The 72089-nt window shown below is 34.8% G+C and overlaps 3 protein-coding genes and 1 non-coding gene across 7 annotated transcripts; 1 reads left to right on the top strand and 3 right to left on the bottom strand.

Moving 5' to 3' along the window:
- Nucleotides 1–13194: 13194 nt before the first annotated feature.
- LOC145633270 (small nucleolar RNA R71) lies at nt 13195–13301 on the bottom strand. The gene has a single exon (XR_014112605.1). It is a non-coding gene; the product is annotated as a small nucleolar RNA R71 (small nucleolar RNA).
- Nucleotides 13302–13947: 646 nt separating this feature from the next.
- LOC145632661 (uncharacterized) lies at nt 13948–14703 on the top strand. The gene has a single exon (XM_081685008.1). The coding sequence runs from the start codon at nt 13948–13950 to the stop codon at nt 14701–14703; it is 756 nt and encodes a 251-aa protein (XP_081541134.1).
- A 22037-nt stretch (nt 14704–36740) lies between these two features.
- Nucleotides 36741–44034, bottom strand: LOC145630517 (hyoscyamine 6-dioxygenase-like). Of its 2 annotated transcripts, none has more exons than XM_081682777.1 (5): nt 43610–44034; nt 38652–38752; nt 38001–38254; nt 37434–37755; nt 36741–37050 (listed from the first exon to the last, which is right to left on the bottom strand). In XM_081682777.1, the coding sequence occupies exons 2-5, from the start codon at nt 38682–38684 to the stop codon at nt 36871–36873; spliced, it is 789 nt and encodes a 262-aa protein (XP_081538903.1). In that variant the 5' UTR covers nt 38685–38752; nt 43610–44034; the 3' UTR covers nt 36741–36870. The 2 variants fall into 2 exon arrangements, with proteins under 2 accessions (XP_081538903.1, XP_081538902.1); XM_081682776.1 differs by lacking the exon at nt 43610–44034 and adding an exon at nt 41345–41477.
- A 9321-nt stretch (nt 44035–53355) lies between these two features.
- LOC145631977 (ubiquitin receptor RAD23b-like) lies at nt 53356–67833 on the bottom strand. 3 transcript variants are annotated; one of them, XM_081684220.1, is made up of 14 exons: nt 67697–67828; nt 65865–65929; nt 65622–65743; nt 63002–63163; nt 61213–61251; nt 61044–61135; nt 60924–60965; nt 56952–57129; nt 56100–56234; nt 55959–56024; nt 54950–54997; nt 54751–54860; nt 53903–53981; nt 53356–53822 (listed from the first exon to the last, which is right to left on the bottom strand). In XM_081684220.1, exons 3-14 carry the CDS (start codon nt 65685–65687, stop codon nt 53706–53708), a joined length of 1134 nt encoding a protein of 377 aa, XP_081540346.1. In that variant the 5' UTR covers nt 65688–65743; nt 65865–65929; nt 67697–67828; the 3' UTR covers nt 53356–53705. The 3 variants fall into 3 exon arrangements, with proteins under 3 accessions (XP_081540346.1, XP_081540345.1, XP_081540347.1); XM_081684219.1 differs by having other exon boundaries at nt 65869–65929; XM_081684221.1 differs by lacking the exon at nt 65865–65929 and having other exon boundaries at nt 67697–67833.
- Nucleotides 67834–72089: the final 4256 nt, after the last annotated feature.

The raw sequence follows: 72089 nt of genomic DNA, 5'->3' as shown, positions 1-72089 counted from the left end.
AGAGTTCAAGGGATATTCAGCACGAATCGTAAGTTTACCCATGCCTAAATTGGTCTACATAAACCAGAAATGAGTTCGGGAGTGAGGGTACTAAGATAACGTTCCCTTTAAAGGGGAATCGCTATCTTAGCCCTAGTACGGCCTCTACTAGCTCTTCCTTTTTCACAATTCCATCACCAAACAATAAATGCAACGTGAAACCTAAAGACTAAGTTAGTTGATTTTATTTACACTCGTCAATTACCTAGGAATTACATTGCAAAAGTTGTTATTCTTGTTTAACCAATATTCGTGAAAAGAACAAAAAATAAACAAGATTCGCCTTGGCTTAAGTGATCAATTAACAATTAATTGTTCAATTATATTCTTTATTTAACGCAAGATATTATGTGGAATTAATTAATTAAAAGTTCGTTTAAAGTGATCAAACAACACTAATTAAATAATTAAAATTATTTTAAACAAGAAAATAATGTGATTGAGCTAAGTGCTCGGGAATTTACCACTTCTCTTTGCTAGATCTTCGTTTAGAACACTTATGGACTCCTTCTTGTTCGGGAACCTCCAACGTAGTAACAAGTATTGAGGGGTGAGTGTTTAAGACAAGAAGGTTTTATAGTTCATAAGTTCACAAAGTTTCTGCCAGAGTTTTAGGTTAATTTCCGTCCCTTTGAGCCTCGTATTAAACCTCTATTTATAGGGAATGGGTGCATTTAGGGTTTTGAATATTCTTCTGCATCAGGTGTCGCGTGCATCTGAATAGGTTGTGCGTGACAGCCCAGCGCAAGTGTTTGAGATGCGCTGCTTTGAGCAGCGCAACTAATGATCTTGCGCGCAGTAAAGATTCGATTTTATATTTTTATGAAATTCTGAATCTTCCGCAGGCGCATCACTAGCAATTGCGCTGGGTTTTGCGTGAAACTGAATAAGTTGCACGCGCCAGAACAACACGACTCATTGAGATGCACGCGGATGTCTTTGCGGCAACATTGATTTTTAACTTAAGCGCCTCTAAATCCGTCATAATTAGGTTTTAACCTCGGGATTATGCCTAATTATGATCGGACTTAGTTAATTGGACCTTATTCATTTGTTTTTGGTTAGGCTAGTCATTTTTTTGTTCTTGTAATTCAATCAGTTATCCATAAGTATTCTCCATGTTGATCCAACATGAAGATGGTTTAAATTATCGTCATAGCACTTCCTGTCGGGACAGGAGGCCAAAAGTATATATCTAAAGTTAGCCTCCACTTTGATCGAGTCTAGAATAGACTAGGTTCAAAGTAGCTAAGGAAATAAATTCAAGACTCATTCTGCGAAGTTCCCTATGAATAGAAAATCTTTCAAAAATGTAAGGATGTCGAAATGATCCTTGATTCGCTAAGTGTTTGAGACAAGTAGCTATTAAGGCTAGAAAAAGAATTCTCAGTCTTAACGCGCTAAAGAATCTAGATTGCCTTTGCAAAGGTAGAACGCTTTTACAGATAAAGGCAGTCCTGGGTGATGCCCAGTCATGAGAAGAAATCGGTAAAAAATGATTAAAGGGGATGATATCCTCTCGATTATGGCATCGTTGGTCTAAAGTCCCTCGATATGTCATTGAAACTTTAGCCTGATTTTAACAAGTTAAAAAGATGATAAAGGGGAGGTGTTTCGGCATTCGTAGCCTAACATGTGAATAAAGTTCTTGACACTCGCTTGTCAAAACGCGAAATTCGGTGTCCACAAGATAGAAATACATGTCTCAGGACTGGGGGCACGTGCTTAAATAGATGTGACATCGCACGTCACTCTTTATACAGGGGGTGGACGGACACCCTTACTGTCCGGTAAGCTAGTAAGCTCACTAGCTAATGTGGTGGACGGGCACCCTAACTGTCTGGTAAGTTAGTAAGCCCACTAACTATCGTATTTGCTTCCAATCAAGAAGTGTTTGTTCTCGAATGGTTCGACGTGCCAGTCGACACGTTTTAGCTAACGTCTAAAGAAAGAAAGTAAGTAAAGAAATTCTACCGTTTTAGTCACGAGAGGTAGATCACGTTAGCTGGGAAAAGGTGAAATTTTACGCAACACCTACGCCATATAATTTTTACGTTGTATGATAATGCCTTACAATTTTATGGTGTATGATAATGCCATCCTTTTTGCTGTGGATGCCAAAAAGAAAGAAAATAATGTGACATTTCTAAAGTCAGTACAGTAAAATGACAAACATGTCTATGGGAGCTTTTACGTAAGCACCACTATGGAACGTATTAAGACACGCTCACAAAAAACGTCCAAAACGTATGCGTGCTTAGGGCAGGCACAAAGCACGGTGTGCATGGAAGATGATGTAAAAAATTATCAAAGAAGAAAATAAACTACAAAATGCAAAGAAATTAAAAAGATTTCAATAATTTGCGTGTCAACACGCTCACAAAAAACATCCAAAACGTATGCGCGCTTAGGGCAGGCACAAAGCACTGTGTGCATGGAAGATGATGTAAAAAAAAAAAGAAATTAAAAACGAACAAAAACATTTATAAATTAATCAAACAGATCGAAATTTGAATACCGGTCTTTTAAGTGTCCAGTATCTGCGCGCAACACAGTGGGTCGCGCTCCTCAGGTGCGCGCATCGTTTTGAATTGCGCTGGGCTGTCACGCGCAACTCATTGAGTTGTGCGCGACGTTTAAATCAGCAAAAGGAAAATCTCTTAGCGCAATTTTTCATTTCGTTCTCTTTATCCTTCCTTCACCATTTTCGCTTCTTTCTTTCTTTAAAAAGCTTGGATTCTCTTTTTTTTTTAAGCTAAAGGAAGTAGATTTTTTCCCCTATTTGTATTTGCCATAATCCAATGTAAGTTTTTATTAATTTCGTTCCTTTTTTGGCTGAAATTGGGCGATTTTCGAACCGTAAAAACCCCAATTTTCAAATTGAGGGGTTTTTTATTTGCTCCATTATTATTGAAATTGCTTGTTCCATGTTTTTATACTATATTTAAGGAGTGTTTTGCAACAAATTTCATGAAAAATGGTTAAGTATTGAACCTTGTATAAGCATTTCTTTGTTTAAGTACGTTCTTGCCTTTTTCCTTCGAATTTAGTTCGATTTGTTGTTTTGCTAGCTCATTTTGGTTGTACTTGTTGATTATGAAGTAAATTATAGCATTGGAACTATTTTTACTTTCATGAGTCATGTTTTTAAAATTTTGAATCCGAAAAATGGCGCGAAATATGCATTTAGCTTGTTTTTTCCATGTTCGAACCTCAAGATTGTTTGGTAGACGATAATTATGCTTACGTTATCATTATTCGCCTAAAAGTATTTGATTCTTTGAGATTTAGGAATACAATCTCTAGAATACTTTAGTTGAAGCTGGTATAGGATGAATTTTATTAGTGTTAAAAGCCCCCATTTATTAAGTTTAACTGAAGGTATCGTAGCCCCCAAGCATGGGTGGCATTCGATTTTTGTGTTTTGCCTTCTCGATAGTCGTTATGCTGCCAAAATGGGTCTGGAAACACGTTTATTCGTTTTTTCTTTTTTGTAGGTGTGGGGAATAATTTCAAGCGTTAACCCCTTGCTTGAACCCCACTGTGATCATACACTAAAGTACGGTGGCGTCCAAAAGGGAAGAAGATAGAGCAAAAGAGTCGCCAACAAGTTTTAGGAACTTGTAAACCGTTCACAGGGTGAAGGTTACACCCCTTAACGATCCAAGAGATCGTCAACTCCATAAGGTCTAGAACCAAATAAGGGTTCGGGGATGAAGGTACAAATTCAACCTAAAAGAGGTTGAACCTGCCCTAATAATAGGCCTCTACTTTATTATGATCATATTCATGTGCGCTTTTTAATTAACATGCAATCATTAGGTTTAACCCTAAACCTGTCTATCTATGTTGGTTGAATTTAATGCACAAATAAATCTATTATTGGCGATCACTTGAATTATAATCAAATTAACCCTAACAAGATTATTAATTATCTTATTAAGCGTGATTACAAGTACCAATTCCCTTTAGACATGCATAAAAGGCGTGATCAAGCAATAACAATAAAAATATCAAGCAACATAATAAATAATCATATAATGACAATAAAATTATAATTATCATCAAGATAATAATCATAAAAATAATAATCATAAATAAAATAATAATCATCAAAATAATAATAATAACATTCATAATCATCATAAATTATAATCATAATTATGTTCATGCTAATATTAAAGCATAATAATAGCAAGATCTTAGGCATGATACTAACAAGATTAATAACAAATCCTAGCATGTCACTAAGCAATAAAAATCAAATCTTTAGCCCTAACATGATACTAACATGAATAAACATTAGGAATAAAATAAAAGGCATCATAACAATCATATTTAATATTAAAATTATCCTAGACATGATACTAGGAATATCATAATAACAATTTAAACATGATTTTTACATCATAACATCAATAAAAATCATTAAAGCACTTACTTTGATGCCTCGTACCTCTTTCTAATAACAAAATACACACGTTAGTAACTTCAAACAAAATAATAAACAAACAATTAAATTAAATAATTGAAAGAGAGATTTGTGACCAAACCCTCAGAAATTAAACCTTTCACGTCTAGGGCGAAGGCAACTTCGAATATGGCTAGGTGCACTACAAGAAAAAGGGGTATTAGCAACGGCTAAAGTAGTCTCAAATCCGTCGCAAAAATGGATTTGCGACAGATTAGCAACTACTTTGGTTAGTTGGCAAAGACCTCGTCGCAAATCCATTTTTGCGACTAATTTTTGAACAGTCACAAATTTTGCAACGGATTTGCAACGACTTTGCAACTGTCATTTTGGGACTAACTTTTAAATTTTAGCAATTAAATTATTGTCCGTCGTAAAATATTAGCGACGGATTAGCGACTACGGAAACTAATGTTTTAAAATTCTTTTTGCGACAGATTAGCAACTACAAGACCAAATTTTGCGACTAAGAGACAACTTTTGCGACTACAGAGACTAATTTCTTTGCGATGGATTTGCAACTAGAGGCCAAACTTTTGCGACTATAGAGACTAAATTGTTTCGGGACGAATTAGCGACTAATTTTTGTGACTACCAAAACTAGTTTTTTGCAACAAACTAGGGACTACTGAGTCCAATTATTGCAACATACCAATTAGTCTCCATAAGAAATTTACCGTCGCTAAATTTTTGCGACTGACTATTAATATTTGGAGACCTTAATTTAGTGACGGCCAAATTTCAATTAAAAAAAAAAGTACCTACATATATATTCAAATAACCAAAATGTTAATTTTATTCAAATATCCAAAATATCATCATCAATTTTGTATCAATGTATTAAAAAACAATATTAGTAACCATAACACTAATTGTTTTAAAAATCAACTCTAACATGACAAATAAGAACTAATGATGATATACATTATGCAGTAAGGTGAGAAGTAGGATCGTTCTTGTAGTAAATTTGTGAAGCACTCCCTAAACCATAAACATTTCTATTCTTTTTCCCACCTACAACCTTCAAGTAGACTTTGTCGGGGTTTATCTCAACTCCTTTTTATATTCCTCAAGTTTATCCATATATTGTCCCTGCATTAAGATATGTATTAGTAATTATGGTCTGAATTGTTAAAACTTAAAAGACTAAAACAAATAACAACACTTATAATAAAATAATTATTGTAAACAAATATTAGAATTTTTTTGGCATATTCTCCTTTGTAAATCAAACAATTCCCTCCAATAGGGTATCGCTTCAAAACCTATTTCAATTCACATTATGCCATACCACGTTAATCATTTGATTAATGCCCTCATCCTCCAACTCAATCACACAAACAAATAAATAATCTAAAAACATTAACTACCATATATATATATATATATATTTGTAATCTTAGTAAAATATATAAGTATACTCATACCATGACTTGATGAGTCTTTTCACCCATCAATTCAATTTCATTATTGCCCACATCAACAGAATGAGTTCTCTCATATCTGAAGAAGTTGTTAGCACTACAAAAAAAAAAAACAAACATAAAAAAAGGGGACATATAAAAAGGAGGAGGGATTGGTTTTGTTAGGTATTATGTGGTAATTAACTAATTGTATTCTTTAATGTTCTAGCTGATTTATTTTACAAAAAGCAACCCAACTTCCCTCATTTTCTTTACTGTTCTTTCTGATTTATTTTTCTCTTGCTTAAGTTGTGAGAAATAAAGTGAAAGTAGTAGCAGTTCATTACAAAATAAAAAATAATTCATAGACCCTATAAGTAATGTATAATAACAGAGCATAATGCCAAACACCTGATTTATTCCAAAATTTTAATCCAAAAACGCTGCTGACAGGGGAGTAGTTGGGATCATTTGTCAACATTGTACATATAAAAAGGGGAGGAGGAGCAATGGGATTAGTAGTGAATTTCTTGTGTAATTCAGTAACCCATGAGATTTGTGACTTAAAAGTCACCCTTGTAATAGTCGTTTTTGCTAGAATGAAACCCATCCCTTTTCCTCAGTTTCTTATTTCTTTAAAGTTTGCATCTTCACTGCGTGTTGTCTTATTTTCTGATGAGTAATAGTCTAGTTCATTACATGAACAGCTAAATGATGTCTATACCAGCATATACAACCAGATTGCACAAATATAGTTCAGAGACTATATATATATATATATATATATATATATATATATATATATATATATATATATATATATATATATATATATATATATACTACCTCCGTTAACGGTTATTTGCAACATATACTATAAATAAATGCTTACTATTATGTGCAACAAATGTTTTTTTTCCTTTTTAGGTAATCATTTCTCTCTATCTCTCTCCTCATCACATGCACCCAACTTTTTCTCTCTCCATTTTACTCTCACAAACAAATTTGCCTAGGAGTCCGCAAACACCCCTTTTGTTGCAAATAATAGTTAACGGAGGAAGTATATTATATAATCAAAGAAAACAAAACACAAGCCTACAGGGGCTACAACTATATCAAGCATTCAAAAAATCACAAAAATAACTTTGATTTAGCTATAATAAGCACCACACCACAAGAATAGCTTTGAACAAACAAGGTTAAACTCAACTCATCCGAAACAGGTGTAAAGATAAGTGTCAAAAAAATGAACAAATTTTCAACAAGATTGACATAGAATTTGACACTAAAGAGTGCCTCTGTTGCATCCAGAATATTTGATTACTCATGCTTGAAATTCTGATTCCGGTGATAGGATTCTATCATCCAGATAAAACTTGCTAGAAAAACATAAAATATTAACATACAGATTATACAACCAAGAGATTAACATAACAACAGACTAACAACAGATCAAATGAGGTGCATCAATCGAGCACAGGTGGGTTTCGTTATAGGTTTTGGCTTAAAGTTTAGAAAAAATAAAATGACAGTTAATGGATGCACTTGTATAAGGTCAGTGATCTAATTGTCTCAGGACATAGGAAATTGAACTCTGCTCTAATATGAAATGCTTTTCACAAAGAATTAAAGACTCAACCAGGCCATGCTTTCCATAGAGAATTAGAGACTCAAAGCTAGTATTCAAACATATAGCTTCCCTAGAAATGAATACAAGAAAATGTCTCAAATTTTCACTAGTAGGAAAAATCGCCATCTTTTAGGTTATCTCCACACATTACATGATTAGTCGGTCACAAAAATCACACTCTAGCTGAGTCCTACAAACAACAATCAACTAACCTTAGCTTCCTAGGAAACTCACTCAAAAACCACTGTAATATATTCAACACCATCATCATATGTTAAAATAATTTCTAACATATGAACTATTAGTATTACCACTAGTAGGAAAAAAGCAGCCTGGATAAAGCAACATAAGACATCGAATAAGTCAAACAAACCGAAAAATCCTCATCCAACTGATGTTCTAATGAAATACGAATAAGACTTCAACATTTAAACCCCACAACTACAGGGGAATACCATAAAGACTTCCTATCACCAATATCAAGCAACTATTTCAAATTATATCTAAGAATTCATACCTTCAAGGTGGCATTTGCTTCTTATTCCCTGATTGCAAGGTTATGCTCCTCTGCCTCTATGATCTGTATTCCTCGATTTGATTCCTCATTCCTTCAATCTCTCGTTTCCTCTGTTAGATTCCATTTTTCAGTAGATCAGCCTCATAATATTAATATAAAGACAAAAAAAATATGGAAATGGAAATCATAGAGTTAAAACAATAAATACAAAGAGTGTTTAATTTGATCGCACAATGGTTGTAGCCGTGGTTGAATACAAACACCAGTGTCATTGGATGTCACCTAATATGCTGTAGCCAAAAGAATTATAAAGATTAAATCCAAAAAAAAAATGGCAAAATAGCAAAGGAACAACAATAAAACATACGAGTAAATAATTTTCTGATGGAAAAAGCTTCTTATGTTCAAAACTAACCTCTTCTTCCCAGTCTAATTCTTCACATTCACTATCACTAGGAGTCCAATTCACTTACAATAGTCTGTTCACCACCAAACTGGCGCTGCTGCCAACACCAACACGCACCATCGCCTGCCAACACGCACCACCACCCGCGCAAACCCGCTGCTCCCCTGTCCAATTCAAGTAATTAGATGTGAAATTTGAAAAAGATAAAACTAGATCTAAATTCTTACAAGTAATTAAAATACAAGTAATTACCTAATTTAAAAAATTAATATACAAGTAATTGGCGAAATTCCTCAAATTTTGCTCGAAAATGTGGGGATTTTGGTTCGATTTTTGCTCGAAAATTAGACCTAAATTCTTACCTAAAAACCTAGAATTCCATGGTCGAATATTTAAAATAATCCATCCACCAAACACCACCACCTACATGCACCACCCCCTACTCGAATTTGGCTCAGATTGGCTCGATTTCAGCTCGGATTTGCTCGATTTTGGCTCAAATTTGCTCGATTTTACTGAGGGGTTTTGGGTGCGAATAATATGGGGTTTTTGGTTCGTTTTTTTTTTTGAAAATGAGGGGATTTGGCTCGAATTTGCTGGAGCGAGAATTAGATGTTGCTCGGTTCTGTTGGCGAATTACAATAAACGAAAGATAGAAGGGACGTCAAGCATTTGAACTTACCTTGGAGGAGACGTGGGGGCGTAGCGGAGGCAGATGAAAAAATTAATTAAGGCTTTTAGTGATTTTTTTAATTTTTTTTTGGACGAGTAAGAGATTAAGTTAGTGATTGTTTTGTTGGCAACTCCTCATCATATTAAGGGGCCGTTTGGTTCACACGGGGTAATCAAAATGGAATGAACAAAGGGAAAGACAAGGAATGGAATGAAAATACCTAAAATTTGGGGTGTTGTTTGTTTTAAAATCAAAGGGAATGAGACCCACTAGTCCCACCACCACCACCAAACCACTCTCCAACGTTTCCACCACCGAACCAACACCAAACCACTCGTCGCACCTCCCTTCTCTGGCCATCCCCGCCCCTCGCAATTAGCCACCTTCTCCGACCACCCAACCACCAAAACGCCCTATTTTTTTCCTGTTTTCCAACTACTCCAGCCACCTTGCCCTAGCCGCTGGTCGCTGTTGCTGCCGCACCTCCCCTGTCGATCGCTAAAACCTCATAGCTCCCTCCCGGCGAGATCCATCCCGAGTCCCGACACTCCCCAGCTCCGATCCACCACCAAATTCCGCCCCCCAAAACCACTAATAACCCCAACAAAATTACCCAAATTAATCCGATTCGAACCCAAATCAAACACGGGTAGCGGGAATAGGGTGGTTTGAAGAGTTTTTCGGCGGTTTTAGGAGGATTTTCGAGGGGTTTTCGGCGGTTTCTAGGTGGTGGATGTGGTGGCTGCCCATTTTACGGGAAGGGGCTGCAGTTTTTTAGGTTTTAGCGGCGGTGGGAAAAGAGTTACGGGGGAGGATATGACTTTTCGGGGGGAGAGGTGGCCGGCGATGGGTGGGGGGGGTGCGGCGAAGGGTTGCGGGTGAGGCGGTGGTGCAATGGTGCAGTTTTCCGGTGGCATGGGTAGGTGTGTTGGTGGTGGTATGGTGGTGTGTTGGTGGCTAGGGAATGGGAATGGAAATACCTTGGGGGGGCGGGGAATCAATTTAGAAGGAATTGGGGGAATGGAGAGGATAAAGGGAATGGGAAAAAAGGTCTAACAAACACCAACAAAGGGAATGAAAGAAGTTGATTCCCATTCCCTTTGATGAAGACCCCCGACCAAAGGGCCCCTAAGGGATTTGTTTCCTCCCCCCCCCCCCCTCAAAAAGGGATTTGTTTTTTTTTTATTAAATTTATAAAATAATGGTAATGACTACCGATTTAGTTGCAATATTAGTTGTAAATTTTAAATTAAAAAGTTAGAAAATCATTATCTCCAGCAACTATAATTTATAGTCGCAAAAATTATAAGAGCGTTGCAATTTAGCGACAACATTGCAACTACTGCAAAATGAGTCGCAAAATTTACGACTACTCGTCTTTGACAGTCGCAAATATATTTTTTGCGACTGATTACTATAGTAGTCGCAAAATTCAGTCGCAAATTAGCGACGGCGTAGCAACCGGTGCAAAATTAGTTGCAAAATTTTTGATTAACCGTCTTTTTCAGTCGCAAAAATATTTTATGCAACTGAATATTAGGGTAGTCGCAAATTTCTGTTGCTAATTCCTCTTTTTCTTGTAGTGGTGTTTCTAGATCTTGTGAATGCGGAATTTTATTGTGTTCTTTCTTTTAAGCTTGGGGTACACGTACCTGCCTTTTTTAACCCCAAGGTACTTGATAACTTGTTATTTGATACGATTTTAGAGTGATTTTGAACCTTGTTTACTTGGTATATTGGCATTTTGGTTCACTTTTACTCTATTTTTGTTCAACTTTTGTGTATCCCTAGCTTCACGGGTTGTTAGTGTTTTTGTTGAGTTTTTAGGTTCAAAGACAGCCATTTGAGGCATTTGGATGATAAACTGAGGTTAGAAGCTGAAACAATGGAGAAAAACCGAAGAAAAGTGAAGATAAAGGCCTTAGAGAGTCTGCACGGACGTGCAAAGTATGGCACGTCCGTGCAGAAGTGTCCCAGCACGACCAGAAGCTACTGCCTACTGCTTTCAAGGTATGCACGTCCGTGTAGAGGTCAGCACGCCCGTGCAAGATATTCAGCACGTCCGTGCAGTTTGCTCAGCCCAAATCAGTTTCAAAACTGATTCTACTGAACAAGGCCTGCACGTCCGTGCAGGATGCCCTGGCCAAAACAGTACCTTCTGCCTCCCAGGTGCACGTTCGTGCCTACCTTGGCACATCCGTGCAGGTATAGCTGCACGTCCGTGCCAACCTCAGCACGTCCGTGCTGACTTGTAGCCGTGCCCGACACTTGTTTTCTCCGTCCTTTTTATTTGGGGGTCTTTATAAATAACCCCTTGAGTTCATTTGTACGGCATCCAAGTTTTTAGTGCTTCCTCTTAGTTTGCAATTGTAGAAACACAAATATTCTCAATTCATTAGTTAGATTATAATTATTAGCTTGGAAATTTCATTCTCAATCATTGTAGAAGACAAGTTCCACCATTGATATTCAAGTTGAAGCTTCTAGTAACATTTTCTCACTCTTCTCTTCCATTTTAATTGCTTTGATTGTTAATTATCTTGCTTAATTCTTGTATGCTTAGATTGTTATTCAGCTTAATCTTTAGTTAATTCTTGTTCATGAATTACTTGAAATCCTTAATTGCTTTAATCTCCATGGATTGCGAATAGTCTAATTTTCTAGGGTTTGGGTAAAACCCTCAATGTAGTCACTAATTACTTGTTGCATGTGTTAATTTAGTAATTGTTGGGTGTTAATTAGTTGAGCTTAAGTGGTTTAATTGCTTAGTTCTTGTATATGTCCATTGCTAGAACTATTATCTAAGCTTTCTCAATGAAGGATCGAGAGATGAACTTGAGTTAGCTCCCTTATGCTTAATTGACTTGAAATGCCATGAGAATAGGATTTTCCAGTCAAGGAATGTTTTTGTCATCGTGATTATGCTTTAATACTTGTTTTATGCTTTGTAACCACGAGAGTAGGTTGTATTCATGATTCGAGTAATCCCTCTAGCTTGAGAGAGTAGTTGGGTGCTTTAGATGACTTCCCTTATATTATCCCCTCAAATTACCATTGTTTGCTACTTGCTAATTGTGATTTGTGGCAAAATTGAGTGGTATATCCCAAGCCCTAGAATTCTCTAAATATTGTTAATCATCCCTTAGTATTAGTTGATTTGAATTAGTACATGCTACATAAAGTCAAACCAATTTCGACTTCATTTAGCTTGTTTAAACGGTAGTATCTCGGTGGTTGATTCAACGCCTCTTTTGGGTTCGACCCTTTCTTACCCTTGCTATTAGCTAGTGAGACCAAGATAGGACTTTATCTTTGGTAGGCTCGACGACGGCCTATCAAATTTTGGCGCCGTTGCCGGGGAGGCAAAGTCACATTGAATGTATTATTGTTGAATGAGTCTAAGTGTGTATATTTGTATCATAATTTTTCTTATTTATTTTTGTATATTTGTGTTTTCAACTTATGATAGTCATTGCTAACGTTTTTCTTAGCTTTGTTTGACCTTTCATGACACGGAAGAGTAAGCAATCACCGCTTATTCCCGTTGATCCAGAGTTAAATAGGACTTTGAGAAACGTGATGAGGCTTTTGCAAGGCACACCTGAGTTCTCTATTGTATATTCGGATTCCGATTCGGAGGAAATCTTTGCAACCAACGAAGAAGATAACATGGGTGATAACAATCCTCCTCCCCCATTGTTACGAGACTATGACTACCCAATGCCTTCATACTTCGGAGTGGCATACGTCTCCCAACTACGAATGCAAATAATTTTGATCTTTCACCTCAACTCATCCGTATGATACAAGGTGATCAATTTGGTGGAAGTTCTCATGAGTGTCCTTTTGCTCATTTGGAAAACTTCCTCGAATTGTGCACAACCATCAAGCAAAACAACATTACGGAAGAATTCATCCGTATGCACATGTTCCAATTCTCCCTCCGTGACAAAGCGAAGCATTGGATGAGAACGGTAGAAGAGGGATCATTGACCACATGGGATGAAGTCACTAGAGCTTTCCTTGGAAAGTATTTTCCACCCGAAAAGATCGCCAAACTAAGAAGGAAAATCACCAATTTCAACCAAGAGATTGATGAAACCTTAAGTGAAGCTTGGGAGCGTTTTAAGGACTACACTAGAAAATGTCCACACCATGGTTTCACATCATGGATCATTGTTCAAAGCTTTTATGATGGTCTTACTCCTACTTCAAGGGCCAACCTTGATAACGGGGCCGGTGGTAGCCTTAAAAAGCTATCGGTGGATGATGCATACAAGATGATTGAAGAAGTGGCAAAGCACTATGCATACGGAGGTGATAGGCGGAAACCTCAAGTAAAGAAGGGCGGAATCCACGACCTTAGTGCAATAGACCTTATTGCATCAAAGTTCGACATGCTAGCTCACAAGCTAGATCAAGCCACCCTTACATCTCCAAGCTCTTCTTCACAACAAGTCATGTCTTGTGAAACTTGTGGAGGAAATGATCATTTGTCCTCCTATTGCAACTCAACTAACCAAGAGCAAGCTGCGGCTATTGGGCAAAGAAACGATTAATACTCTCAACCCTACGATCAAGGTTGGAAACCCCAACAAAACACGGGTTGGAAACAACAAAACCAACACCCTCCTCAAAACAAATATAACCAAGCTCCTCCTCCTCAAAACAATATCAATCAACCCCATTCACAACAACAAGCTCCGTACCGCCACCCCAACCAAAGAGACAATTTCCAACAAAGAACCCAATACAATCAAGCCCCTCCTCCTCAAAAATCCAACATTGAATCCGTTTTGGAAACTTTCATGACCCAACAACTCAAGATCAATGGGGAAGTTAGTAGCTCAATTCAACAAATCCAAGCACACAATAAGATGATTGAAAGTCAATTATCTCAAATTGCTCATCAAGTTAGATGCCCTTCTAACCCTGGTGGTCAATTTCCAAGCACAACGGTAATGAATCCAAAAGAGCATGCGAAATCAATCACCTTGATTTTGGAAGGAGGGTATGAAGCTCCAATTATGAGAGAAGAGGTCACCAAAAAGGGAGATGAAGGAGATGGTTGGGTAGATGAAAGTGAGTTTGAAAATGAAGTGAGTGAGGAAGCAAGAGGAAGCTCAAAATTGAGTGATGAGGGTGCCTCAAAGAGAGAAGAGGGAGAAGTGCAAAGCCAAGCTCCATTGAAAGCATATGAGCCTCGTATTCCATTCCCTCATCGAATAATAGAGAAGAAGCTAAATGAGAAACTTTCCAAGTTCCTTGATGGAATGAAAGGACTTCAATCAAATATTCCACTTCTTCATGCTTTATCACAAATGGCTACATATGCAAAGTTTTTGAAAGATTTTCTTTCTAAAAAGAGTAGGCTTGAGGTGAGTGATTCTATCTCCCTTCCAACGGAGATAAGGGATATTCCTAAAAATAAGCTTCCCGAGAAGTTTGGTGACCCCGATAGTTTTGCTATACCGGTGAAGGTTGGGGATCTTGAATCAACAAATGCGTTGTGCGACCTTGGGGCTAGTGTTAGCCTTATCCATTCTCTATGGATACAAGGTTGAATCTCGGGGAGATAAGTCCCACCAAGATGTCAATCCAACTAGCCGACCACTCGGTTAGAATCCTATTGGGAGTCTTAAAGGACATCTCGATTCAAGTGGGGAAGGCTCTTGTGCAATGCGATTTTGTAATCATGGAGATGGATGAGGATTCCAAAATACCTCTCATATTGGGTAGGCCCTTTTTGAAAACTACGGGTGTTAACATTGACATGAAACAAGGACGACTTAGCTTGCATGTTGGGAATGAAAATATTTTCTTCTCATTTCCGGAAATAGTGAGCCCATAATGAAACAAGTTCATCGGATCGATGTTTTGGCTAGTACTTTGAAAGAAGATATGGAGGAGCCACAATAATTGACTCATGCTTCGGAGGTGAAAAGGCAAAAGAGGGTCAAGAAGAAAAAAAGAAACAAGATCAAGTTGATGGAGAAATTATTTGGATGCATTTCTAGTGATGATAGCAATGTAATTGTTTTGCCTAAGGAAAATGGCAAGTGTGTGGGAACAATGAGATGGGCCAAAAAGGTGTGCCTTGATCCTCCCTAATTATGGATAGCGCATTGTCGTCAAGCTAGTGACGTTAAAGAAGCGCTTCCGGGAGGCAACCCGAGTTTCTCAACAATCTCTCTCTCTCATAAACTATTATTTAATTTCCATCACTCTTACTATTACTAACTTTTCTCTCAATGTATTTTGTAGGTGTTGATGAAAAGAAAAGTAAGAAAAGGTTTTTATGGAAGTGAAGTAGTAGATAATAATAATAATAATAATAATAATAATAATAATAATAATAATGGTAATGATAATAATTTTATTATTATTATGCCTTACTATTACTATTATTCTAAAAAAAAAAAAGGAACGTGCAACAACAGGTCTGCACGGACGTGCAGAACATCGCACGTCCGTGCCGAGGCAGTCAGAAGAAACCAGAAACTTGTAAGTAAATTTCTCCAGATTGGCACGGACGTGCCAAATTAAGCACGTCCGTGCAAAGTTGCCAAGCACGTCCGTGCTAATTTCTGCACGTCCGTGCCAAATAAGTCAGTATGTTAGCAAGGTTTCTGTCTGAGGCTTCATGTCCGTGCCACCCCGAAAATGGATGGCAGCAACACGGTTTTAACATAAAAAAATCACTCATCCTCACTCTCATCTCACGATTCTCACTCCTCCTCTCTCTAAAACTCTTACTTCTTTCTTCAAAACCCACTCAATTCTCCATTCTCACCCAAATCCTCACCTAAATTCAACAATTTTCTCCAAAATCTTCACTCCATTTCAACATTTTCACAATCTACTACTCCTTTTCTCACATTCAAACCCAAAAATCACCCAAAATACTCAAACCCTAACCTTGAAAAATTAATTTGGGGGTTTTCTTTGGAGTTAAAGTTCAAGACAATTGGTTGAAGGAGTAAGTTCAAGTAAGAAAAAGGAAGGTTAGAAAGGTTCATTTGCGGGTTTTACACCCACGATAAGCTCGGTATAATCGTTCCTCCCTTTTACTAATTTCATGTTTAATTCCTTGAATTTTTGCATGAAATTTCTTGAGAAAGTTTGTTTGAATTGGTTGTGAGTGATTGATAGTTGATAATTGAAAAGCATTATTGAGTTTGAATAAATTTTGGTGTGTTTTAAGAATTGGATTTTTTGTAAGTGAGGTTGAGAAATTGATTTTCATGAAGGAAGAACATGCTTTTTTAGGTGGATTTTTGTGTTGGTTTGTTTGATAATATTGCATGAAATTGATGTAGAATTGTTGTAGATGCATTATTAAAGTGGTCTTTGTTGCTTGGTGATTTGCTTGTTTTAGGTGGGAGACTTAGAACTTGACTTGATTGGGTTGTGTTCATTGGCCTTGTTTGAGCTTTGGTTGGTCGACTTGTGGACTTAGTCTCTTTGTGTGGTTGCGAGGTGATTATTTTGTCTTGGTTTGTTTGATTGCATTGCATTAAGACCGACCATGTCTAGAAGAAATCGACCTAGAAACACGGATGTTAGGTACCGCAACCCCTCTCCTCCTCCTCCCGTTGATCCACCACAAGTGGACACTATGGGAATCGTGTTCAATGACCCAACCTTTTTGAACAACTATATAAGAATAAGGAGGAGAGTTCGACCTACAAAGTTATATGACGAGAGTGTTGTCGAGGCTTTAGGGGTAGGGGACGATGTTAGGATGCTTTTCGAGGGTTGTGGCTTAGGAAATTGGCTAGATTTTAGCACCCCGACCTACAAAAGGTTGACACTTGAATTCCTCTCCACCCTTCAAGTGCAACGAGACAACAATAGATCCCCTCGCCGCCTTACCTTCCAACTCATGAACACCCAACACAACTTGAACATAAAGAGGGTGCACCAAGCTTTTGGGTGGCCAATTAACGGCACCATAGGACCAAAGGATAGGCCCCCCCGTAACTATTGTGCGGGTGAGTTTTGAAGGAAGATCACCGGCCTTTTCGACTACAGCCCTAGGACTGATAAAGCTACGGCAATAATCCACCCCGCCTTTAGGATTTCACAGCGCACCATAGCGAACACGACGTTCGCTAGAAGTGATAGTTTGGGTGTAGTGTCCACTAGAGAGCTTGACTTCCTATGGCACTTGAGCGAGGGTAGTACGGCCGATTTGATCTTATTGTGTTCTTTCTTTTAGGCTTGGGGGTACTCGTACCTGCCTTTTTTAACCCCAAGGTACTTGATAACTTGTTATTTGATACGATTTTAGAGTGATTTTGAACCTTGTTTACTTGGTATATTGGCATTTTGGTTCACTTTTACTCTATTTTTGTTCAACTTTTGTGTATCCCTTGCTTCACGGGCTGTTAGTGTTTTTATTGAGTTTTTAGGTTCAAAGACGACCATTTGAGGCATTTGGATGATAAACCAAGGTTAGAAGCCGAAACAATGGAGCAAAACCGAAGAAAAGTGAAGATAAAGGCCTTAGAGAGTCTGCACGGACGTGCAAAGTATGGCACGTCCGTGCAGAAGTGTCCCAGCACGACCAGAAGCTACTACATACTGCTTTCAAGGTCTGCACGTCCGTGTAGAGGTCAGCACGCCCGTGCAGGATATTCAGCACGTTCGTGCTTGATCCTACACGTCCGTGTAGTTTGCTCAGCCCAAATCAGTTTCAAAACTGATTCTACTGAACAAGGCCTGCACGTCCGTGCCATATTTGGCACGTCCGTGCAGGATGCCCTGGCCAAAACAGTACCTTCTGCCTCCCAGGTGCACGTCCGTGCCTACCTTGGTACGTCCGTGCAGGTATAGCTAAACGTCCGTGCCAACCTCAGCACGTCCGTGCTGACCTGTAGCCGTGCCCGACTCTTGTTTTCTCCGTCCTTTTTATTTGGGGGTCTTTATAAATAACCCCTTGAGCTCATTTGTACGACATCCAAGTTTTTAGTGCTTCCTCTTAGTTTGCAATTGTAGAAACACAAATATTCTCAAATCATTAGTTAGATTATAATTATTAGCTTGGAAATTTCATTCTCAATCATTGTAGAAGACAAGTTCCACCATTGATATTCAAGTTGAAGCTTCTAGTAACATTTTCTCACTCTTCTCTTCCATTTTAATTGCTTTGATTTTTAATTATCTTGCTTAATTCTTCTCTGCTTAGATTGTTATTTAGCTTAATCTTTAGTTAATTCTTGTTCATGAGTTACTTGAAATTCTTAATTGCTTTAATCTCCATGGATTGCGAATAGTCTAATTTTCTAGGGTTTGGGTAAAACCCTCAATGTAGTCACTAAATTACTTGTTGCATGTGTTAATTTGGTAATTGTTGGGTGTTAATTAGTTGAGCTTAAGTGGTTTGATTGCTTAGTTCTTGTATATGGCCATTGCTAGAACTATTATCTAATCTTTCTCAACGAAGGATCGAGAGATGAACTTGAGTTAGCTCCCTTATGCTTAATTGACTTGAAATGCCATGAGAATAGGAATTTCTAGTCAAGGGAATGTTTTTGTCATCGTGATTATGCTTTAATACTTGTTTTATGCTTTGTAACCACGAGAGTAGGTTGTATACATGATTCGAGTAAACCCTCTAGCTTGAGAGAGTAGTTGGGTGCTTTAGATGACTTCCCCTATATTATCCCCTCAAATTACCATTGTTTTCTACTTGCTAATTGTGATTTGTGACGAAATTGAGTGGTATATCCCAAGCCCTAGAATTCTCTAAATATTGTTAATCATCCCTTAGTATTAGTTGATTTGAATTAGTACATGCTACATAAAGCCAAACCAATTTCGACTTCATTTAGCTTGTTTAAACGGTAGTATCTCGGTGGTTGATTCAACGCCTCTCTTGGGTTCGACCCTTTCTTACCCTTGCTATTAGCTAGTGAGACTAAGATAGGACTTTATCTTTGGTAGGCTCGACGACGGCCTATCAGTACTTAGGGAGGCTCGTTTTCCTATCGGCCATCGTCTAGTCACGATTAGTAAGAGACGAGTGACTTCAGCTGGCGAATTTCGCCAGAGGATTCTTTTGGCGACTTATGCGTCAGTGAGTACTTTGGCAACGCACATGTTCATATGTATATATGTTTCGAATGATTTTCCTCATGTGGTTGTATTTTGTAGATCGGTCTCTGCCCTTTGAGTTTGATCGTCGGGGTCTCCGAGGTTGTCCAGTCAGGCATGATTTGATGCCGTTTCCGGGCCCTTTATCAGGGACTCTCTATGCTCCAGATGACAGACCCTTGGTTCTTAGGCGAGCGTGTTCTCTGGCAGTCTGCGTCCGGACCTACTGTCTACCGAGGATCGAGCTCAAGCGACCCTTGGTTGCCCAGCGGAGCAGCTGGTGCTGCTGGGTGCATCCAGGCTAACTCCTTTTCCAGCTTTCGTTCCGATTAGTATTCTTTATTATTATTATATTTTATATTTTATTCCTTTTCTTATTTTCGGAACTTTAACTCTTGCATTTTCAGCGAGTCGAGCTGGGTGGTTGGGTGCTTCCCACGGCTAAGATCATGTATACCGATGCTTTTGGGTCGGTAATTTGCGAGATTCTTCCAGCAGCGGAGGATAAGGACATACCGTTTGTACTGGAGACGGTTGAGTCGATATGTTTATTTTGTACATGTATATTTTTTATTTTTATTTTTTATATGTCATATACTCTTGTTTGATAATTGTTCTTGTATTTCTTTGGAACAGGTTCCGCGAGAGACCGTGAACGGCATGGTGAGGACTATGCGTGCTTTCCGAGCTGCTTATCGGAGATCCCTCATGACTTTGTCATGCCTTGATCATCGGATGGTCGCGGTAAGTTTGTTTCTCTCTCTTTTTCTCTTTTTTTTATATCAAAGTTATTACACGTTTTGTGTATTATTCTTTGTTTTGGATTTTGCAGGATGTACAGCATCCTTCCGGGAGTCGCCGAGCATCCTAATGACTTCCTTTTTCATATATATATATATTGCTTATGGAAAAATTTACACATGTATATTTTTTATATTATTTTTTTGTTGTACATATGACACACATTTTGTATATATATATCATATTTTATTTCCATAAGTATAGAAAAAAAAAATTCAAAAACATTTTTTGAGGGAGGAAAAGGGTTCCCGACTTACCCCCCTCGGAAAAATATTACAAAAAAGAAAAGTAATAAGAAAAAAAAACAAAAAGAAATCACAATAAAAAGAAAGGTGGAAGGGAAAAGAAAAAAAAAGAAAGAAAAAAAAAAGACAAAAAAGAAGATGGAGAAAGTGAATAAAATTAACAAAGGCAAGCGTATGATTAGTCATAAGATTCCGTTAATCTAATATATTTATATAAAGGAGAGTTTTATCCCGAGTTTTTAGAGAACCATGTAGGATTTAATTTTTTCAGCGCGCCATTGTAGGATAATAAATTTTAGTAGTAGCTAATTAAATACGAGATTATTAATTTATTTCAGATTTAAATAATTTAAATGACATGTAAGCAAAACTGGCGAATGAGATTTCCCGATTTAAATTAATTAAATATAAAATATTATCTTTTGAAATCAGGAATTTTTTCTAAATATATAACAAATTTTAGCACATAAATATATGTATAAAAAAATTAATTTAAAATTTCAAACAAAGCGTGCATCGCACGGGCTTCATCTAGTATTCCATTATTTTGTAGCACAAAATACGAAAATAAGCCAAATGACATGTCGCGACAGAACAAGGCACGTGCAATTGGATGAGTTGTGCGCGCCTACGCGGTTGTCGCGCACATGTGAATCGGATGCGCGCGTCACCTGTGAGTGAACTTTCCTTAGGACAAAAATTGCCGTAAATTGCCCCATTTGGGTCTATTTAAACGTGGTTTCGTGTAGGCTTTTGATCTTCTCGCATTCATTCGTTAGTAGTATCATAAAGAAAAAATATTATTCTCTCTATTCTCTTCTTCTTTTTTTCTGTGGAAAAATACACTTTAATAATCCCAACTATGGGCGATTTACCTACAATAATCCCAACTATCGTTTATTCTACAATAGTCCCAACTATGCACCCAGTTTTCCTAGAGCAGACCCAGCCGGTCATCAACCTGATATAACAGGTTGCTTTGACACGTGGCATCACGTAAGTGGTTCAAAAAAAATAAAAAATTAAAATTAAAAAAACTGGAAAAAAAAAAAAAAAAAAAAAAAAAAAAAAAAAAACCCTCTCCTCCATTCCAGCCACCCCCATCCCCCTAACCCAACCAGATTCCACCACCCCACCTCGCTTGAACCTCCATTATCCCCTTCCACTCCACTTAAACAACCACCTTGCTCGCGAAACCACCTTAACCTCCCTCCTTATCCTCTTTTTCGCCTAGATCCGCTACCGAAACTAATAAGGTTTTTCGATTTTCCGACGAAGGAGGGAAAGTAGGGGTGATTATTGGAGGTCAAATTTCTTGCCTATCGTGGTTGGTGGTTATGGGAGGGTCTCGTCGCTGCGATGCGGGTTTGCAAATGGAGCAATAGTTGTGTAGGTGGCTGGTTGTTCTGGGGGTTAGGTGAATGGTCGATTGGTGGTTTAGGGGTGACTGTCGGGTTTTGGGGTTGGAGAAGGAAGAGGTTCAGAAGGAGGGGGAGCAATAGCGACAGGCAGCGGTGGCGATTCAGGTTGGTGGCGCTGGTGGTAGTTCGTCAACGCGGAGGAGGAGAGAGAAAGAGGCACGAGAAGGAGAGATAAGGGAGTTTCGTGGGTGTTGCTGCGGTGGTTAGTGGGGTCGTAGAGGGCCGGCCGGCTAGTTTTGGTGGTTAGTGGGGGCGGGCGGCCAGCATCCGTCGAGATTAGGTGGTGTGGGGTTAGGGTTTCGCGGTGGCTGGGTGGTTTGGGCGGTTTCCGGTGAGCTAGGGCCCTAGGGGTGGCTGGGATGGTTTTTGTTTTTTTTTTCTTTTATTTTTATTTTTATTGTAATATTAGGCCACTCATGTACTGACATGTGTCATTTAAAAAACAAAAAAATAAAAAGTTTACCCTTTCAGCAGGTAACCGGTTTTTAGGACTGCTGGAGGAAAACTGACCTAATAGTTGGGATTATTGTAGAATAAACGATAGTTGGGATTATTGTAGGTAAATCGTCCATAGTTGGAATTATTAAAGTGTATTTTTCCTTTTTCTTTTTTCAATGGCGAAAAACCTTTGAACAACGCTTGAAACAATGGATCACTTCCCTTTCAATCGAGGGTAAGCTAACTTTTATAATATACCACCTTGACCCCCTATTGAGTTATAGGCCACTTAATATTATTTTTAATTCCTCCATGCTGTCGTTAATCATTGGGACTCAAACCACCTTATTTTCCTCTTTAAAGGGTATGAAATTTTCCCGTTACCTGGTGAGTTTGAGACTCTACTAGGTTTCCTTGCAAATACTCTCCCTGTGACATATGCCCCTAAATTGTCAGATTCCAAAGATGTATTTCAGAGATTTTTTGGTTTGAATAACAATGATATGGGCAATATTAGGACACAAGAAGGCGTGAACTTAATTCAATTTATTGAACACTTCGTCGCCCCTCGTGACAACTTGACTAAACAACGTTTTAAAATTCGTGCTTTATGTTTTTGTATTTTTGTCAATTATTTGCTTAGGACATATAAAGATTATGGAGATTATTCCATGGTGTCCATAGTGGAGCAAATAGAGGGGTGTCACTCACCCGCTCCTTTCGCTTTGGCGAAAATTGTTCTTTGCTTGAATCGCCTTAGAGGAGACCCTAGTGAGAATGGTTTCACGGGAAGTCCACTCCTATTACACATACGTTTTGAAATTTTTTTTTTAATTTTTTTTTCGTATGTAACACAAACCATAAAGTTGCGCTGGTTAACCCAGCGCAATCATTTGGGATGCGCACAACTAATTGAGATGCGCGCGCCAGGCCGTCTGCTTGTGTAATGTCGCATATTTATTTTTTTTTCTTTTCTTTTTTCAGATTTGGCTCATGGAGCGCTTTCAAATCGTTGATCAGCCACAAAATCTTGAGGCTAACGGAGTGAAAGCATTCCCTGGACGTCGAATTCTCTACAATCATAAGAATGAAGAAGAATGGACGTCGTTTTTCTGTCACGGGGTTCCTAACATACGCTTTGGGATTCCTTGGTGGAACATAAGTAGTATGATTAGGGTTTTAGGCCTTTCTAGTACTACTTACATCTTTCTTTGTAGGGTGATGAGACAATATGGGATGAAACAGATTATCCCCCCCACAAGATTGTGATGCCCCTAAGGACGTGATTTTTAAGCCCGAACGAATTCCCCGTTGGATGGAATATTGGTCAAGTCTTCCTAGATGGGTAGTGAAAAATCCCACGACAAGCATTGTACTATCTTCTTTTTACAAGGCTTGGATGAACACGGCGGACAAAGGAGAGTTAAACAAGGCTCGATAAAAAAATCAAGCTGCCTCGGCTCGCAATCCACCCAAGCCTTTGATGCATTCGACCATCACTTCTCCTCCTAACGGCCAAAAAAAATGAGTGAGAAGAAAGTTAAACTTCTCCTCATCACCTAAGGCTCGTTCAAGGTAACCAAAAAGGAAGGCTCCTTCTAAACCCGCGCAAAAAGTTGTGAAGATTAAGGAACCTTCACCATTTCCTCGCAAAAAGGCTCCAACGAATGATAAGGGTAAAGGAAAAAGAGTGGAAAAGGCACCTATTTCTAAGTTGAAGAACAATGTTTGGGTCAAGAAGAAGGGCGAAGGGGAAAGCTCTAGGGTTGTTGAAAGCACTGCGATGGAAAATACTCCTCCGTCTACTGTGACAATTGAGGATATAGTAAAACCTTAGAGTGTTACACAATTATAAGTAGTATAATTTTGAATAAAGTGTAATCACTACTATGTTTTTTTTTTAATTATTTGCCTATTATCTAGTTCAATAATGTTTTCTTGAATTTTGATGGGAATAAAAAATGAGCTCTTTTTTTTATATGACCAAATCATAAATATTACCTACGTATTCGTATTACGAAATCAGGTCTTTGCGTAGTTCTTTGCAAAGATTGTGTGTGTGTGTGTGTGTGTGTGTGTGTGTGTGTGTGTGTGTGTATATTCAAACTTTGTTTAATGACTTAAATCAAAGTTTAATTTTTGTTTTCCGAGTATATATGATGTTTGAGAAACGCCCTTATTTTATCACTAGTAAAAAAAATCAAAATTTATTCGAGCTTAAAATTCAGGGTTCGTAGTTCATCATCAGGTGGCACACGCAACATCCAAGGTTGCGCTTGTCTGTCACGCACAACAGATTTTCTTGTGCGTGACATCCACACGCAACTGATTTAGTTGCGCGCGACACCTGTGCTACGAGTGTTCAATTTTTTTAATCATATTATTACCCCCCAAGTGTGAAGATTTTTCTTTCGTAATGTTCAAAAAAAGTCTGAACACTTTGAATGATATGTGTTTTTTTATCCCCCCCCCCCAAGTGTTATGGGCTTTACCGTGTGATTTGGTAAAGTGCATAACACTTAAAATATTTAGTTGAATCCTAAAAGATACGATTGTTAATGAATGAACGAGTTTATCCGAATTTTTATATGTAATATTTTGTAAGTCGATCAATGTTTATTAATTGACGAATTTCATCGCCACCAATATCCATTAATCTGACAGCTCCACCTGATAGAATTTCAATTACGCGGTATGGTCATATCCAATTAGGTTTGAATTTCCCTCTTGGATCGATTGGTGGAACCCTAACCTCTTTTAGTACAAAGTCATCTTCTTTTATTTTTGGATCGTACCATCTTGTTAAAGTGTCGCGCAATGTGTCGTTGGTAGACTTGTACATGATGCAAAGATTTTAATCGTCGTTCGTCGAGAAATAAAAGCTCTTCATACCTCGCTCTTACCCATTCAGCTTCTGGTAGCTTACTTTCGAGTACGATGCGTAGGGATAGTATTTCTAGTTCAACTAGTTGAACTGCGTCCATTCTGAAAACTAAGGAGTATGGAGTTACTCCTATTGATGTTCGTATGGATGTTCTATAACCCCATAGGGCGAAGTGTAGTTTATTCGGCCAGTCCTTATAATTTTTTGTCATTTTCTTGGCTGCTATGTTTTTTATTTGCCGATTCTACAGCTCCGTTCATTTGAGGTCTATATGGAGATGAGTGATGATGGTTTACTTTATAACGAGCTAAGAGGGTCTCAACTACTGCTTTGAATTGAGATCCCTGGTCACTAATTAGTTCGTGTGGAACTCCATATCTACAAAATATGTTTCGTTCGAGAAACCTTGCGACATGTTTAGAAGTGATATTAATGTAAGAAGCAGCCTCAATCCACTTAGTAAAGTAATCGATGGCTACTAGTACGTACTCGTGTCCTCTTGCTCCTGTTGGAGAAAATTTACCGACTATGTTAATTCCCCAAGTCTAGAAAGGCCATGGGGAAGTGAGGTTGTACAGTTTGGATGGTGGAAGGTGTTGTAAGTTAGCGAACATTTGGCACTCTGGACATTTCTTGACATATTGTATGCAATCGTGTTCCATAGTGGACCAATAGTACCCTTGTCGTGAGATTATTTTAGTAAGCATTTTTCCATTCATGTGAGGTCCACAAACAACTTTGTGAGTGTTCTCCATAAGGCGTGTGGATTCGGTTTGGTCTATACATAATAAGCTTTGACCGTTAGGTTCTTTTTTGCATAATTGACCATTTAATAAACTATATTGGAGTGCGAGTGTTCTCAAAGCTCGTTGGTCTTTTGATGAAGTATTTTCAGAATATGTGCCATGAGTAATGTATTAGAGGATATGATCATACCAAGGACTATCTCCCTCAATGTCATTTATTTCCTCTATTGCGTTGCAATAAGCTGGTTCATCTCTTCTATCAACGCATAATGGCATCATATTTAAGTGATCTGGAATGTTGATCATTGAGGCTAATTTTGCTAGCACATTGGCAAATTGATTCTCATCCCTTGGGAGATACTTAAAGTTAATATAATCAAAATGCTCGATGAGTTGCTCTAAGTATGCTTGGTATAATATCATTATGGAGCTCTTTATTTTCCATTTTTTTAAGTATATGATTTATTATTAAACTGGAATCTCCATATACTTCTAATTTTTTCACACCTATGCTAGTTGCTACTTCTAATCCAATAACGCACGCTTCCATTCCGCAGCATTATTAGTAACCTCAAAGTCTAGTTTGACAGAGATTGGAGTATGTGCTTCACTCCCACACCACACCCTTTTTGATTAGATGCGCCGTCAAAGTACATTACCCATTTGTCATCTTGTGTCATGAAAATCTCTTCATCCGGAAGATGGGGAATTTCTGCATGACTTGTTTGAATAGGATGTTGGGCAAAAGGATTAGATATTACTTTCCCTTTTATTAATTTTCAGGAATATATTTTAGTTCAAATTCTTCCAACATCACCAACCACTTGGATATTCTTCCTTGTATGGGTGGTTATTCAAACAAATACTTTATCGGATTTTGTTGTGAAATCACATGCATGAGTGGTGTGGGGTAGCATATAATGTCGTAGTTTTTTAGTTGCCCACACTAATGCTAAACTTGTTTTTTCCAATGTGCTATATTTTGTTTCGTATTGGATGAATTTTTTTCTTATGTAATATATTGCACACTTGACTTTTTCTACCTCTTGTGCTAATTAACATGGCTCCTATGGCTGTGTCTGTGACTGTGATGTATAGCCTTAGAGGTAGTTTGGGTACTGGTGGTGCTAAAACTGGTGAACTTTTGAGATAATCTTTGATTTTCTCAAAGGCCTCTTGGCATTGATCGTCCCATTCATGTTTTTCCTCTTTTTTCAATTTTTTAAATATTGGCTCACAAGTCATTGTCAACTTGTTGATAAATCGACTAATGTACTGTAGTTTGCCAAGGAACCCCCTAATTTCTTTTTCTATTTGAGGGGGAGGCATATCAACAATTGTCTTTATTTAAGAGGGATCGATCTCAATACCACGTATGCTTACTACGTATCCAAGTAACTTGAAAGAAGTTACTCCGAAGGCGCATTTTTGTGGATTCAATCGCATTTTATATTCTTTATATGAGTGAAGAATTTGTGTAAAGTTTTTATGTGTCCTATTCTATATTTGGACTTCACAATCATATCATCCACATACACTTCAATTTCTTTATGCGTCATATTATGCAAGAGAGTCGTAGCTGTTCTTTGGTACATAGCTTCTGCATTTTTTAGACCAAACGGCATGACTGTATAGAAATATTATGTACCCCAATGGGTGATAAAGCATGTCTTTTCTTTGTCTTCATTTGCCATTAGTATTTGGTTGTAACCTGTGTATCCATCCATAAAGGATAACATCGCATGTTCAGCCGTGTTATCTACCAATATGTCAATATGAAGTAGAGGAAAATCGTCTTTAGGGCTAGCCTTGTTGAGGTCCCTAAAGTCGACACACATGCAAACTCGTCCATCACTTTTAAGGACTAGGACGATGTTTGCTACCCATTCTGGGTAATTACATACGCGAATGAAGCCTGCGTCTAATTGCTGTTGTACTTCTTTTATTTTCTAAGCGACATGAGGTTTCATTCGTCGAAGTTTTTGTTTTACTAGTTTAGAAGTAGGGTTCAAGGGAATGGTATGTTCCGCAATTTCCCTATCTATTTCAGGCATGTCCTTGTATGACGAAGCGAACACGTCTTCGAATTCTTTGAGCGTCGATGTAAGGATCGATCGTTCTTCTGGATTTAAAGTTCAGCCAATTTTGACTTCCCCTTTGTTTGCATTAGTTCCTATATTAATTGCTTCAGTTTCTTCAATTATAGGATTCTTTTGTTCTCGTTCATTCATTAATTCAACCAATTTGTTAATATTTTCATCTTCATTAGATTAATTATTATAGCATTCAAAAGATTCAATAGATGGCATATACTCGAAAATAGAGCTTATATTATTAAAAGCAAAAGAAAGTACATCAAGAGAAGAATCATTTTTGGGATCTTCGTCCTTAGAACTAGAAAATAAAGACTAATCAATGGCCACAAGGCCTAAACTTTCGGCTTCCTTAAAATTTATCACTAGTAGAAAAAATCAAAAAGGCACCCCCTAATTGCCACCGGTTCAGTCCAAACCGGTGGCAAAAATGGCCTTAAAAAATGGTGGCCTAATGAACCAAGACGTATGGCACCGGTTCACTTCAAACCGGTGGAAAAAAATAAAGTCCACCAGTTTGAACTGGTGCCATTATTTAATAAAAAAAAAACCCGGCCCTTAGCTTTATAACCCCCCAGCCCTAGCAAACTTTAACTCACAACCGTTTCTCTTTCTCTCTCCTCCTCTTTCTCTCTCCTCTCCTTCTCTTTCGTTCTCAATCTCTTTCTCCTCCTTAGATTTCTCTTTATCGATCTCCTTCTCCCTCATCTCCTTCTCCTTTCTTTCTTTCATTTTAAGACCACCAACATGCAACACCAAGACCGTTTGATTTCAATTTCTGGGTTTTTTGTTTTTCGATTTTGATTTTTTGTTTTTCGATTTGATTTTTGTTTTTCGATTTTGATTTTTGTTTTTTGATTTTTTTTTTTCGATTTTGATTTTTTTTTTCGATTTCATTTATTTTTCTGGGCTTTTTCTAGGTTTGTTCGATTTCAATTTTTTTTCGATTTCAATTTTTTTGATTTCTGGGTTTTTTCGATGTTTGGATTTTTTTCGATTTCAATTTTTTTTTCTGGGTTTTGTTCGATTTCAATTCTTTTTAAGGGTTTGAATTTTTGGGATTGAATTTCCGGGTTTGAATTTCTGGGTTTGAATTTCTTTTTTTTTTCTCGAAGCTTAATTATATTAATCGATTTTTTTTTTGTTTTAATCGTTTTTTTTTATTTTAATCGATTTTAATTCGTTTTTTATTTTATTTCTGGGTTTTTAACTGATTTCGATTTTCTGTTTTTTTTTTTAACTTATTTTAATTCGATTTTTTTTTTATTTTCTGGGATTTTTAACTTATTTTAATCGTTTTTTTTATTTGTATCAATTTTTTTGTTATTTTAATAAATTTAAATTCTTTGTTATTTTAATCGATTTCTGGGTTATTTTCTGGATTTATTTTAATCGATTTAAATTCTTTGTTATTTTCTGGATTTTTTTGTTATTTTAATCGATTTCTGGGTTTGTAATTTCTTTTAATCTATTTTTTTTTTGTTTTAATTGGTGCAGGTATATTGATGCAAGAACCAAGATGAAAGTTTATAGATTTAGATGTTGTATGGGGTTATTTTTTATTGTGATGTTGTAAATTTTTTTTTATTTATATTGTAATTTTTTTTTTGATTTATATGTTGTAATTGATCTATTTTATTGATCTATATTGTAAATTTTTTTTTATTATATATTGTAGAGATTCGATTATATTGATTGATATTCAATTTACATTTTGTGTTCTTATTTATTTTAGTTTATTTAATTGTTAAGTGAAATTGACAAAATAATAATAATATTATTATTTTTGGCACCGGTTTACCGGTGCCAAAAACAATGAATAAATTTTTTTGGGTCATTTTTGGCACCGGTTAACCGGTGGCTTTTCATCCAAGTAAATGGCACCCCCCACATTGGCATCGGTTCAAAACCGGTGGCATTGGGGGGTTTTGAACCGGTGTCAATTTCGTTTTTTCACCTAGTGTATGGTAGACTCATCGTTAGTTTCTTCAAACATCTTCCCTTAGCCAATGATGATTTCCATCTTATAACCTTTATGGTTAATCCATTTGAAAGACTTCCTCCATCCATGCTCAAAGGTTTCATTAGAAGAGGTGATCAACGAGGTTGGGTCAAAAGCTTCATCTTGGATGGCGTTCTGATTAGTTATTGTAACAACATGGTTTTGCTCTAGTCCAAATAGCAAGTTGAATGCTTGCCTATCATAGCATCCTGGAGTTGGGTGTTTTGATTGAACGATTTCGAAATCGTCATTCAAGAAGTAGCAATCGTGGAATATTTCAAATCTAGGCTTCTTGATACCTCCTAGAACTAATGGTTCTGGAAAGTCATAGCATGGGTAATCCTCTCCCTACATAATGAATTGTCCATTAAGGGTTTGATTTTAGGATGGGAGTAAAGTGATTATCCCTTTCTTATTGTTATCTCTACGTGCTTTGATCTTAGCATAAAGAGACCCTAGTTCTTATTTGGCTGGTTTATATCCCAATCCAAAAGTGAAGCTTTTCTTTGGGATAGGAAGTAAAAGAGATTTCTTTATTCCTATTCCCAAAGGCATCCCAGGAAAGTAAATACTCTTGAATAAGATGTTGTTTACTATTAAGGTGGAATATGAATAAGGCTTGAATGGTTCTTCAAGGCTTTCCTCCATTTCTAGTGTGAAAATTGCCTCCATGGAGAATCCCCACATGTCAATTTCATCATTATCATGATTCATTTCTAGAAGTGATTGATCATTGATCGCTATTTTGAGAGGAGAAGCATGTATAGTCATAGGAAGACCTTGATAGTTCAACCTAATCATTTGATGAAGTGAGGATGGTATCGCTCCAAGCTCATGTATCCAAGGACGTACATGAAGAATATTGAATGTAGGTTTAATGTCCATGACATGAAATTCAACCATCTTTTTGTATTGGGCCTATGGTAATTGGTAGCTTAACAATTCCACACACCGATCTCCTTGAAGTGTCATAGGCCTTGATGCTTTATGTCGTTGGTTAAAAATCTTTTTCTGGATTCAAGCCTAAGTATTTTGTTGTTCTTAATGGGCACACATTTACAGCTGACCTATTGTCCACCAAAGTAAGAGGGGTTTTGTATCCTTTGCACCCCACATTTAAGTATAATGTGTTGTTGTGGGTAGTGTCTTTTGAAGGAAAATCATCATTAGTAAAAATAATTGATTTGTCGGATTTCTCGCTAGTAAGCAAGCTAACGAGAACCTGGGGGGTTGTGTCCGTACTTACATACAAAGCCGTTAGAGCATTCATAAGAGAATTCCTATGCTCTTTAGAAGTACCTAAATTAGGAGTTCCCAAATGCTAACATTCGCCTTGGATTGGCAAAATTGTTTGACCAAGGGATCTTCCACCTCAAGTGGAGGTGGCATTGGATTTGAACTTGATTTTAAAATTGATTTTGAGTTGTTGTAGATCCATTTGGTGGTGCTTGATAAACTCGCCCAAAACGAGTTAGTCATTTAGGTTAGTTGTAGGACTCATGAACCAACTTTCTTCTAGAGGATTTGAGTGTGCCTCCATTTTAAGATGCTTCATAATTTGTGCTTGATGTCGTTGTTCATGCAAGAGAGATTTGATAAATCTTGTGATTTCCCAATAAATAATCCCAGTCAAGCACTCCATTTGTCTCATTTTGTAGACAAGGTGGAGGTGGGACGGCGGCATATTTAGAGACATATAAGTCTTGAAAGTCGTCAGCCCATAACCCACACACTTCATTAGTTGCCCCTATGAGTGTTGTGGTCATAGGCTTCCCTATGGGAGTGATATAGTCCAAAGGATTGAACATATCACTTCCCATATGATCCTCATCAATGTGAAATGTCCCTATGAGGATACATTGTTGTTGGGTTTAGGCGTGGGAATTCCCTCATCGTCTACTAGATCTTGAATCTTGTCCTTTAGGACAAAGCAACGTTCAGTATCATTCCCAAAACCTCTATGATAAACACAATAGGCATTGACATCCCATTGAGTGTTTCTTTCTTTTTTTTTTTTTGAGGAGTGGGTGGCGTTGGCCCTGTTGGCGCAAGTAATCCTTTCTCATTTAATTTTTCTAGCAATTCTTTGTAGTTCATAGTAAATTGTGTAAACCTTGTTTCTCTTGTCCATCTCCTTTGAGAGTCATTACTATGGTATTGATTTGTTCTATTATATTGCGTGGAAGTCGCAAATACATCAACAGAGGATGAAGTGTTATCATTCCCCTTTTTGTAGTTGTTCTTAGGTTGATGATGATGAGGCTTATTTGCTTTTTCTGTAGCAATATCATCTTCAATCCTAGTAGCCACAGTATAGACCTTTTTAAAAGTGTCTAAACTAAGGCAGCGTAGATGTTTGTTGTACTTTTCATGACAATTGTCAATGAACTTTTGTAATAACTTGAGTTCAGGTGGCTTTTGGGCAAGGTGAGTCGCCTTTTCTCGCCATCTACCATAGAAAGCAAGGAAACCTTCATCGTCGCCTTGCTTAAGCATTTCAAGTTCACGTAAAGTTGATTTGAACTCTACATTACTCTCATATTGGGTGATGAAAGCCGAAACTACATCTTCCCATGTTATCTTGAACTTTGCATCTAGCCCATAGTACCACTCTCTCGCGGCTAGGCTAGAAATAAAGGGAAAGTCCAAGCGTAAAGCTTAGGATCAACTCCCTTTAATTCCATGGTGGCAGTAAAACTCATTAAATGATTTTTTGGATTATTGGTCACCTTGAAGATTGGCAAGTCCGTAGCTACAAACTTTTCTAGTAAAGCATGTTTTGTAGGAGGAGCAAACTTTTTTGCGTCAAAGTACTTGTTCCCCATTGTGGAAAGAAGAACAAGCTTCTCCAACGACTTCTCTTTGATGGATAATTCCTCCATCTTTGTTGCAAGGCCAAAGTTTCGTCATTTTTCTTTTCAGCTTTTTCAAGTTTCTTAATTCTCCTCTCCTTGGCCTCTTAAGCCTTTTCTTCTCTCAAACAAGCAATCTCTTCTTGGAGTTTCTCTATGGTTGGCATCGTTGTTGCACTAGAATTAGTTGTTGAGGGAAGGTGGTTTTAAAGGGGTGAATTGTTTGATGGTAAACGTAGAATGTGAGTGGCCGGGAGTCTTTGTTCCCAAGCATGGAAACCGACCCTAAAAGAAGTACGGAAGGATAAGTAAATTGATACGCATGTTTAGGAGACAAAAGAAGAAGAAAGGAAGAAAGAAAAGACGCAAGATGCATTCGAACGGATAACATCACCTTTAAGCAATTCTTTAATAAAGATATTGTTTGAATGAGCCAATTGTTCTTCGAAGAATCAAAAGGACTCGTAATAGTAGGCGCGCGCAAGTAGCTAGTTTGCGTACGGAAGGCGCGTGCATCCTTGGCTCTTGCGCTGGTAGTGGTCACGCAACTCAATGAGCTGCGCGCGCCACCTGCTCATACGATTTTTTTTTTGTTCGAGCAGTTCTTTTTTTTGTTTGTATCTCATTTTTTACGATTTTTTTTATGTTACCCTTCGAATACGACTCAAAATTACGAAGACACGACTTCGTAATTGAGAAACTAAATCAAACTAAAAATAAAAGCTATCCTAAACACGTCACACATAATCATGTAATCACATAAGCATACAATAAGCCAAGGTTCACACAATGCATTTCTAAGGTCATAAGTTTGGGTGTCCAAACGTACCATATCTTAAGGAATGATGCACAAATCCACCACTCAACGTGTTGACTCATGACATAGCCCTCCTAAAATTTTGTTAGCGATATGGGTTGGATGATTGTTATTAATTTCGGGATAGAAGCATAGTGTTGGCAACCCCTAGTCAATGAGCCAATCCCTAAAGGTTATAGTGTGCTATGATTATGCATGATGCAATGTTGCTTGTTTGGTTTTTACTATCGTGAAAAACAAAGATATTATGCGTTCAAGTCTCGTTCTCTAGCTACAGATTATCCAAGTTAATTCCCGTTACAACCCATAGGCAACCTAGTGTTGGAAACCTTGGACCATAACTAAATATTTATCGTGTAACTTCTAAGTCCCTAGTGGAGTCGCCACTGTAAGGAGGGTATTCTCATTGTAGGGGATCTTGAGCCCCACTGTGATCATACATTTAAGCATGGTGGAGTCCAAAGGGAAGGAAGGTAGAGCAAAAGAGTCGCCAACAAGTTTTAGGAACTTGTAAACCATTCACAGGGTGAAGATTACACCCCTTTCACGGTCCATGAGATCGCTAACTCCAAAGTGGTCTGGAACCATGGCTGGATATTCGGGGATAAAGGTACAAATCCAACCTAAAAGAGATTGAACCTGCTCTAAATAGGCATATACTTTATTCTTCTCATATTCATGTGCGCTTTCTGACTAACATACAATCAATATATTAACCCTAAACCTGTTTAATTTATGTTGGTTGAATATTAATGCACAAACAAATCCACTAGTATAAAATTGCAATTCCCCATCGGTTCAAAACCCCTCTATGCCACCGGTTTTGAACCACTGGCCATTTGGGGGGTGGCAATACACCCTTAAAAAGCCACCGGTTCAAAACCGATGGCAAAACCTAGTATTGCCACCGGTTACCTTCCCACTTTTTTTTTAGGTATTAAATATAAATGCCACCGGTCAACCGGTGGCAATGTACATGTAATTTTTTTATTTTTTTTTTGTCTTTTTCACTTGAAATATAATCAAACCATTAAATAATATATAATGCCACCGGTTAACCGGTGGCAGTAATAATATATAATGCCACCGGTTAACCAGTGGCAGTAATAGTTTTTGCCACCGGTTTTGAACCGGTGGCTTTTAAATAAGCTATTGCCACCCCCCACATGCCCACCGGTTGGTGGCATAAGGGGGTTTTGAACCAGTGGCCTTTAGTGTTTTTCTACTAGTGTAGATTATTGTTGTTGATAATTAAAAACAGGGATATATGACTCTATTTCAATCGAAGTAAAACCGTATCCATGCATCGCGGCGCGATAAGACCATCGCGACGCAATGGCTCCATCGCGGCGTGACAAGATTATCGCAACGCGATGGTGCTGCTGGATAATTTTAAGCTTTACAAAATTATTTTTCGAATATAATTCGGTAATTAGAGTCCGTACTTTATCTTTTAAAATCACTTGTTTTATTCCAACTAAAATGCTTTATATTTTCTAAAAATATAATTATTAATCCTAATCTCTTTAGAACTTAAAATATCCTTCTAGATTATTCTAGAAGATTAAAGTAATTCCTAATGACTTTAGGAATGATAATTAAATGGACCCTCCACTTGATCATTGGGTCACCCATAAAACATATTTAATATCCAATTTAATATTGAAATTGGGTTTTATAATATATCGTTAGAAAGCTCTTTTCGAGCCCCATCCAACTACAATATTATTGGACCCTTATCATGGACTAACCTAAATTGGATTGAAATTTTCATAAATAAAGAACGAAAAGGAATATTCTTGAAAGCAGAAAGAAGTATTTATATTAAAACAGAGGAATTACGAGACTCTTTCACATTTCACTTCGTTCGATAATCAAATGACGTTAAAAGTACTCATCCCTGCATTTGGTTTTGGGGAGACACAATTAGGTGTGTGTATATAAATAAATAAATAAATAAATATATATGTGTGTGTGTGTGCGCGCGCGCGCGTGTATGAAGCATTCCTAAAAAAGAATATGTGCCATGTGGCATCATTCACATATATTAGAAATATGCCACATCATCGAAATATGACTCATCATCCATTTTTCTATAAACTTATTTCAATGGAAATAAATATGTTTATTGCAAGGTTTAAACACAAGACCAATTAGAAATGAATTAATATTCTTATCATCTTTGTCACCTTTTAATTATACTTCATATTCAATAATAACAAACTAAACACTTTGTATATAACATCAATTTGAGAGTGCTTATTTAGCCTCATTAGTTATTAATATTCACTTGTTTAATTAATTACATATATATAAGTTTAATTTATAGCTCCAGCGTATTGACCTGGCAACACACTATTTTTTAATTAAATGGTATATCTTATATAATAACTAGATGAAGCCCGTGCGATGCACGGTTTGTTTGATTTTTTTAAAATAATGTTTTTTTTTGTATTTATGAGCCTAAAATTTGTTATATATTTAGATAAAATTCCTAATATTAAAAGATAATATATAATATTTAATTAATTTAAACTTAAAAATCTCATTCGCCAATTTTGCTTACATGGCATTTAAATTATTTAATTCTAAAAGAAATTAATAATCTCTTATTTAATTGGCTACTACTAAGATTTATAATCCTACATGGCGCGCTGAGAAAATTAGATCTCACGTGGCTCTCTAAAAACTCGGGAAAAAACTCCCCTTTATATATATATATATATATTAGATTCTCTAAATTTTTTTTTTATTTAAAATATATAATTGAAACTTATATAATAGCTTTAAAAGAATCTATATCTAAATATTATTAAGGATTTTTAAAAGTAAAAAAGAGAAGGATAACTTTTTATTTAATTAATAATTAGTTTGATAAATAAAATTATTGATAATTAATTAAATTTGGCCAAAATTTTTGGTATATATGAATTAAAATTCTCACAAATATTTCTAGTCTATTAAATTATTTTAGGAATAAAGGCAATATATATAGTTAACTACTTACAATAAAATATCTATTTATACCTGAATAATTAACATAAGTGAATTTGACTTAAAAGTTAAAAAAAAGATACAATTTTCACGTAATAATACTTACTATCATAATCATTATAGCATTTCATTAATCTATAATGTATCACAATAACTAACAACCGCAAAATATGTAATGCAAATTACTTCATAATTAAGAACCTAGAAATTATATACTCCTTCTATGTCTATAAAATTCTACTTGAACTTATTCTGTGCAATAAAAATACCAAAGTAGGTACAAATTACGTTTTGTGACAAAGGGGTATAACTTTGGCATTGATGATTATTGATTATAATATTAAGTTTTGAATATAACATCTATATCCTCATCATTATGGCCATTGTGGAAGTCAAAATGTTCCTTATTTTGAAATGCCTTATAAAGTGGGCTAACAAAGAACACTGCAGTTGTTCGTGCGTAGTTTGAGTTTGTCACTATTCGATGCACCACCCCTTTCATTTTCCCATTGCTAATAACCTGTCTCAAGTTGAACTTTAATTAACAGTCTCCAATGTAATGTACTCATATATCACAAATTTTTACAAAGTATTTTGTACGAGAAATATGATACAAATATAAGAAAAAACATATGTATGTAGATATATAGTGGCGGGTCTAGGGGCGGGGGTGGCTAGGCTGGGACCTTGGCCTTTCATTTCTTTTGATTATCTTCTAAATGTTGCAATATTAAATATTGTTTGGCTATTATGGGTGGAAATTGAATTTATTTTATAGCTTTTGAGTCTTTCTAGTATCACCTTTTTTTTCTTTGTCTCAAGCTTAGCCTATGATATATATCGCACTATTAGAAGTGTAGAACAATAATAATTAACTAGGTTATTTGGAACAGTATTGATTACCTCAAATTGTTTTCCCACAAAGACTAGAAATGCATTAGGAGCCGTCTCAAAATCAAACCATTGCTCATCCTTCAGAAGTTGTTGACCTGGAACATTGGCGGGTGCTTGAACTATATTTATAAGGGTTTGATCTTTGCGCTTGGGTAGTCCTATGATCAAACTTGGATCAGGGCATTTTGGGTAGTGATTTATAGTTAAGATGTTGTCTTCAGTTATCTCATTTGCAAAATAACTTTTTTCTAACCCAAGCCCTTTTGATATTTTCTCTAAGATCTTCCTTCCCAAGCACTTCAAGGCAAAAACGTATGTTTTAACTATCTCCCTGGAAATTTCAGCATGAGTACAATGTAAAACAAGACTAGTTAAAGTGTGCGTACTTGGTATAAAAAATGACTATTCCATATTCTGTTGTTAGATTTAAGTATTGAGGTTTATGTACTTGTACTTTTCAAAAATGCACATCTATTTTAATTTGGGCAGATACGTTAAACGATGGGTGTAGAAACACGCAAACATATCAATGTATGTTAAATTTAGCGTTAAATGAGTGATAATATGATTGATTACCTACAACTTTCAAGATTTTGAGGCCGAAACCTGATGCTTTCTTCCAAAGGGTTACAATTGCGCCTTAAAACATCCCTCCAAAAATGAAACTCCTCAGTGTCATAATTGTAGCTATTTGAGTAAATTCTGTAAATGTTTATCAAATCTTCTTTCATGTTTATTTTCGATCTTTCCTGTGGAGGCAACTCAAATACTTCCTTGAACACTTTCATTGCATCATTCATTAACTCTCTTGAAATTCCATGGTTTATCACCTATTTTAAGAGAAGAAAAATAAATACATAACCTATATTTATGATCAAATTATTAATAAAAAAATTGATAAAATTGGTCACAATCAAAACCACCTATTGACGAGGTGCATAAAACAATATGACTTATGCATAAGATACCTTACAACCACTATGACTTTGGGTGCATACAATGACATAAATGAGGCTAGAGGTCAGAGATTCCACCAGAAAAGTCAAATCTTTCTCAGTTTAATTATTATTATTACTATGATTAGACAAAAGTAACCTCAACCACACAAAATCTTTAACAAAGGTACACGTAGCACCATGAATTTCAACTAGTAATCGTAGCAGCACAAAAGTAAATATTGTATAGCTATATAATTGCTATAGAGTACTGAATACATGAAGTACAAACCTGAAATAATCCCAAATCTTGGCTAGCCTTCATAATGTGTTGAATTGAATTCTTTTCGTCATGAAGATCAATTATTGGAATTACTATTTTGCATGCATGACCTAAAAATTGTATAGAAGAATTTTGAACTGTAAGTTTAAGCATGTCACTGTATTTTAGTAAGGCTATGGTTAGTTCATCCAAGTGTCTTATTACTTATTTCATATCGAATAAGAAAAAATAAGTTTCAATGAGAATTAAAGCCATAGTTTATGATTTTTGCGAGACTTTTTATTGCTAAATATCTTTAATTACAAAATAAAACAATATATAAATTATATAATTGCAATATACACACATTAATACAAATATAATAAAACACATTGATACATACTCCCATCATTTCAAAATAATTGACACGGTTGAATTTGACATATATATATATATATGCACTAGTTTGGCCTTAGATATATACTCCCTCCGTCCCCTTTTGTTTGTAACTTTTGAAGGAAAATCACAGGAATTAAGGTGGAGAATATGAAGTAATGAAAGTATATGGGAAAGTGGAGGGTGGGGGTTGGGATCTGATTTTAATCGGGGGTGGATTTTAGTCGGGATGATAGGGTTGGTAGCAATGGTGGTGGAGGGTGGGGGTGAGGACTAGTGGTGGTTGGGCAGTGGTGGGGTCGGGCTTGTGGGGTTGTGGTGGATGGACAGTGATGGGGTAGAGGCTTTTGGTTTTTGTTTTTTATAAATAAAAAAATCAATTACTTTTGATAAAATAGTTTTTTAAAAACTAACCAATCACCTTATGACACATGGCACCATTAACCTATTAAATAGGTTACCAACAGGTTCTGTTATATTTTGAGCAGATCTATGTCAAAGGTCATTTTATTCCAGGATAATCAAAAGGTCGTTTTATTTATAGAAGACCGATGATAGGTCATATTATTATTGACAATTTTTTCAATTATTTATTAGTAAAAATTATAAAAAAAATATATATAAAAAAAAAAAAAACTTAATATTGTGAAACTATCAATTACTTGATATGATATGGTGTATTATTTGATATGATATGGTGTATCAAGTTTTTTTAATTAGATATGATATGGCCATATCATATTATATATGATATGATATGTGATATATATATAATACAGAGTACACCATATCATATTATATACTATACCATACACAATCTTATTAGATAAGAAAAAATAAATTCAGATCATATTAAATTAGAAATATAAGTTCATATCAGATCAGATTAGAATAATTAAGGTCATATCAGATTAGATTAAATAAGTTCAGATTTGATTAGATAAGCAAAAATTAGGTGAACTAAACATAGCCTTATTTTTTTGGCGGAAAAACGTAGTCTGATCTTATATAAGGATTTTATTACTTATTTTATATTAAAAAGTTCAAACTAGATTAGATTAGAAAAAATAAGTTCATATATACTATATCGTTTTATGTGCAATTTTCCATTGTTCCTTTTTTAATTTGCTAATAATTTATAAATACACTACAAATCACGCTAAATCAAGTATAATTGATGTTATATTTTTATCTGTTTTTTTTTTCCTTTTTAGCTTTTTATATGAAGTCCTAAGGGAGTAAGGGTTATGTATATCATTTACATTTCTTTTTCTTTTTTTTTAATCTCTAAGTACTCACATGGTCAATATTTTTCTTTTGAATATATATAAATACATTATTATTATCATTCATTTTTCGCTCTTCTCTTACATTCCTTATTTTTCTTAACAAACCAATACCCTACTATTTCTATCCTTTATCTTTTAATTCCTCAACAAACCTCACTTAAGCAATGTTTTACTTCATTCAACTCACCTTCCAATAAATACTTGTGGATACATCATTGCATTTAAAAGACGAATGGAGTATATATAATACTACAGTGTATGTATTAGGAGTGTGTTGTATTCAACTCATTATTTTAATAATATGAAACATAACTTCATTTTGTCTGAACATGTATGAACTTATTTAAGATTATTTTAATCTGAATTTAACTTTCTCATTTGATAAAAAAATATTTCAAAATAAGTTAATAAATCACACATCTTAATTCTTGAATCGCTTTGTAATAAGGAACTATTTACACTCCGGTTCTCAAAATTTATAATGAAATGATACACTCTAATTGATCGTTAATTCATTATAATTCAAATGAGAGAGAAGATAACTCAAAATAACCAAGGATGTCCATAAAGCCTCTCCTATTTATCTTTAGTTGATATATTTTTTTTATCACAATTACCAACACATAATTTTAACAATTAATGATCTCTAATTATTAATATTTTAAAATTACAAAAAGGTAGATGTTAATAAAATTTTCATTGAAATGATTCAAGCAAGATCTCACATGACTATATTTTATATAGTTATAAAATAATATATAGCTGGGAATAATGTTAAAAGTCAAAATGTATCAACTTAAAACAAACCATAGAAGTATTTGCTAACAAGTAAACAAGCACATCAATTGGCCCCACTTAATTTAAGTAACATGCATGCATATTAAGTTGGCCAGCCATTAGAATATTGTGTACAAAGCGAAATATAATACATATAATATTTTTTTTCTGTTGAAGTTTTTTTTCTTTGACATAGAACATAATTATATAAAGATAAATGAGTGTAAATTAGATGAAGGTTTAATTTATAAGAAAACTAACCCGCTTTGTCTTTAGGTGGAACCACATACTTTTGAGGTATTTCTCTATTTGCTATAATAATGCTACTCGAGAGGAGGTTCGCCATTTTTTTTTATTTTTTTTTTTTTTTTTTTGAAGAATATTAAGAAATTAGAATAGCTGCAATTTATGATGGGGAAATAAATTAGCCATTTTGCCCCCCTCTTTATAGTACAATTATAGGTGTAACTTATTGATAAGAAATCATTGTCTCTATAGATTTTTCAAGATATTTGTAAATCAAATATGTTTTGCTATCCTAAATGATTTATTTATATAGGTAATTTTAGTGTATCTTGATTGATTATTTCCATATACTTTTATAAAGAAATATCTTGATTGATTTGATTTTCAAACACTAGTATATGGGGCTTGGGTCCAGACTATGACCCGTATGAAGTTAGAAATTTTTGTTTTATATTTTTTTTGTAAGAAAAATATGCAGCATCTACAATAACATTTAAATATTTGTAAACTCCAGCGTCAGAGAAAGTAACATAACTTTATAATCAAAACCATAATTCTTTTGCATATATATTTGGCGGCATAGCTCACACTCCGCCGCTTCAAGCTTGACGTGAACAATGATTTATGATATCTTCACATCTTTTCAATTAGTTTAAAAAAAGAAAATAATCGCACACTATTCTTAAGAGTTAAAAAAAATATGCGCTCATTATTCTCAAGAAAATATTTACACACTATTCTTAAGGGTTAAAAAAACAATTAACATTAATGAGAGCGAATACGTAACTAAATAAAGGATATAATCGTCCAAATTCTATATATGTTCATAGGAGTTGAATCATTAAATCACACATAGTTAAGCTTAGAGGCAATTAACACAATATCAGTACGAGCATATAGGTAAACAAACATTTTAAGGATATAATTGTCCTCACACTATTCATAATTGTTTTCTCATATTGTTTAAAAGTTAGGGATTAATATTTTTGTAATGTTGAATTGTGTTATAATCCGATTATAATTTATAATCTTTAACTAAATTTTTTAATGAATAAATTTACGAGTACAATATTAAATTTTAATCTAGTTATTTAACGACAAAGTAATTATTTTAATTAAGTATATTTTGTGATGTACATTCATAATTTAACAAGCCATTGAAATTAAAATAAGTTCAATATTTTAAAAAGTAATTAAAATAAGGAAAATGTTATACATAACCCTTAGGGCTACATATAAGCATTAAATTTACACTTGAAAATCGTAAAAAGTTAAGAAATTATCAAAATATAAACACTAATAACACTGATTTACGCGTGTTTTTGTCATAAATTCCTAATTTTGTACAATTTCCAAAAGTATATTTAATGCTTATATATAGCCCTTAGGCTACATATAACATTACCCAATTAAAATAAATAACATTAAAATAGTTGATGTTTTGCCGAGCTTCCAACTAAACGATGCGTTTGGGATGCTTTTGTTATTCAGCCTTCCCAAAATGCATTGTTTGGGAAGTGTGCTGACCAAAAAGTAGACAAGTTGCATTGACTACATGAGGCTCACGACACTTACTATAGCTTTGGAATTTCGCCCAAAACTTGAGAAATTTAAATAATTCCCATGGGCATTTTCACTTTTGCCCATTGCTATAGTAAAAAAGCAAATTTTATAACCTATAATTTTCCTCATGAACATTGTTATGCCCACTGGTGATAGTGGTTAAAGGGACAATACTTTAGGAACGGAGGAAGTAATTATTATTCAAAAAGAACTCAAGAATCCTTTTGTTTTGGTTGATACTTTGTAACATTATTCTGTTTTCTAGTTTAGAATATTTTCAAAAGAAATTTCTGATTCCCATTTTTAGTTTGTAACGGAAGAAATACAATTTTCTCAAAGGAAAAGTAGTTTTATCATAATGGAAAATGTCGCGGAATGATAGACCGCTACCCGGTATAGGTCATCTCGCCCAATACCAAGTGACGTCAGCTTTATTTTTTTAAAATATATTTTATTTAGGGTAAATAACAATTTTTAATGAATCAATAACAGTACTTGATAAATTAATAACAACACTTTTATTTAAAATAACAGTTTTTAATAATGCACTGATTATTACTATAATTCGATTTGAAGATCCTTTATATGACTTTTATTGGTACTAGCTTAGTTATCACTACTTTACTACTTATATCTTAAACAATTAGTGTTTATAATTTAATAGCCCATCATGCTTTGCAATATAAAATGTTTTAGTTAGAGAGTTTTGACCAATACCTGAACTTAGTCGACAATGGAACCTCCAGCGTTCTAAGCTTTCGGCTTTACCAAGGTAGCTAACCCAAACCCCGTCTTCCTTAGATCAGGCATAACATAGATCTTATTTGTTTCCTACCTTAAATCATAGTTTCTACTCACACAATCTCTATTGTATTTTGTGATGGTATTTTTAAACATAAAAATAACTCATCTGTGACATAAGTTTTGAGAGGATAATGTTCCCTTTTGAAAGGAATATTTTTTATTTGAAAGATTACAACACTCATTCCTTACAGGAAAGAAAAAAAAAAAAAAAAAAAAAAAAAAAAACAGAAAATCTAAATAGACATGACAAGAAATAGAGTTTTTCTCTATTAAGAGAGATAGAGAACCAATCTATCTATTAAGGTGAGGATTTTCTTGTTTTCAAAAATGCTCTAGCCAACTCCCTTCAAGTCTGCCTTTACTTCTTTATTTAATGCCCTTTATATAGGGGAAGGCTCACAAAGATCACCGAAACTTTCTATGGTTTACAGAAAACCATGAGTAAGTAAGTGAATATCGTTCACTGCTTTTCCAAAGATTCTTTAAAATAAATAAAACGGGCTACAACAGTAAAAGTAGAATACATTATTGCTGGTGTGGGCTCAGGACTCCATCATATCTTGTAAACCACTTTTACTGTCCTTACTATCTTCATAATGGACATACATTTGGTTGTCTTCTTCTATACCGAGATCTATCACACATTTGGCAGTATAGGATTCATCCCATGTGACAAAGATATCCAATATGTGCTCTTTTCCTTCTAAGGATAAATATCTCCCAACTTCAACTTGTTCAAGATACTCATACACTGATTCGCCATGTAATACTCCTTCTAACTAATTTCTTAACCATTTGGGTGCTACTATTGTGGTATTTCTCACATGTATTATGATTGGTGGTTCTTCCTTTATCGCTATGAACTGGTTAAGATACCGAACAATATAGAAAAATTCCATAAGCTCTTGCCTCCGTAAGATCTTTTACTTGTCTCTGCTAGATACAGATTGGATCTTTGACTTTGCGATGAATATCTTCAAACATGGTCAAGAAATGTGGAGAGCTAACTTTTCCTTCAAGCATTTCAATGTTTGCACTTGGACTTGTTCAACTCTTCCTTTGTATCTTATTGCATCATAAATTCTCCTAAATATATACCTCTAAAATTTAGTGAGCCTCACAACGAAAGTAGTATTATTATCAGGAAATGGCACAATGCTATGAACCATTTCATAATCCCAAGCTTTGTAGTGCTCTGTCACATATGGTGCCCTCCATTCCAGAGAATGTGGATGAATTGACACAGTACCCACTCTGGAATTGGTGTTGAACATTATTCTACTTTCCCATATATCATAGACATCATACAACTTGTATGACCTTGATACAACTAAATCGTACCATAATCTAAAATCGTTATCCTTTATTTTATTTAGTATTATATTCTTAATATCTGGAATGATTCGCAAGATGATGACCATTACTTCGTACATTAGGAACCTTTGGACTGCTATATGACAAATCTTAACCAAACCATCTCAAGATCTCTTTTTTGATGAAACAATCATGGCCTCCATCACGACCCAAGTGGAGGGTGAAACCCGCTCCATTGCTTTATCTGTTTCTTCAATAAGAGTTTATCTCTCTGCCTCCATCTTTTCTAGTTGATAGGCAGAAGGTGTTTTTGATGTCCTGTGCTTCTTCACCATTGGCTGATTCTCTAGTCAGACTATCTACCAATGAATTCTTCGATCCCTGTATATGTTCAACAGTAACATTGAATTGGTTAAGCCATAATCGCCAAAGCATGCGCTTGCATATTAGACAACTTCTTTTTAACAAAACCAAGTATGCCTTTGCAATCTGTTCTTATTAAGAACTGTTTAGGGGCTAAGAAGATTAAGAACTTCTCGATCCCTCTAATCACTGCAAGGATTTCCTTTTGCATAGTGGGATATTTTAACTCAGCTTTATTAAAACTTCCACTGCTATATCTGCAAAGTCTTTCTCTTTATTTGTTTTTTAACACAACACTCCAGTGCTCATTACTAGCATCTATTTCAAGGATTAAATCATCTTCACTAGTAGGTAGTGTTAGTACCGGAAGATCTTTACACATAGCTTTTAAATCTTGAAAAATTTTGGAATCACTTTCCTTCCAGATCCAAGTTATTTCTTTCTTGAGTTTTTGTTGTAAGGGTTTTCTTAATAGAGCAAGATTTTCTATGAAATCAGAAGCATAGGTTAAACATCCTAGAAATATTTCTAGTTGTTTCCTACCTTCAATCTTTTCTGGAATTTTTCAATCTTTTTCAAGATATGCTTTTGCAGTATTATTTGTCCAGCTTTAATTTCTAATCCTAGAAACTCAATTTCTTGTTTAACATAAACACATTTATCTTTTCCAAGAATTATACCATGCTCAGCACAGTTTTGAGTTACACCTTTAAAATCATTCTTATGTTGTTCTAAATCTTTTGAATGTATTAGAATATCATCTATATAAACCAAACAACAATGATTAAGTTCGTTCTCTAAAATTATTATCCAATCTTCTCTGAAATATTTGTGGGGCATTTTTTTAATCCTAAAGGCATTACTAACCATTCATAATTCCCTTGAGGGGCACTAAATGGAGTTAATGGAACGCTCTCCTCTTCCATTTTAATTTGCCAGTAGTAATCCATCTTAGAAAACCATGTGCCTCCTTGTATTCTATTAAATAACACAATTTTATTAGGAATGTAATAGCCATAAAAAAACAGTATTGTCATTTAGCTGTTTATAGTTAATGACCATTCTAGCTTTATCTCTTTTTCTTCTGCATGATTCCTTACCATAAATGCCTTACCATAAATGCAGGAATAGTGTGAGGACTCTTGTTATTCTTAATTAACTTTTTATTCAGCAATTCTTTTATTTGTTCATCAAATTCTTGTATATCCTGGTAGGTATAAACCATTTATCTTCAGGGCCGGCCTGGAGTGGTTGGCCTCGAGTGTGACCTCCTAGGGCCCACGCCAGAAAGGGGCCTAAAATTTTTTAAAAAATAAAAATTCAGTTTGCATAGCGGTAGAATTTTACGTTGTAGTTTTTACTCGTTAAAAAAAAAAAACTAAGTTTTAAAAAGATAATTACTTCATTTAGTTATAAATTAACATTAAATTACTTAGATGTCAATTAGGTGGAGATAACAATGCAATAACATCTTCACTTCTTTTAATCGTCCGAATTCTATGAGTATTTGCTCCAAAATATTAATCTTATCAATTACACTGTTTCATATGTATTTAATTACCGAAATATTATGCAAAGTTATTACTCCACTATTGTGTATGAAGGCTTACTATTCAAATAATATAATCTATTTTCATTGTCTTATATTTAAAGCTATTGCGTGTAAAAAAAACTTGTTACGTAAGGAGCCTTTTTCTTACATTATGCCTAGGGCCCATAAATTTCCAAGAACGGGGTTGTTTATCTTACTCTAATAATCTTATTAGGATTTGTTAGATTTATCTTAGCAAATGCCTTATCCTTTTCCCAGTGTTCTAATGGATTTGTTGAATATAATTTTTCTTGCTGCTTATTTATTTGATCTATTAATGATGAATCACACTCATAAATTTCTAAGTGCAACCTCTAGTTGTGTAGGTGTAACCTTATCACCACGATGGTTGCGCGTAAATTCCATTGTCTAATGAGTATAAGCCTTCGTTATTTTCTGTATAAGAACAGAATGACCATTAATAGTAAAGATTATTTGATCAATGGTCTGAGTGCATGGAGGGTATAATCTTTGAAAATTATTTCCTATTATCATATCATGACTAGGTTAATCAGTTGCCCATAAAATAGGAATAACACATTGAACTCCTCCAATTTCTTTTGGTAATTCTTCAATTATTTCCGTATTCATTATGACACTGTTATTAGCAATTCTAACTTGCATATGACTTTTAGCCTTTTTCCACTGAAAACACTTAACTTTTTCCAAAACATGTAGAACAACCACTATCAATGTATGCACATAATTTATATTTATTATAATCTTCAATGCATATATCAATTGGAATATAAATACTATTAGAATTAGTACGGGATATTTCATTACAAGCTTCCATTTGCATATTAACTTCATCTTCATATATTGGTTCACTCACAGTTTTGGTTTTATATCTGATTACCTTTCTTTTATCAATAATACAAATATTTGGTCTTCATGCATTTCTAAATCAGAACTTGAACCCATGTCTATACTATGCCATGCTGGTTTATTTTTCATCTTTTTCGGGTTTTTCATCGACTTGTTTTTTCATCCTTATTATAGTTGAATTTTCTCTACTTAGACTTTGTGTTCTAAGACTCATACTTCTTTGCATTTTAGGATTTAAAGTAATCCTGATTCATCAATTAACATCTTACTTGACCTATTTTTTAGTGCATGATTCATGAAGAATTCTTCTCATGTTCTTTCAATTTCTATTTCATTAGGATTTACCTTTACAGGACTAATTTTGTTTTTAGAACCTCCTCCTTGCTCATAATTCTAAGCATCTACTATTTGTTTCTTGAAATATGAATCTATAGTGTTAACCAACTTATAGACTACCTTCCATCTTAACTGTATAGGTCGAGTTCCTTTATTCATGTTTACTCCATCAGTTAATAATTTGATTGCTACAAACTTTAGAGCATATGAATCTTCTAAACTCACATAGTACCTAGGTTCGCATATATAGCTTACAGTTCCTTGACTTAATAAGCTACAAGTTATACCACTAATAATTTGCTCATAAAACTTTTTATGTCTAACATCACAAACAAAACTTAAACATTTAACATTTTTACCTAAGTTTTGTAAAGGAGTTATGTATACATGCACTGCTCCAATACAAATATAACTATAATTTCCTTTTTCTTTAAGGTTCTTAATACTTTTCCAGTTTATGATAATAATTTCGGCTGCCTTTTGTTCACAATCTTCGATTACTATACTTCCTTCCATTTCTTCACATACATATTTAGTTCTAGTTATAAAGAAAGAAGTTTTAAATATTTTATCTTTAGTAATTTGGAGAAAATTCCAGCTTTCTTTGTTTACTTGATCTAGGTCATTATCTTCAAATGAATACTCAGCTCTTTTTAGTTGACCTATTTTCATTTTGCTTTTATCTTCCTTATTGTCATCTGATTCTGAATTTTCTAATTCTTCTCCTTCCATCATGTTATTTATTTCTTCATAATTTTCATCTTCAAACTCATCATTAACTTCAGGTTCTTCATTATACTCATTTTCCTCTTCTATGATCTCTACTATTCCTTTATTGTTATTTAAAGTCAATTCTAAAGCCTCGTCTTCTGGTATTTCTATGTAATCCCAACTTCCTAAGGCTTCCATTAGTTTATGATTAGCTTTCTTACATTCATTAGGATAATGTCCTAGTTCTCCACAAGACCAACACTTGCATGTTTTCTTTTTCTCAGGACAATATGTTGCCTTTCTTAAAAACCTACTTGGCTTTCTATATTTATGTTTATAATACTTCTTCTTATAGGTTTCTCCTCTTGATCGCTCAAATTTATTTTTATTATAGTTTTTTCTTTCACATCCATAGTTATTTGGGAAATCCCAACAAGTGAGAAATTGTCTCTTCATGTTGAGTTCCTGCAACCTCTCTACACTTCTTTTCAATCCACTTTCTAAGGAAAGCAATTCTATTACCTAGGGCATCCCTAGCTAAAACTTTATCTCTCCATTCTTGATATTTTTCACTAATTTCTTCATTAAGAGGACTGGGTAATTTGTCATAGAACATTCCAAGATTTGTTTCATTTTCACCAATTTTATAATAATATGTTTCAAATTCCATAATGTAATTATCAACATATTTCATATTACATACGGACAAATTACTTAACTTTCTTTGATACTCCATTCGTTTTTCATTAGGATCAACTCTAGAACCAATGAATTCTAACTCAATGTATTGACATAATTGTCTAAACATTCTAGTAGGTGCTTCACTAGCTCTTAATGCGGTTTTGACTTGTTCATCTATCCCATCATGCTAATCTTCTACACAGCCATAGAAACTATATTTGATGTAATTTAAGAAATTTTCACAAGTCCATTCAATGTTTAAATTAAGTACATTACTCTTATTCTTTTTCCAATGATCTTAAACATCTTGTCTATCTCTTACACCATCTAATTTAAGATTATAATCGGTTTAATTTATACGTTCAAGAGTCACTTCTTCTTGTTTAAATATATGATTAGGCATAACCTTAACACTAAATCGGGTAGTCTTCTCTGGTATGTATCTTGGTCGGGTGCAACTTCCTTCTCCTTGATACCTAGGTCTTTGGATAACATTGTTTACATTAATATTTTCATTAAGAATTTCTTCTCCAACGTCATTATTATCCATAACCCTTTTACCTAGTTTGTTTTCAATCTTTTGTTTGACAACTTCTATAGGTAGAAAATGTAACCCCTCTAATTTTATCAATCCCATTTGTAGATATAAATCTTCTTCTAAAGAAACATAATTATTTTCCTCTATCTCAGAATCAATTCCTTTTTCAGAAATTAAGTTCATAATTCTGTTTAGCTTATCAGGGTCCTCTTCTTTATTGTCTAAACTTTAGTTTCTTTATTCTTTTCTTGGTTACTAGTAGGTTTTTTAGAAAGTGATACAGTAAACTTTTTATTTTTATCTAAATTTTGAAAAGGATATTTATATTTATACGAGATAATTTTTTCTTTATTAGGTGATACTTCTTTAATAGATTGATGTCTTACTTCGTTTGTTAAGACAAGTTGTACTTGTTTAACTTGTTCTTTTAGGTCACTTACTTTTTTTTTTATTAATATCGATTGCGGTTATTGATATTTTGCTTTCAATATTAATAAAACAATAACAATAAAACGAGCATGTATGTCATCAACCTCTGATCTTAATTCGCCAATTTGACCTACTATATAATTAAAGACTGGACCAAAATTGCCAGTATTATCAGAAATATTATAATAATGCTTAAAATCAGGTTTCTTACACTCAATATAAGACCTAGTATTCTCCAATTTTACTTAATAATTAACAACTTAGTTAACTTTTAACTGTATGGCTCTGATACCAATTCTCCCAGCTTTACAATTCCTAATTTACAATAACAATATTGTCTTCCTTAATAACAGATTTCACTTATGCGATAAAATGATACAAATATAACACTTTATTTCTGATACAAACACTTAATCTTTTAATATAGAAGTATTACTTAAAAGAGCAAAATGACACCTCGAAAACAATATTAAAGAAACATATAATAGTATTAAATTTATTATAACAAGCTCAAACTTAAAATAATAGTATTAAAATAACAAATGACGTTTTTCCAACCCTTAGAGAAAAAAAAAAATTCAACATAGGTATGGACTTTTTTTGTCCCTACCTGGTAGTGGGCTATACTTACGCGGAAAATGTCTTCCTTTAAAAGGAAGGAATGTTATTTTTTTTCCCCTTCCTTCTCCCAACATCCCTTGCCTATCCTCCCAAACTCCCACTATTGATTCATTTCCACTCCTGTTTTCATCTTCAACAATTTTCTTACAATTCAAAAAGTTCGTTTTCTCCAATAGTATTTTTCCTTGATTCACATTTTTATAATTGGTTGAATAGTAATGCTAGAATCCCCTAAACTCAAAGCAAGAAAGAAAGGGAAAAAACACTTTTTTGTGTGTATTTTCTTTTTATTTTCTTTTTTTAAGTCTTCTTTAAAAAATAAATAAAAAAAAAAAAAAAAATCCCCTAAACTCATTATATTATCTACTTGTGTGTTATTGCAAAAGGATAGGAATCTACACCTTAAATCAAATAAAATAAAAATTATTTCCAAAAAACAAAAATCCAACCCTGAACACAAATACAGTAGTCAAAATTTAATAAATGTTCGCAAAATCACCTCAAATTCATCACCTTGGAGTCCTACTTTACCCACAACCTTGATGAATAGTTCTAAAGTCTAATAGAGTAATAGTTATATTTATTAGGAACATTTGTCAAAAATAAGCCGACCTTTGTCCAGTTAGCTCAAAATAAGTCAACTTTTTTATTAATTAAAAATAAGTTGACCTTTCCCTATTATATTCTCAAAACGAGTCATGACATGTTGAATTGTGGGGTAACCGGTTGTTTTGGTAAATTATGGCACATGTCATTATGTAGTTGACTCTATTTTTTAAAAAAATTAATTAAGATTTATTTTTGATTAATTATTGAATATTTTTTTTTCAATTAACAAGAATATCAAATTTTAAAAAAAACCTAAAAAAGAAATCCCAGCCAAGCCACCCTCCCCACCAGCTCCCCAGCCACCGACGCTTGCTGGAGCGGCCAAGCTTGGAGATCACCCCTGCTCGGCGACTCACTTTCCCTCACCCACGACGCCCCCATCTGTCCTTTTCCCCTTTCCCGTTTCCCCAAACCCCGACATCCACCCCTCTTTCTCACCTCTTTCACTCTCTAGTTCGCCGGGAAATCACCACATAAAGTTTGGTGATGAAGTCGTTCATAGAGTCTCACTGAAATTCGATTTATGTAAATTTCTTCCGCTGGCTTATTCTCCGTTCCAATTCTCAGCGTTTCCGACAGCTTCAACGAGGTCAACTGGGTTGGTTTTGGGATTGTTTTAAGGTTTGGGGGCGGCGGTAATTGGCTGGGGATGGAGGGGGTCGACATAGGATTGATGGACAAGGGAGGAAGGTTGTTTCCGTCGATAGGGGGACAGAGGGGAGGTCCTATTGTCGAGGTAAGGGTGGGGGAAGCAAGAAAAGGGAAAGGAATGAGTGGGACTGTCGCCGCCGACGACAGGGGGGAGCAGGCACACCCCGTCTGCGAGTTGGGGAGGGGGGTGGCTGGGATTTTTAATTTTTTTATTTAATGTAATTATAATTAATTAATAAATAGTTTTAATTAAAAAATTAACTTGTTTAGTAATTAAAAGAAAATACCTTTAAACCTCAACTTATTTTGAGTTAATTGAAAAGTCGACTTATTTTGAGCTAACCATGCAAAGATTGGCTTATTCTTGACAAATTTTCCTATTTATTTTCATATGTTTTGCAATTTTTGCCAAAAATGGATGATATACATTATTTGCAACTAATGCTTTCTTTCCTTTTTAGGTTATCATTTCTCTCCATCTCTCTCCTCATCACATGCATTTCTATTTACTCTCTTACACTCACAAACAAATTTTGACTAGGAGTCCGCACACCCTTCAAAGTTGCAAAAAATGTGAAACAGAGGTATTATTTCATTTCATTCCATGTATTCCAATACAACTATCACCCCTGCATCTACATGCCAATATATAAGCACAGCATGAACACAACAAGTACTGAAGTACACCACGTTTTGAACATCAATAATTTTTTAGCATCATCAATAATGACGCACACAGAATGTCAAACACAATATGATGTTATCCTCAATAAAAGCATGTTTAAACTAGAAAAAGGTAGTTTCTGATTGTAACATAGGCCTAGCATATGAATGACCTAAAGTTAGGTTTACCATGCTACTTTTATCACACAACTTTTGATGTCTCAGAATAAATATAAAAAAAATGGGTGTGAATGAATGATACGTAATTACGTAGTACAAGTATTTACTTTGGCAGATTAAAGAGGCAAGACTACCAATAGAGGAGAGGCTGAACAGGGATTCCCAAATAATTTAGTAGGCTGCACTATTATAAGCAACCAACGCATTTCAACAATATGTTAAAATTTTACATGTAATCCCAAATGCAAACAATAACCTTTAATTTGTAAGCCAGGGAAAACATTATAAATGGAGATAAAAGAACCGGAAGGAAAAAAGACTAGGTAAAAAAATGGGGAAGGAAAAAAAATTGCCAAAACAGAGTGGATATCCACCAATGATACTCAAACCATTTTTGTTCTCAAAGCTTTACTATATCAGATGGTGACAACTAACCGAAGTACACTTCCCTACAATCAGCAATTCAAAGATCAGTAACCAAATATACCTCCTGTCTAATCTTCATTGTCATCAGCATGTTCCAACAAGTAGTTAATTGCTAGTTCTTCACTTCGGTCACAAGCTAAAAATGCTTCAATGACTAGTGCTCTATCAAAACCCATTGCCTCCAGCTGGTCAGAAGGAACAATATTAATCAGCATCTGTAACTGCTATGCATAAAGTCAGGATATAAAAGCAAGCATATCCATACCCGTTCAATAGCCTCCTGCTCCTCTTGCGTGACACTAATCGCATGGGGTAGATCTTGCTCAGGCTGGTCAAATATATCCCTACAGAGTGAAATCAACCAAAAGATTTTTATAAAAGCACTATAATTTGGATTAAAAAAAAATGTAAGTAAACAACAGTCTGTTTCTATTCAGTCAAATAGTCAATACAATGCCTCAAAACAAAAGTTGGAAAATAAGCCCCCACATATAATTTGAAGAGGAAAATTTGTACAGCCAATCTAATCAATTAAATGAGCAGCCAGAATTTTGAAGACTGTTCAGATTGTGAGCAAGTGATTATCATAGATATTCTCCGCACAGTTGTTTCCAAACCAATCACACCAGAAGTCCAAAACCATAGATTCATTTATAAGAAAAACATCAGGCCTCATTCTTTTCAACTGAAAAACTACTCTTTAAACCTATCTGAACTTATTTTAATTGTGAACTGAATTTGGGTAAACCCTAATCTAAAGTTTAGTTTCCTCAAACTAAATTTTTATATTGAAGAAAAAAACCTAAATCTTCTAAAAAATAAAACAAATGGTAGAAAACAAAGAAAGTACTTCAAGCGTGCCCATTTGAACAATTCCGACATCATAAATAGAACAGGGCATAATATTAAAGAATATACTTTGGCAACTTATGATAAGGAATAACTAAAGATAGGCATCAAAAGTCAGTCAGTACTCAGTTGTAGGTAAATGCACACCAATAGGCAAAAAAATCAGTACTTTGAAAGATAAATCTGAAACATAACAGTATCAACATGCCTAAATCATCTTTTAGACAAAAGGCTGATAATCAGCGAAAACAAACTCCTACTCACCCTTCAGAGCCATCAAGAGGTTCATTTAAGAGTTGAAGAAACTCAGCATGGTGATCCTGAATCAATCTTAAAAGCTCTGGGTTTTGCTTTCCAAGCTCCTGAAGCATTGGCTGCATTCCAAAACATTACTCCTGCTTAATAACAAAGTTCATAAAGATTAACAATTATCCAAATATCCAAATGAAACCGAAATCAAAACCTGTAAAATCTGAGGATTCGTTTGCACCATGTTGCGCAATGCCTGGAACTGTAAAACCAAAAGTCAAAAACATAAGCATGAAGGGTAGTACAGAAATTATTCCTATCTTGTCAGCACAAACTGCAAGAAAAAAGCCTTCACCCAAGCAATGCTATATATTATATATTACTTCTTATCAAACAGAAATTTGATTCTCATATACATCTGATTACAGATGATGAAGCCACATCATGACTGATTCTGTAAATTATAGGAAGCCCTACTCTTTACAATTTCAAGGCTGCTCCAGGAGTTATAGTTCTTTCTTAAAGATTTACTAGAAAGGATAGCTTGATTGGCTCTTAAAAAAAGAAACTAAGTCGACTTCAATTGCAGACAACCAGAGATTGATCACATATGTCTGTCACATGTTTGTTGCTAAATTCTAAACTTTTTCATGCATCTGAAGCCTAAATATGATATGCCCATCCCAAACTGGCATCAGTTAAGTACAAGTATATCACTCTAATTACAGTGTCTCTTCACTTATACAATCTGATATTCTGTCCCATTGCTTTCTACCATTGAGTCTCATGTCATTATGTCATTACTCCTTCTGCAAATTAACTCCTCTCAGTCCCTATCTGCTATTTTAACCCTCCTGACAGTTTGTTAACTCTAAATTTGCAACAGATTACATGGTCACAAGTTTTACTAAAAATTTAAGTGATAAATCTTCTATGGGCCGATACAGCTTGAGCTATGGACCAGTAGCACTTCTGGACTCATTGATCCCTCCCCAACAAAAGTATCCATCTACCATGGCTACCAGAATATTCCCTGCTTTTCGAAGATCATATAATGAGCACCTCTGAGATCTGATTCCTTATACCCACTTCAAGTACAAGGTTTTTGCACAAATGTCTCAGAAATGCAAATTAACAATGCAAGCATGTCATTTTAGATGGAATGAAAAAGTATAAAGTGAAAGGGAAAAAAAAAAAAAAAAAAAACAAAAAAAGAATTACACCTGCTGATTGTTTCTGAGGAAATCAAGTGATCCTAAGCCACCAGCAGCCGCATCAGAGAGTGACTCCTAGTCATTTCCCTCGTAAGATTAGAAAAGGATACAAAGTTTTGCAAAGATGTACAAATCAAGAATTAATTCTACCTGTGGAAACATATTTAGAGGAGAAGCATTTGGTGCCCCAGAAACAGGATCCGTCCCGCTTTCTGTTGCAGTGTTCCCCAGATCTGCTGGAAGCTGTGGCACTGGCTCAACAATTTCTGCGGTGTGTGGAATTTCCTATGTACAGAAAAGTGGAACATATTAATGCAAGATAAATCCAAACAAATACTCCCTCTGTTTTACTGTCTACTCAGTTACTGTAGCAATAGAAACCAAGGAAAATTGAACTACTTTTGCTTTAATTAGGAGAGAGATAGAGAGTAAGGGATTTATATAATACAGTCGGGACCCACAAAGTGGGTTTGTAGTTAAGAAAAAATGAATAAAAGGTTGCCATAAAAGGAACAAAAACTTTTGTATACACCCGGTTTACACTAATTTTACTGTACATCGAGCAGTATAAGGGTAACTTTTACCTAATTTTAGGGTAACTTTTTGCTTTTTTTGGGTAACTTTTAACATAATACAATTTTTATATAAATAGACAATAAGAAAAGTTTTATAATGGTAATTTAATTATATTTATTCACAAATAATTGATTTTTAGTCATTTAAAATGTGATTCTTTACTTATAATTTTTATTTGTATTGGATTACTTTTATGCATATTAGGGTAACTTTTATTTATTTTAGGGGTAACTTTTGATCAATGTAGTCTATCTTTATAGTGGATGTACAATAATTATTGTACACCCGATTTTTTATAAAGTTTGTATAAAAGGAATAAAGTAAAAGTGAGTAGAACTTGGAAAAATGGAAGAAAACAGAAAGTGAGTAGAACTTAGGAAAACGAAGGGAGTAAAACACTAGACCATTTGAAAATTTTGAACTCACAGAATACAAATAATCTATAGCCCGTTCAGGATTGTTGTAAGCGGCCCTAAGAGCACGGATAACTGTATCTCTATCCCAACCGCCGCCGCCAATATCCATAATTTGCTGTATGGTCTGCTCCAGATTATTGCCGGCAATTAAATTAGAAGCCGCCTGATCATAGATATCAGTGGGTGCACTACAAAAGGAAATCAAGAGTTTTAGACTGAAAGAAAATACACAAAATAAATAACCAGGCTACTACCTGAAATAGTCACAGAAAAACTAGCAATTCACTTGTTTCAAATACACACCCAACTAGAAACATACTACCTCCATTCTTTTTAATTGCAACGTTTGAAATTTTAGACTATTCACACACACTTCTTTGATCATATTATATGTTGGAAAAATCAGTCATGCGGAATTTTGTTAGCTTTATCTCAAAGTACTTTCAAAATATCAACTTTTTATAAATTTGAATAAAATATAATTGAGGATATTAATGTTATAAAATATGCATTGGCAAGCGTAATCCCCCAACATTACGATTAAAAAAGAATGGAGGGAGTATAAACTAGAGAAAGCAGAGATGTTTTAGCCAAGTTTAACTGATTCTATACTTCTTTTTATTGCCATTAGATGTTCTAGGGATGACATTCTTCCTAAGGTCAAAAAGTGGGTGAAACAGTTATATCTGAATTTATTTCCTAACATCCATGGCCACTTTTTGTTTCACAAGATAAAATCAATAACTCAGTACAGTAAACCATCATTTCAATTAATTAGGAAGCATTTGAGACCAAGATACCTCAAGATATATGCTTTAGAGTGAGCTTCTTGAAAGATGGTGCACTAATTCACAGAAAAACAAAATAATTCGTAGAGAGGGTTTACAAGGATCCCTCGCGACAGGAATAGGAAGAATCTATGGACAACCTAGCACAGCTACTTTGATATTGTTTCAAATGTCACATTGATATGACAAGCGAAGAATATGGGAATACTAGAGTAAGGTCATTTAAGATTTGTAGACACACTACAAGGGATCAACCAATTACACAATCTAGGTTCTGGAAAAACAACATCAAAACGATCAAGCTATCTTTACTCACGCACAAAACCAGAATAAAACAGAAGAGTTATAAACTGGTCAAATGCAACACCTAAATGCATGCTGACTAACTGTCCTCAAGAATGCACAAAAGGGACATTAACACTTCAGAAATTACCATGAACCCTATTTTTCCAATGAATTAAAGCATAACTAGTACCCAAGAAAGTCTGGCTTGCCAGCACGAATCTCCCCCCAACCTCTTCTAGGCCTGGACTGTATTATTAAGAATGCAAACTTGAACACAATCCATCTTCACTGTTATCTAGGTGACTAGGCCCTTTACCAGAGCTATTCCCATCATAAACCATTATAAACTTTCTTTATGCCTCCACAATACCCAGAAGAAATTTTCATTTACATGTTGAAAGAGTCACTGTATAGAACTGAGGTTAATCATGAAGAAGACAATTGTCAGAACAAAAACAGAGGATCCTTATTAGTTGAGAACTTCTGCTACTTAATCTAATGAGCACCGTGACCTTGATTTCTCTTCTACTGGTCTTTGGATATTGAAGACTGCCTACAACTTTTTTCCTTGGAAGCATGCAATCAGAAAAATTCTAGCAGCAAAAATCCTCAAGCTTTTTCCCCGGCAACTGATAAAAATGTGTCAAAGTAGGATGAATCCATTGATCACCTCTTGCAGTTATGTAAATGGACAGAAACGCTACAAATATTATCTTTACATTTGCTTGGGATGAAATAACTCCACCTGTTAGTGATTTTCATAACCATTACCAGTCCCTCTGATAAAGTGGGGTTGTGACAGATAGTTGACAGCCCATGTAAAAATGTTATGTTATCATGCAAAGTCCCCATGACTAAAGATAATTTTTTCACAGGGGTACTTCCTAATCAGCAACATTGCGACGCACTCACTTCATAGACATGGGTGCAGTAAAAACAATGCTAAGGTTGCTAGATCATCATCTGCATGACACATTGTCACCATGGCTTCTAGGATATAAAATAGTAAGACACACATACCCAAAAAAAAGAGGTAGAAGTAATAATCTTATGTCACGACGAAGCAAATGGTTAGAAGAATTGGCTAGATCTATCATAACTGTGGGGTACAAGATTCGCAATATAAGCCAACGAAAGAGCCAGAATGATGTCGGCATCATTGTGAATAATCTTACCAACAATGTGGTGAAGGTTTCAAAATTAATGAAAGAATGAAGATAGTATAGGTTAAATGCGGCATGAAAACTACTAAATTCAAATCCTATACACCTCACGTCATCTTTGAGCAAAAGTTGAAAACGAGCTTCAACGCAAATGGCAATTCTAAAAGGAAGATATTCATTAGTCTGATAGGGCTTGTAAAGGCAACTAGCTCTAATTAGAAGAAAAGGAAATGGTTAGAAGAGAAGGTTAGAACTAACATACATGTAAGGTACAAGATGTGAGATTGAGGCCAATAGAGGAACCAGAATGAAGTTGGCATTATTGTGGCTGGTCTCACCAACAATCTGGTGAAGGTTCCAAAATTAATGAAAGAGTTAAGATAGTATAGGTTAAATGTTGGAATGAAACTATTGACTTCAAAGCCTATGCACCTAATATCATCTTTGAGGAGCACAGTTAAAAAGAGCTTTAATGAGGAAGGTATTTCTCAAAGAGGGATACTTATTAGAGAAAATCTGAATGGGCCTGTAAAGGCAATTATCTCTAGATTTGCAAATGCAAATAGAGCATTTGATAATGAATGTAGTCACGAGGCACTGAGGCAGGGGAGACTGAATTTGAATTTGAATTTGAATTTGAATTTGAATTTGCTATGGTATATATGACTTGATCTTATCCAACCCAGGATTACAAATTGTAAACTTCACTTGATTTGAATTGATCTTACCAAATCCATTAGATTTCCTGAAGGAGCAGTTACACTAACAGTAAGGCCATACCAAATGCGAGAGTGGCTACAGAGGGCAAGGTGTTGGTTCTTACGCACACATGGACTCAAGAAGAAGAACAAAATCTTCCTGAAATAAAGTGCATTTATGATTAAAGAAAATGGCTTAATTTGTAAAGCTAAAGACATGCTTATGCATGGTGAACAAGGATGAAGAAAGCATAGATTACTTAAGGGAGAGAAATTGGCTTGATTTTTCTATTTTGGATGTTCCAGGCATAGGTGCAACACTTAGAAGACAATTGCAGACTTGCCATGTCTGGATCTTGTTAATTGGACTATACATGAGCCACCAAGGCATAATTGCTTTTTTCCCCTTATTCTCCTTTTATGAATGTACATTGGTGACACCCCTCTCTGTCTTTTGTTTTTATTCTTTAGCATAGTAACCCAACAAATTCCGTAGACTTGTCAATGAAATCATAACAAATACTTCAACAGGCTCTTGGTTAATATAAAATCACTAATCCCCAATCTGAAAAAGTAAGCAGAAATGTCCTCATGCTAAATGTTACTATGCCTCTTCAATCACTAACAGTAATTGAATTCAAAAAATTAAGCCAAAGCTGCATAAAACCAGCAAATTTCCTACTTGATGCTATTGTGAATCTTGAACCCTTCAGATGATAGTATAATAAAAAAAAGACTTCTCTTCTATCAGTCTCGCAAATTGTTCAGCAGCTATGTTTTACAATACTTGCTTGACAAGCAGTATACACACATATTGGTTCACATGTTTCAATTTTAGGTTGAGCTTTGAAAAGAAATTGAATAACTAGTAAATCAAATCTAGTAGATAACTAGTAATTACAACTATTTCTTGCGGATCTATACTATTAATCTATCTTCACAAGCCATTCATAGGCTATACACTTGTGCCCTAGTGGCCACCAAAAAAAAATAAAGCAACAATACTATTTCAAGCACAAATTGTAAAAGTGAATTAAATTTCACATACTTGGAATTTTGAGCATTTGAATCAGTTGCACCTTTTGAGTCCCTGCAGCAATTAAACAAAAAGATGAACTATGAGAAATTAATCTGATATAGCACAAATCATGATGCTATTGAATCTTACATCTGTACTTCGGGTGGGGCAGCTGCAGCCGTAGTGCTAGGTGCAGGACTAGGACTAGAAGCAGGATTAGGATTAGGTGTAGGCTGTACGGACTGTAGCAAGACAGACATAAGAGTTAATAATGACTAAGAAACCACAGAGTAGTTATTAAGTGGGAGACCAACACTACCTGGGCACTTGAAGTTCCTCCCGCACTTAATGTTTTGCTCTGCAAGATAGTATAAAATAAATGAAATAAAACAAAGCAAAAGTGAAAAGAAGAATTATCAAAAGACGGAGAAGAATCTAACATTAAAGAAAAAGAAAACACAGTACAGAAGCACCCAGTAACAAGGCACTCCGAACTACCACAAAATATAATTTATTTTGCAAAAGACTTGTATTGCAACTTCTGGCATGTCGAACACACTTTGAAACATATCCAACCATACTATGGCTTCAAGCCCAAAAGACCCCACATAGTTTAGATCAAACAAGATCATATTCAGGACGTTATTATAAACTCCTTAATATTTTGTAAGCTCCTTACAATAACTTCCTAAATACCATAAGGTCCATAACTTCCACTCCAAGCCATCAACAAGAAAAATCAATGTGGATAAATAATCTCCAAAAACGTCTAATAGCTTTCTTACGAGAACTGGGAAAAAGATACTGAAAATTAATACCCTTATTCAAACATGCACAAAACAAAAAAAAGATGAAAAGTTTGGCTAAATCAAAACACAGCAAAATATTTTTGAGTTGTGCTCCATTTACGATTCATTTCTTATTAAGTAGATAAAATCATGAAAAAGCCTGGAACAGATATGATTTTCCCAAGCACTATTATATAGCTTGAGTAGCAGCTCAGGACAAACTGAGAACAAGGAAGAAATTTCAGAAGCTTGGAATCTGTGAAAGTGAGCTGTGTGTTATGCAATGATGGGAAGGAGAGCACAGCACACCTTCCGTTTAGATGCCCCTACAGTAAAGCTTGCAATGCAGAAGATCAGATTCAATAATAATGACAGTTTTGTTTCTCAAGCAGGAAAAGGTGGAACAGAATTCGTCAATCCAAAAGGAAGATAGGAACGATGTTGGATAGTCTGGCTGCTTTGGTATATCATATTAAGTTTGTCAGGGATTATGCTTTTAGAAACAGAGCTGTAATGACACCTACTGTGGTGATTTCAACCACCCATCAAGCCATGAGGTGTATTTGAGGATTTAGATTCTGATTAATGACAGATGGACAGCAACTCTTGTTTTAATGTTATCAAGAGTATGACGTAACGCTAGTGTACTCTTGTGTATAAGGATGCTAGTGTAGTTGGATGGGATGCATAGTGTGGTCAAGCAGTATGAACTCATTTTTAACAATATAATTGTTTTTTTACCCCCCTTCCCCCAGCCCCACCCACCCCAAAGAGGGGGGGGGGGGGGGGGGGAGGAGAATATGAAAAAAGAAAAAGAAACTTCATTGCGGAGGGACCAAAACCTGAATCATCGAGAGTTCAGGTTACATTTTTAATGATGTGGATATTCAGATTCAGACAAATGTCTGAGATTGATCCGACTAAATTTAAGAATAATTAATGAGAGTTATCTTAAGAAGGCAAACATTTGCAAGTACTTTGAGCTTGTGGCATCATCTAAAATTTGAATGTATACTATTTGTTACATTGCTTCGAGGTTTCCACAATGTCTCAATGTTAGAGAAATAGTAAAAAGGAGAGCAAGAGGGAAAAAGAAACAGCAGACATCTAATACTCCTTGCTACTCTGTACTTACAACCTCTTGAACAATGTAAATTCTCTAGCTAGCCTTCACAGGTTAGTGCTAAAGTTGCATATTTCTGACCTCAAAATTTACAACAGTGGGCTGAAGAGTGATGATGTTATTATCATTGAAAAAATAAAAAAATAAAAAATAAAAAAACATAGAAAATGAATATAATTTAGTGAAGTGAGAATTACCTTGCTGAGCATGACCACAAGGAAGCCATCTTCAGAAACCTTATTCTCTGCCAAGGTTGTTTCATCTTTCAAGACTTTCCCATTATGAATTAGTAACTGCTGCCCACAGGGATAATTATCTTTCCCTTGCACATCTTCAATATTTTTCTTCACCGCCATAATCTTCAGACCAATGCAAATGTAAACAGATGAGATGCATTTCAAAGAATACTTTGTGAGCTACATTTATTATTGAACAAACATGTGCAAAATACCATAATTTTTTTTTTTAATATCCAATGATAAAACATACACTCTCAAAAGAAGTTGCATTTACTTCCTATGATCTAAAGGGAATGCATCACTGTCTTTTCAGTCTCTAAAATTCGCCATTTTGACCATATATATATTTATGATTACAAATTATTAAAAAGCATAAAAGTAATATTTACAATAATAAGAATGAAAACATGAACAAGATCCCAACCGAAATAATCTTTTCACACATTTAGTGAAAATTTGCAATCAAACGTTAAGAAGTCTAACCTTAATAAAGAAAGTGTTGCTCTTATTCATGAATGGAATAAGTACAAAATCTTTTATTACAAAAAAGTAAAGTATGGCCTATTGAAGAGCAACAAAGGTAAAACTAAGGCATTATAGGAATCAATTTAATTAGTCCCAACTTTGTTTGAATTATACATATTTTGTCTGAAATTGTCTTCATGTGGAAGTGTAACAGAAAAGACTATCTCCGTCCTTCAATAATTTTCCTCTATATTACTTTGGTCAATCTCCAAATAATTGTCTTGTTACCTTCAATGGAAAACTTAACTTACCCAACTCATCTACCCCTCTTGTAATATGGGCCCCACCTCTATCTTACTCTCATTCTCTCTCTTCCTATCTAATGTAAAGTAAGACCCTCCACAAACTTTTTTTCCCTCAATCCAAATTCTTATTCTTATATTTCCACTATCTACCTAAAAAGCCTATACTTTCCTACTATATACTCTGAATATCATGGCCAAGCCTAAGAAGACAATAATTTAACGATGAAGGGAGTAATAATTTTGTTTGAAACTGTTTGACAAAACTTATTTCAACTCAACTTATTGAACTATATCTCTTAGACAAGTCAAATAAGAAGAAAATAACAAGGCCTAATTCACCAATATCTAAAATCCTTGTACCAAACAAAATGCTGATGTAATGGAAAACACAATGCTTTATAATGAGGGGAAAAATTATTTAAGACCAATTGCTATTCATCCATTTCTGCAGACCATTATCACTTCAACATTTCACAACCCCAACTTTGAAGATTGAAGTTTTGTGAATGATTAAAATCCCTCTTATTCATCGCTATTACCTTCACTCATTCCATCAGCCTGCTTAGTTTACTGAGGCACAATAACATATGCAACCCAGCTATCAATATACTGAGATATGTAATAAAATCCTACAGTAATTCCTAAATACTCTTTCCCAACCACTCACATCTTGAGAATTAAACCACATGCCAAAATCTGCAATCTTTATCTAACAGGCAATGAGCATTACATCCTGTACTATGTTTCTCATAATCTCAATTAATTTGTAGGGAAAAAAACTTCAAGGTCATGTTTCTCCATTCTAAAACATGAGCAAATACTAATAGTAGAGCTCTTAAGGAACTCAGGGGCACTACTATACTACTTCATCTGCATATACGCATTTTAATTATTTTAAATTTCTACAAACCCATGATAACATTAAATTTCCAATGATCTCTCATTCACCAATCGAAAAATTTCTTGGTTCTATACCTGCCTTCTAGGCTTCTAGCTAAATTACACAAATATTAGTTTTCATAGCCACCTAATAAAAGTAGGCATATTTTTTTTTTTGAAAACTTGTAACTTTGACCTTGCCTTTTTCCATGCTTTGGATTTCCAAATCAGCAACTATTAGTAAATTTGACAATCAAGAAGCTCTTTCCCAAGTATGCCAAAGAATTTTTTTTCCATATCCTAACAAAGTAATAAGCATCACAGCCAACATTATATTTTTGTAGAATAACCATAATACAAAAATACCATACAAACTATTTTAGAACAAGTTATCTTCGCATCATAGATAACTAAAACGAAAAGTTGTAATCACTTTTACCAATCAATTTATAAGTACTTAAAGCCATAAGGTGATACAAGACGACACTAAAAGGTTCCTAATACCCATTTAAACGTTTTTAGATAAGAAGTAGCATTTTAAACTCTAACCCAAATTCAGAATGATCCGAAATCATCCTGTTCATGCTATAGACAATACTATCCCCATTTATAAACAAAATGAAGTCATCTAGAAAATCTTACTCATGATTCAATGAACTAGCAAACTGAGAAAGTTGCAAGCATTTAAAACTCATAACCCATGATAAAATGAAAATTCTATGTTACTAACCTGTTATTATAAAACTCATTCAACTACAAAATCTAAGCTATATTTAATGAAAATCTATTTAGTATGCTGACATATGATGTATACACTATATGGAATCAATGCATAAAAAATTATATTAAACACTCAGTTGCATAACATCCATCCATATACCCAAAAAAAAAGTACATTAACGAAATAAAGGAGAATGATAGATACTAACAGTGTCATTGGGCAGAACTCGAATCTCAAAATGGCTTCCTTTCAGAGTCTTGACAGTCAACTTCATTTTCAGAAACTTTGAATAGAGAGGGGAGTGGAGGAGAGTGTAACACTCCCAATTATCTAACAAAAAAATATTAAAACTCAAGGGAGGTAAAAAGGTGTAACAAAGCTCAACCTGATTACGGAGCACAATTGCCATGATTTTAAAAACAAAAGCAAGACTAGAGCGAGAAGTAAAAACCTACTAGTCACTCTTAAATAGCCAAACAATGACCACGGCACTCACACGATCTTCTAGATACCCACCTGTAACCAAGAACAGTAAAGACTGTTTTACACCACAACATACAAAATCGGGGGAATCTGATACATTTACCCCACCCTAATAGAAATAACTATTTTTTTAACATCATAACAAATATTATGTTGCCTCTGACTGAATTCAATTTCCAGCCAACAATACCAAATCTCAAACTAAATCTTTAGTGAAAACTCTTTCTGAATAGAAGGAAGTAAAATAAAATAAGTACGAACATCACTATCTATAACTTTCATGACCAGACAAACACCAAAAACAACATTTAATGATTCAAATCAATAACACAGTTGATCCTCTTAATCATTAAAATAGCCGTAAATTCACCGATCCCAATCACCAAACAATAGTCTGGAAACACTACCAAAAAAAACTACACCAAGGAAAGGGAGCAGTCCTGATTATAATTTAATAAATAACCAACAGTTCATCACTGTGGAACATTTCATCGCAAAAGCTACTAACTTCAAAAAAAATTCCATTTAGCACTTTCCCATTTTGATCAATGTCCTAACTAGATTGCCAAATCATCAAATTCTCACAAAAACCAAAAGTAATACAGTTAGCTTGTCTTTGATAATCTAAGCTTATTTTAGGCGCTGTAAAGAAGTAACACAATATCACGCATCTCCTCATTAATTACACACTTGGGTATGAGATTTACACCCCAAAAGGGAACCTTATAAATTTGGGGCAATTACAAACATCAATTGTAAACCAACGCCAAGGCTCATCAATATCTTCATATACCTCAAAAGCTAACAATACATAGTCCCTTGACAATTAACAAAATTCGGCAATCCTTTTTAATTTTATCACCCAAGCATAATTATATTTGGGGCATCATGTCAAAAAATCTAAGCCTAAGCATTCCCTTATTGTGACCATCATTATAAACACATCCATCTTGATTTCACTTAATCAAGTATTAATAGATACCATATGTGTTCACACCAAGTACTCATATTTAACAATTTCCGGCCAAAACAAGATTTGTCTAGTGTATTAAATATGACCCTAACAAGCACAATGGTGGAAACATCAAATCTACTTATGAAGCCCAAAAAATCAATAACTACATGAAATAATATCAGCATACTCAGTAATAGATAAGATAACAAATTACTAACCACAATTTCATAATTTCCCCAAAAAATAATACCTTATAAATTATTCAAGCATAGTGAACATGCCGAAAGCATGAAAATTATTACTTTGCACACGTAAGAAATTGTGACGCGGGCACATCTATATTCATACTGAGTTAGGGCAATAGAGGCACAAACAATATTAATAGGGTTTTACTGTGTTAAACCTTCAAGCCGAGCCCGAATAAAATAGGATTAGAGTCGACTCGAGCAAGATAGAAATCATGAAATCTAGACAAACAACCTCAAAACTCAATCTTGGCTTGGGCAACAGGCTCAAAAATTGTTGGCTTAGATTGTGGGTTCAATTAGGCTTGAAATATACAACACATTAACAACCAAATTTCACTCAATTATCAAACTAGGTCGATAAATCACATAAAATTCTTCTCTTTTAATAACAAAAACGTAAATTGCATACATCAAAATTACAGCAACAAATTCGCTCATTACATAAGCAATTACAACCTATAGTTAAATAATCTACATTAGATGAACCCTAATTGAGTATACTAACAATTAATATTAACGATAGTGTGAAACTAAACCCTAGATTGTGAAATTGATATTCGTTGATTTTGAATTATAAAAAAAGGAAAAACTTCTTACCTCAGATACTGCTTCAATAGAGGAGAGAGAGCTCAAAGTACGCTTCAATGGAGAACTCAGAATACGCTTCAATGGAGGAGAGAGAAAGAGAGGTGCAGCGTTAAAGTGAAAAGCTCCAACGAGGCAAAAAAAAAAAAGAAAACATATGAAATTATGAGGTATAGCATCAACCGTGAGATCTAAACGATATCAACGGTCAGAATTCATTCTTATTTAAATTTGATTTAATTTTAAAGATGTTTTCATTAATCTCATATGATATTTTTCTATACATGTCTAACTAATTTGTAGGGCTATTAAGTGTGGAGTAACATGATTTCAAAAAAAAAAAAAAGTGTGGAGTAACATTTTCTTTTGCGTCTTAATAATCTCGAATAGCGCGTTTTGTGTGCGGCTGGTCACACCGTGGCCGCTAAAGTAACCCTTAAAACACTAATTAAGTAATCCTTGTAAAACTGACCGAATAGCCCATAGTACACTGACGAAGTAACTCCTGGAACACTATGAAGTAACCCTGGAACACTAGGCGGGTAACCCCTATAATACTAACAAAGTAACCCCCTATATATGGCATGGTGCGGCCAAACACATATAAGAATTTGTGGATCCTGAAAACTACTAAACATCTTCTTCTTTTACTGAGTAATACAAAACTTGTTTATAATCATTGAAAGTGTAAAACAATCTTTCTATTTGGTACCATGCTGCTTACTTTAGCTATTGAATGATCTTTTATGTTGCTTTAGAGACCATGCATTAGGAATTCCCCTCGTGCGGAGGATTTCCTAATGTTTTCTCTTTTTCTTACCTTATAAAAAAAGTTTCTTTAGACACCTTTTCTTCTCGAGTACATTATCTATACATCACCATTAATCCAAATCTTTTATAATACAATTATAGTTTCCTATAAGTCATCAACTTTTTCAACGATCAAGCTCAATTTGATGGTGCTTCCACTATCAACTCAACTTCAACAAGTTTTATTTATGTGACATATATCACGATCATTATATCACGACATGAAATTTTAATCTTGGAAAATCATAATATAACACTTCAGAATTATAACTTTGCATGAAGTATTATAATAGGGTTTTTCATAATTACATGTATAGATATTGAAGGTAGCAACCTTATTTCCATAAAATCGATTAAAGGTATTTTCTCAATACCTTGGAAAATTGATTTCTTGTACCAAAAAAAAAAAAAAAAAAAAAAAAGACACCCTTCTCACCAAGTTCAACAACTATTGTTTGAATCACAATTTCTAGCAAAGGAAATAGAACGGTAAATTGGGTTCCAAATGCAAGTCATCTTGTCAGTGATACTATAATGGTTGATTGTCTCCCAAGCTTACATCTTTACTCTATTGTAGACAACTAGACGATGATAATTAGGTAAAACCCTATCAAGGACGGTTTCCTAACTTATAACTTTCATTAAAAATTTATATATTTTCTAAAAAAGTGTAGAGCCTCATACTTTTGTGCACGTTATATTAAGCAGGGGTACGGTTGAGCTTTTTTATCTCTACACCTTGCTTCAGCAGCTATAGGTTATTTGGAGAGGGAAATTCTCTTAATTTGGTTCAATATAGCTCTTCACATAACCTTTTCGAATAAAAAATAGTATAATGACATGTACCATTTTTTTATATACTTCCTTATCAAGACGCATAATTGTAAGAAATAAAGTTATCAAGTGTGTTTATTTTTAGTAATCTGTAATGAAAATAGGGGTCGAAGGTGTAGTGGCGAAGAGTGTTATTTTCTCTTCCGGGATGGACGAAGAATTGATAAGATCATAAAAGTACATTATTTTATTTATTAGACTCTTGTTTTTATATTGACTTTTAATGATTTAAATGTTTATTAAGTAATTTTTCTTCTGGAGACACGAGTTACTGCTATTTTTTTTTATATATAGGAAGGAAAATTACGGTATCAAAATGCATTTTACTAAGCTCGGAAAAAGAAACAAAGCTTACAAGTGAAGTCACATACTTTAAGCCCAATAATCACATGGATCCTGAATATAACAACTTGACCCTCGGCCAAAGCAAAAAGAACAAAACAAAAAGAAAAATAAAGGAGCAGCTACTCATTGTTCTTGCGGGTAAAACACAAAGTTCTCCACCGACTTTCGCGGGTACCAAACTGTCAAGCAAGAGATGATGAAGATGAAATTGGATAATTATTGGAGCAAAATACTCGGTGTAGTGGAGATAATGAATGGAGGTTTCTTATCTTTTTGTTGGGGTTCTGAAGAGTTATCAAATTTGTATTTTTTTGGGATTTTTCTGGGCTAGATTTGAGGAACAAATTGAAGATATTCATCTGAGGTAAAAGGGAGACGAAAGTGAAGAAGCACAGAGAAGGAGCAGCGGATTTCATGTGAGCAAATCTTGGAGCAGTGGAGTTCGTGGCATCTTCCTTTGTAATCCTCAAATTAAGTTTGGTACTACATTAGTTTAATATCTTACTTTTTCTTATTGAATTCATTTTGGTATGATTGATATCTTATTAGATTATAGGATTGAATCTTATTATTAAGTTTATCTTTGTTAAATTATTGCATTTGTTCAATATTGGAACTTGATTGTTTCGTTTAGCTACTGTTAGCCTTATCAATCTAATGTTTAACTATTTCTTCCATATTATGAAGTTTCTGTTTGTAATTGTTATTGTTCTTTCAACTCTTAATATGTTAGGCTAGATTATTAGTGGGAAGAGAGATATATTATGCAATGGACTATTGTATTGTGAGAATAGATTTGTTTTAATTATTGGGTATTATGCTTATGTCTTAATTGGTTTGATAATCCGTTTGATTATTATGAACTAATAGGATTATATTTTAGACCGACCATCTTTAGTGTAATTTTCTAGTTTAATTGCTAGAGTATTAACTTGTGATTCGTAATTGTCCTAGTTAATACCATTAGTAGTGATTAGGTGTTTGATGGGTGACTAAAACTTGTCGTAATACCTAAGATTATCAACCCTTTGAGTTGCACAAGTCCGAGCTTGTGAAATTTGTGGCTTAAATTAACTACTTCCTTGTTATTAATGCGGCTAATTAATCGAGTCTAGAGAGCTTGTTCTAGATTATTAGTTAGTTAGACAATATTCCGAGAGCTCGTTTGGTGTATTTGCAATTAAGGGAAGTTTCGAATGCTTGTTTGTGTTCATTAGTTAACATTAAGATATAAACGTAATTCATATAATTCGATGAGCAATAATTGATACTCTAATGTTATAATACATCTCCTGATTCCCTATTTCATTATTCTTGATTTTATCGTATTTCAATTTTTATTAGTTTATTTCTCTGTACTTTATTTGTTATCTAGTTAGTAACTTATTTACCAAATTTTGGCGTCATTGCTAGGGAATTGGCATTTTATTACATTATTACTTGTGTTTTTGCTAACTTTCCTTACTAACTTGTCATCTAGTTCTTTGTTTGTTTATGTGTGACAGAAATTCGAAGAATCAAAGATTAAGAGAATTTGCAGCAAGGAACCAGGGACTAATAATTATCCTTTTTCTACATCTTTTGTAGCTAAAAGGACTCGTGCTCAAATACTGGAGCAAGCTCGTCAGATTCTGTTGCCTCTAAGTGAGAGTTCATCTTCGGAAGAGGAAACTGAAGAAATTTTTGAGATGGCTGACCGTACCTTAAAGTAGCTCGTTGTTCCTACATTTGACCCTAATTTGCTGTGCATATTAGATGTCGGGACACAATGTGAGATCAAGCCTGGACTGATGAGAGCATTACCCACATTTTCAGGTTTTTGCAATACTAGTTCCTTGGGTTCAGTTTACATGAATGAGGCGAACAAATTTTTAAAGGAATTTCACATAGCATGTTCGAGGATGAAACATGCTGGTGTAACCCTTGATCAGCTCAAGTTAAAGGCGTTTCCTTTTGCTTTAACTGATGCTGCCAAGGAGTGGTTGTTCGGACTGCCTGCAAGAACCATCACAACTTGGCTCAGATGCAAGAAAAATTCATAAGAAAAATATTTTCCGGCATCTTTAGCAGCAAACATTAGGAAAGAAATATGTGGGATTCGACAAGAAGATGCAGAGCACTTCATGAGTATTGGGAGCGTTTAAAAAGCTATGTGATAGCTGTCCTAGCCATTAGATCAGTGAGCAATTACTGGTGTAGTATTTTTATGAAGGGCTAACAGAGTCGGATTGGAACCCAATTGATGCTACAAGTGGCAGAGCATTGGTTAATAAGACACCCACAGAGGCAAAGACGCTAATTGCAAACTTGGCAGCAAACTCTCAATATCGAGGAGGTCGAAATATCAAGTCTGGTTTTGTACGTCAAGTTAATCAAGTAGTGAGTTCTAACTTCGAGCAACAATTAGCTAAACTCA

The sequence above is a fragment of the Chenopodium album genome, chromosome 5 (assembly GCF_948465745.1).
Source record: "Chenopodium album chromosome 5, dcCheAlbu1.1, whole genome shotgun sequence".
In the NCBI taxonomy this organism is placed as follows: domain Eukaryota; kingdom Viridiplantae; phylum Streptophyta; class Magnoliopsida; order Caryophyllales; family Amaranthaceae; genus Chenopodium; species Chenopodium album.
The sequence above is the reverse complement of the archived record's forward strand: the minus strand, read 5'-3'. Positions and strand labels throughout refer to the sequence as shown.

Coding starts and splice junctions, on each gene's coding strand:
- LOC145632661 (XM_081685008.1), top strand. CDS start 13,948: ATGACCCAACAACTCAAGATCAATGGGGAAGTTAGTAGCTCAATTCAA.
- LOC145630517 (XM_081682776.1), bottom strand. CDS start 41,429: ATGGCGAACCTCCTCTCGAGTAGCATTATTATAGCAAATAGAGAAATA. Junction 38,753..41,344: donor TCCACCTAAAGACAAAGCGG/GTTAGTTTTCTT, acceptor TACAATTTTTAG/GTCATGCATGCAAAATAGTA. Junction 37,051..37,433: donor TTGTGGGAAAACAATTTGAG/GTAATCAATACT, acceptor AACTTGAGACAG/GTTATTAGCAATGGGAAAAT.
- LOC145631977 (XM_081684221.1), bottom strand. CDS start 65,687: ATGAAGTTGACTGTCAAGACTCTGAAAGGAAGCCATTTTGAGATTCGA. Junction 53,982..54,750: donor CCTCTTGATGGCTCTGAAGG/GTGAGTAGGAGT, acceptor TTCACTCTGTAG/GGATATATTTGACCAGCCTG. Junction 53,823..53,902: donor AGCAGGAGGCTATTGAACGG/GTATGGATATGC, acceptor CCTTCTGACCAG/CTGGAGGCAATGGGTTTTGA.